Source organism: Microcebus murinus, chromosome 7, assembly GCF_040939455.1.
Source record: "Microcebus murinus isolate Inina chromosome 7, M.murinus_Inina_mat1.0, whole genome shotgun sequence".
Classification (NCBI taxonomy): Eukaryota; Metazoa; Chordata; class Mammalia; order Primates; family Cheirogaleidae; genus Microcebus; species Microcebus murinus.
The window spans coordinates 54,722,437-54,794,525 of record NC_134110.1 but is presented as its reverse complement, the minus strand read 5'-3'; the positions used below and the strand labels follow the sequence as shown (position 1 = coordinate 54,794,525).

The window sequence follows — 72,089 nt, the reverse complement described above, 5'->3', positions numbered from 1 at the left end:
GAGAAAGTATGACAAGTTCAGGGAACTGAAAATAGAGCAGTCTGACAAGAATTGGGGATGTTAGTAAATGATGGAAGCTAGAGATGTAATTCTGAGTCAGACCTGGCCAACTCAAGCATTTGGCATCACGAAGTTGTTAAATAAACTGCTTCTCTTTCCATGGACAGGGGTGCATTCTCTAATATGTTATATCTAGTTAATAAAGCATTAAACCATCTTTTATATATATGGATTTGTTAGAGTATCACCATCACAATAAGCATGCCTATCATTTTGAGTATAAGCAAACATAATGATTTAAAACATAAAAAATATTTTAAGTTTTTCCTAATCTTAGTAACTTTCTCCTAGCTGTCATGGTTGGGAAACTTATAAAATCATTCTATAATTTAAAAATACTGTTAATCAGTCTTAAAATTAACATTTTCTTTCTTGTGCCTGCAGCAATGGCTTCTGAGAGCTTCATGTTAATTAGAAATGTCCAATTATAATAAACACTCTAATGAAGATGTAAAAGAACAAGGATAAAAGCAGAAAGAGTGGGAACACCAAAAAGAAAGGTTCTAAAGAGCAACCATTACTCAGTTTCTTGTAATTGCCCTCAGAATTTACCATCTCCCTTAAAAGACAAAAATCTAAATTAGATATAATTTATTAGTAACAATTGTACTTTGGGATGTTTTCCATGTGGTTCACACAAATTGAAAAACAAGTGTATACAAGGTCATGCATCTTCTCCATCTGAGTACTTAAGGGGAATAATATTAATTTTAAAGAATTAAATTAAAAAAATAATTAAGCATTCTCTATTGCTCTTAGATCCCTTTGCCTTGCTCAGGTATACTTGTGAAAAAGTTGCAATAAGAAAAATTGTCAAGTGCGAACACTTATTTAAACCTATGAGCTCATATTTTAACTACTGGAAATTTTGAATGTCTCAGCCTTAATTCTTAAGTACTAGAACATTAAATATGCCAGTTCTGGGTTCATGTGGCACACATGTGGGACTATTTCTTGACCAACTCTTAAGAAGTGATTGAAATTCTGGTTTCCATGGCTAGACTTGCAATCACACAAATAACATTTGAATCAAAGTCTGTTTGAATGAAAACTGATAACAGTTTGAATGATAACATTTTCTTTCAACATATTAGCATCTGTCCAAGGATGGAACAGCACATTCACATTGATAGTATGTGCAAACAGGCATATTTAAATCTGGAGGCAGGGAAAACTTTGACACATTTGGCCTACTACTAATAATAATTGGGCTTTGCTCTAATTTTGTCCATAAGGCAGTCTAAGACTTTTAGGAAAAATATAGACAGGACATCCATGTGATAAATATATGTCTACTGTTTGTCTACTATATATTAGATTTTTAGCTCCATAATTTAATTTAATTCTCACACTTTAATGAGTGAGATTGATTGGTTTTAATCTCCATTTTATTGATAAGGAGAATGAGGATCAAAAACTTGACCAATGACACAGCTAAGAATTCAAGTCTATCTAACTGCAAGCCTCTGCTTTTTCCTCTAGCCAATCCTATATGAACTCTTTAAAACATGAAATTCATGGGTTGGAATATGTAGCAACTTTACTCCTAGTACCCAAATATCATTACTTTTTTTTCTTCAGATTAAAGGAGATATTTCATTGTTACTGGAAAAGTCTGAAATGATCCATTCCTATAGAAAGGCCCATATAAAATATTCTGAACAGAAGAGACTCAGAATGAATAGATTTCTTTTGAAGTTAGCGACTGCATGATCTAAGCATACTGTGTTTACTATGGCTCACATCTAAATATCATTCTATAAAGAATAAATTGACACCTGTAGCTCTTAGTATAAGTAATCACAGACAACATTCTCTCATCTCTATCTTAAATATCAAAGAATATAAAGAACCTTTCTACAGGAATATTATTGTAGTAACTTAGGCTTTATAACCCTCTCCCATATTCCAATTATAGAAAATCTGCCTCAACAAAATTCCACTTAAAAAAGCAATAAGGCACAGAATGAACCAGAAAGTTCCTCAGAACGTGCGTGTGGAGGGGGCAGGAATTGCTATATAGATTTGACATTTTCTTTACTTCAAATCTTTTTAGGTATTTTAACAGTGCAAGAGCTAAGCATGCTAGAAGACAGCTACCAAAGTGCGATGACAACACAGGGAGAAAGGGAGAATGATGCCTCTGAGATTCCCACTAATAAGGTATCAGTTAATATTTCTTCCCATCTCTACCCCTAACCCTAAATAAGCCCTTCCTCCTTATGGCTCTACCACATCTTTATTTCTCACACATTTGAAAATGATTTCAAAGTGAGAGCTACAAACAGAAGCACCCCACTTCCTGCCACACCCTTGGCTGGATACAGCATAGAAATTAATCACGTGGGCTGGGAGCAGTGGCTCACGCCTGTAATTCTAGCATTCTGGAAGGCTGAGGCGGGAGGATCACTTGAGCTCAGGAGTTTGAGACCAGCCTGAGCAAGAGCAAGACCCTGCCTCTACTAAAAATAGAGAAAATTAGCCAGGCAACTAAAAAAATAGAAAAAATTACCCAAGTGTGGTGGCACATGCTTGTAATCCCAGGTATTCGGGAGGCTGAGGCAAGGGGATCACTTGAGCCCAGGAGTTGGAGGTTGCTGTGAGCTAGGCAGGCTGACACCACAGCACTCTAGCTCAGGTGACCGAGCAAACTGTCTCAAAAAAAAAAGAGAAAAAACAAAAAAAAAGAAAGAAATTAATCACATGGACTCTAGAACCACTTGCCTTGAGTTTTTATTATAGCTTTCCCACTGATTTGCCTCAATTTCCTCATGCATAAATGAGGATAATGGCAGTATCTCCTTACATAGTTGTGGTGAGAATTAAATGTGAAACATTTACAACAATGCCTGGAACAGAATAGGTTTGGATTCAATGTTTGCTATTATTAAAATGTTATAAGAAGTTGTGAGTTTAATCTTCCAACTCCATATTGATATAATTATAAATATGTCATTTATACTTTCAACTGAATTTTGAAAAACTGTTTTTGTTCCAAGCTTCATCAGATTCTCACTAAATAATCAGGGGAAAATATTCCACCTGTCCCTGAACAACATTTCAAACCTCACTAAATTCCCTCCACTCAAAGCTTTTCCAGGCTCCTAGACTTTATGATCATGTGTTCTTAATGAGTTGAAAGAGGAGCATTTACACTTTGCCATCTTCATTTCCTCCAGCTTTTAATGGGAATAATAAATATTCTCACTTATTTATTAGTTCACTCTCGGTCATAACTCACCTAATAACATGCTAATCTTTTTGTGGCTTTTCTTAGTATGTACACATTAAAATCAACAATTGTTTTGTTTCGTTTTATCTTAAATCTTTTAAACAATCAAGTTTTTAGAAAGTGACTCACCGACCCTAGTCTTCTGGGGATTTTCTAGGTTTAAGAACTGAAAGTCCTACATCCAGAGAACCTCTAGAACTTGGGTCTTACACAAACTGGAACCGTTGATCTTTCTACATCATTCATATTGGAGAAATTTATTCCAATTTAGTCTGTAAAATATTCCAAACCATTAGAAAATGAATCATAGTGCAAATGGTATTGGTTTTCAACTCCAAATTTCTGGTTTCAAACAACCTCCTGATTGTGCTTACCACTCCGTATGATTTTAGTAGGTGAGTCAAATATTCAGAATTCTCATTTATAAATTGAAATTGGAAGTATTGGTCTTTATAAACTACGACTGTTGTGAACATCAAAATTCATGATGATCATACAAAGTCTTAATGAAGAAAAATTCTCACACACGTTGTCTCTTCTGATCTTAAAACTTACAACATAAGTTGCTAGATGGTGCGCTTATCAATTCATGGTGGTTACTACAATTTAAAAGTTAAAATAAAGTATTACTCATGAAGTTTTTGTTCTTTTACACAGATATTTCTTGTCCAATCATATCCATAAGCAACTTTATTTTATGTTTAGTCAGTAATAAAAATCCACATGTCTTCTGGTATTCCAATATTCTCTACCATAAAAGAATTCCCAAGTCCTCCCTTAAGTATTTGTAGTACAAATGTCTTCCCAGTTCAAAAGTGATAAGTAAGAGGAGATCACTTTTAAGTACTACTGTTTGCAACTGGGCATTTTCTCATACAGTTTTAAAGACATTATTTTTCTAGAATAACCATTTTTTCATAAGTGGTACAATATGTTAGTATATACCCGGCTTCTGAAAGTGGACTTGTGGCTGTCCTTTTATGAGCCGTGTGTCCTTGAGACCATGTGTAGCTTCACTGTGCATCTGTACATCTCTGCACCTGTAAATTTGAAATTATAATAGTACCTACTGAAGATGAGTGTTGTGAAGACCATGAGGATGGATACAGGTAAAGGGTCTAGAACAGCACCTGGTAGATACCTGGCACAACGTAAGGATTCATAAAAGCTACCATTTTATCATTCTTCTTACTTTTAGCCAATCACTGTCCTAGGTTCTGAGAATGAAATAAGGTTGAAAAGGTTGGCTGTTGCCTTCAGGGAGCCGTATAGTATCATAAATGCTCTGGTGGAGGTGCTCAAGTAAGGATTTCCTAAAGAACACTGTGCTTTGCCTCTCCTGTTAATTTAGAAAAGGGGCCTAACCTTTCTATTCACTCATTTCCCCATAAACTTCAGAGAATCTCCTGCTGAAAACCTTAATCCTAAATCCTAAATTATTTCCAGATTTCGTATGTGTTTAGTCTTCAATAACTTCCTTTCCAAAATAGGATGTCAGGGCTTTGGACATTTCAAGTATATATAAGGGTCAAAAAAGAAAAATGGCTGGTGTTTATATCTCATTCAGTGCCATCTATTCTAAATAATTATGTCAATAATGTACTTCTTCAGTGCCCCAAATTTAAAACACTTTTTTTGTTTTTAATCTTAACCTTTTCATAGATTGTCTTCTGCAAGGAAATGTTGCTGGAACATCAATATTGAAAAGTAAAATATTGATTTTCACATAATTCAGTAAAAATGTGGGTATAATTGATGATGTCTCACTCAGCCAGCTAAGCTGAAAACATCCTCTGTAGTCACCTGATGTCATGGTGACCATTTGTTCTGGCACAGCGCCCCCTGCCTCCAGCCATTCTCTGTGGGGACCGCCTCCCACCCTCTCTGCAGAGCCTCACTAGTTAGGCAGTGTGGGGGACCCCTCACCACACATGAGGAAATGATTGGTGACTAGCAGCTCTATGCAATTAGTGAAAGTGGTATTATTATTTCCAGCTGAAACAAAGCTCATCGCATCTCATTTGGCCTTATTAATTGCTGAACTTTTTCTTTAACGCCCTTAACAGCATGATGCACACTATTCAGTTTTCCCCATATTTTTTTTTCCTTGGGGCCATGGTGTTTTATTACAAAAATAGAATGCAAACTTCAAAAACAAAATGATCCTTTCTAATTTAATGAAAAATATATTTTTTATTATTTTTTGTGTATTTTTTCCAATAAAAAGTAACACAAAAACTTGAAAATTAGTAATGTGAAAACTTGAAAAATACTTCATAAGGGTAAAGTGTTTTTCTTGACTTGTCAGGCTTAAGTATAATTTAAAGGTAAACATAAATAGAAAAACGAAATTTATTGACTTTATTTAATCCACGTTTTTAGAATTAAATTGTCAATATTAATTGTAACTATAAGAACATCAACAAGTAAGATTTTCACAAACCAACTAACTGCAGGGTTTTGCCCAGGGGCCCACCCATCACGTACCATGTGTGCTACAGCATGGCAGCATGAGTTGCCTGCACACCACGTGGCTCCCAAAGAGAGACATGTGAGTTAGGTATGCTTCACAAGGCCCAAGCTCCAAACTAGCGTGAGTTAAATACAACTCACATGGTAGTTAATGTGTTAAAGATGGTAATCAGATCTTTCACTTTTTTCTACTTTGTAGTGTGGGTTTAACCATGAAGGGCAAATGAGGATGGCAATTTTAAGGGTGTGCAGTGGCTTCAGGGAGGTAACACAGCAGACACAAGCTCAGTTCCCGTCTCAATTCCACACAGAGATACCATCAGCCAAAGTGGTCCACCCTTCAGCTGGGCCTCGCCACACCTCAGGCGATTGATTTCCTTGGTCTGGCCCAGGAACCAACAGAAGCATCATCTGAGAACCAGATGACTACAGAGTTATACAGGCTGAGAGCTGGGTGCCCAACAGAAGTGACTAAATCAGTCAATTTTCACCTTGTGTAAATCTCTCTTTAGAGCTCTTTGGAGATGTAGATTTGGCAGTGTACATGTACATAGGGTTTTATCTTACGGATGCTCTGCTGTTCCTTCTTATGATCATTTGCACTTTTCCCTGACACATTTCAGACTGCCTTGTCTTGTTTGGTTCTCTCAATGAAGTTTTTTTTTTTTTATGTCTCATCAACATGGAGAACTATTCCTTTTGTTTGTTTGCTTAAGCTCCTCATATTCTAAAGGCCAGAATTCAACAAGAGTAAGCAGTTGTTTAATTCTAATGATTCCTCCTCTATGTATTTTTATCAGACCTTCCTTCTTTTTATCTCCCTGCCACAATTCTAATAAAAACAACAGCAATAACTACAAATTATGGAAGGTCTACCCTGGGTCAGGCACTTTGCATATATTATCTCTAAATCCTTGCCACTACCATGCAATGTAAGGGTTATTAGCACTACTTGATCTTTACTTAATTATAATCTGATATATACATGTTGTATATAATATGTAGATGTTTATTGATTGCCTTGACCAAATAGCATGAAAACTCCATAGAGGCAAGGGGTATTTGTTTTCTCCATCACTGAATCATCAGTACCCAGAACAATAAAGACCAGGTTGGAAAGGCCAAATCTATTGTCCATCATTATAATTTTAGTACACAGCCCAGTGTCTTACATTTACTTAGCATCCATTAAGTATTTTTTTAAATTAATTAATTAATCATGTAAGAAGATCAGGAATGACACACAGGACTCCTTTCCTACTCTGTCTAGTTATATTTTATTTGGGGAATTTCATCACTACTTGACCCACCTTACATTTGTTTATCCCTCTTCAGTTTCAAACTATTTTGGAAGAGTACATTGTGTCAGTCAAGATTCAATCAGAAAATCAGAACCACTAGGACAACCCATAATACGAAAGGATTTGTCTCAGAGATTTGACCTTCTAGAATTGGGGAAGCTGGTGAAGTGGCCTCTGTAAGGTCATTATCTTTGTGTTTGATGGTAGAGCTTGGAGTCTGCTCATGAGACATTCAGGAGGGGAAGATGGAGATTATGTGGGGGAGAGCAAGGAAAAGCTGGAATCCAGAAACATCAGCAGAAGTCCACAAACTCAGACTGAAACCTGTGTTGGTTCCCATTGCCTCTGACCTTGACAGTGTGGGTGTCTTCAGGAACCCCAGCCTTTCATCATGGAGTTCTCCACACACGTCCAGCCCAGGATTCCCAGAAGGTGAAGGAGGCTACTGAGAGAGGTGAAATAGTTACAGACCTGGTTTCCGCCTCACACTACTGAGGTGACCCAGCAGCATGCACCCATGTTGTGGAAGCTTTAAAATGGCTGAAGCTTCACTTCTGCCTTCCAAATAGCCTACAAGGATCTCTTTCCTGTATGTTTCTCTATCTGGAAACATACAGGAAAGAGAATTCTGAGAGCTATAGTTCAACCTAGCCAAGTTGACATATTACACATCTGCCCCACACATCTTCCAATTAATTAGTCATGACGATTTTAAGTGGCATTCCTTTTTGTCAGTTATTAAACTCATACTAATTTAGACTATAAACTATAAGAGCAGTGCTTCATCCTTTTAGAAAAGTCTTGATCTTATTAATGAAGTCCTATTAACATCTTGACTGTACCATGCCGTTTAACATTTGATTGGCTAGTCACCTAAATTAACTGTTGTATTGGTTAGAACTGAGTTTATCTGTAAACAACACTAAACCAAAATAGACAAAAATAAAATAAAGAAAGAAAAATAGTTTAATAACCTTAAACAAAAATAGAAATGTATTTCTTTGTCACATAAAAGAAATATAGAATCACGAAGTCTAGAAGAGGTTTGTCCATAAACAAGAGAGTCAGGTTTTCTTGTCCAATATGATTATTCATAGCATCTTCAAAGTTACTTTGTGGTCCATAATAGCTACTGGATCTCCAGCCGTCACACCTGCTTCCCAGGAAGAGATATAATCCAAAGAACTCACTTTCTACTTTACAGCTTCCTTTAAGATTTCCTAGAAGTCTCAAAGAGCAACTTCTACTTATATGTCAGAGCTTCAAGAAAAGCTGAAAATTATAGTTCAGAGGTGTGCATATTGCTCAGAGAAAATGAATGTTATTAGGAGGCAAGTATTAGGTCATTTCATATGAAATGTCCAATTTTGAATCAAAAGCTTAATTTATTATATCCCAAATAAAAAGCAGTACAATTAATCAATGTGCCTAAACTATCAACACAGTTTTGCCATCTTAACAGTAGCTTGTTTATGCCAGCAGCAAAGAAGCCTGCATAGCAAGTGGTGATGAAAATCACAAAGGCATTTTTCACAGCTTCTTGAGAATTGAATATTTTTCTTTGCAAGAAGTGGTCCAAAACCTGGAAGAAGAGGTAGTCAGTTGGTGGAAGGTCTGGTAAATATGGGGGATTACAGAGTTTCCAAGTCCAGCTTCTGTAGTTTGAGTAGTGTTGTTTGTGGGACATGGGGTCTTACAAGAGGATTGGCCTGTCTCTGTTGACCAATCTGAGCTGCTTAATTGCAAATATTCTCATCATGTCATCCAATTGGTTGCAGTAGACATCCACTGTAATCAATTGACCAGGTTTCACAGAGCTATAGTGGATAATACTAGCTCTGGACCACCAAACAGAGACACCATTAGCTTTTTTTGATGAATATTTGGTTTTGGACTGTATTTCAGCACTTCATCTTTATCCAACCATTGTACCAAACACTTGCAATTATCAAAAAAAGAATTCATTTTTCATCACACATAAAAATAGGGTGTAGAAATGGTTCACCTTTATGTGTTAACAGCAAAGAAAGGCAAGATTCCAGAGGATTTCTCTTCTGATGCTTGTATAATTCATGCAGAACCCATCTATCCAGCTTCTTTACCTTGCCAATTTGTTTCTAATGGTCCAATGTTGTTGGAATAATAATGTCAAACCTTGCTGCTAATTCATGTGTAGATTGAAATGGATTTGCTTTCACTATAGCTTTCAGCTCATCATTATCCACTTTGGTCTCAGGTCACCCACATGGCTCATTTTCATGATTAAAATCACCAGAATGGAACTTCTCAGACCATTGACATACTATGGGTTTCTTAGCCACATCCTTCCCAAACACTTCATTGATTTTTTGAGCTGTCTGTGCTGCATTGGTTCTAAGATGGAACTCATATTCAAAAATAACATGAATTTTTGACTTATCCATGGTTTCACAAAAATGCTCTAAAAAATGTGAAAGATAATCACAAGCCAAAATGTGCATTGTAAAGAATGAGGATGAAAGAAAAAAGGAAGTGTCAAAGTGAAATGTCAGAGATAACTGTCAAACTTAGTACTTAAGAAAATTGGACATTTCATATTTAATAAACTAATAGCAATATCTACAGGGAAGAAATATTCCCTACACAAATCCTACTTATCAAAATGAAACATTGCTTTCTTTCCTAGAGATGAAAATATTACCAAATATAATGGTGGCCTTTACACTAGTTAATTTTGTGGCAGGTGACTTTATCTAACAGTATCAACAAATACTTTTGAAGCTCTTCACTTACGATGTGAATGTTACAAAGAAAGTCCTCAAACTCTTAAGCTCAAGCAGTGGAGATAATACAGGATGCCACATTGACATTTTGCAGTCAAAGGCACAAAATGGTGCTTACTGTCAAAGTTGTGCAGAGTGGGACCCTGGATGCTGACAAGCTGAGAGTAAGAACCACAGGAACTAGACACTGATTCAAACAGGAGTGTGGATGGGGCACAGGCTGGCACACTGCAGTCCACAAGAAGCAGTCATGATTTGAACAGGTTGTAAAGAGAGCAAGGGCCATCAGATAGGAGTTCATTTGTTTATCAGAAGGATTTTCTCAAGAGAAGGAGAGAGCCCTAAGAAGAAAAACTTGATGAGAATCCTGGGGACCAACAGAAATAGAGAAGCTATGTAGAATTTACTTTGGCCACAGAGTTAGTTTCTATTTTACATCACAGCATGTCAGCCTGACCTACCTACTATTCCTCTGTGGATATTACTTTAAAGGTAATTGTCACCTGACCATACCATCATCACAACATTTTCCTGTCTTTGTTATTGAGAATGTTATGCCAGAAAACAAAAACAAAAATACCTTAACCTTAATGAAATCAATGTAGTGCGCTGTCTTTACTTGTACTTCCCTCTAGCATTAAAAAAAGAATATTAGTTTGTCAAAAATTGCTTTTCATTTAGCCATATTGATTACTATTTATAAAATGTGACCACAGCATGACATTAATGTCTTACAAATGTGGTGGCATTTGTGCATCCTAATGAATGCTACCCCTTTGAAATAGCCATGGTGAACTAGACACAGTAAAGGTTGGTACCATAGTTCAGAACATTCAAGAACTCATGTTTCAAAATTCAACCAAGACTGTAGTATTTTTTGTCACTTTCATGTGTTCCGCTTTTTTTCCATCTGCTTGGTTAACTCGAGGAGTTAAAGGGATTTCAGAATGAGTCTCTTCTATATGTAGGCATTAGGAAGGCTTGACCAAAAGCACAGGTGCCCAGGACAAATCACCCAAGTTCAAATCCCAACTCTGAGTGAATTTCTTACCACTTCATTGTCTCAGTTTTCTCACCTGAAAAATGGGAATACCAAGAATAATAGTTCTATAGCATAAGATCTGAGGTAGGGCTTGGGCTTCCGGTAGGGTGTAAGTAGTTTTAGTAGTTGGGTTAAGGTCTCCAGTAGTGACCAGAAAAGAAATATGGTATTGTTAAACAAATAAATATGAGCATTAAACTTCTAATTTTTCCTCACAAATATTCTTGATCAATTAAGCTAAGTCTGAACATCCAATTACCTGCTGTTAAAAAAGGGAACACCTTTACAATTAATGTCTTTTAAAAATCATAGATTCGCAATAATGTAAAGAGCAGAACAAGGTGTTTCTAAATGAACACTGCTGTGTTGAGGACAAATTAAAAGTAACTTAGCAATTAAATGGCAGTCTCTAGTTCCCCTTTGCTCTCCATCAAGACTGTGCAAACCAAGCTCTATGTTCCAGAATGACTTCGAGGCCTCTCTCCAATGTACATGGACCTGTGTCAGCCTGACAGGTCAAATTTAGTTTGGGACAATGAATTAGAACAATAGAATCAGTTATTGAGTAGTTTTAAAGATCTTTAAATCATGTAATTACAGACTTTACTAAATTTATAAAATCCACCTTTATTCCCCATGAAGAACTGAATGGTTATCCCCAAACCTCCAAGTACAAAGGAGGTACAGGACTGCCATCTCCTTTAGTAACAAAGCCCGGGTGTAGATGGATCCCTCGGGCTTCATGACTCACTCAGAGTGCAGGACAGCAGACCAGCAGACCAGCTAAGCACAGCTGTCAGCATGGAGTGGGGCTTGCCGTGAAATTGTTCACATGCTTTAGAAATGTTAATTTGCAATCAGGGCTTTGCACAAATATGTGAATTCACACTTGTGGATGGCTATGAAAGCAACAGTTTTGACCAACAGTGTGTTTCTTTATTCCTAGGTAGACCTAGATTTGAAAAATCCCTGTGGGCTCTTGATTGTCTGTGAGGCACTTTACAATTCATGGCCATGGGTGGTATGCTGTGGTAGCTGGCCTTGGCCATTTATGCTCTTCATTCTTCTTCAAAAGGATATGTTTGTTTTCAGGCAGCATATCCTTGCCTAGGCAACACAGAAAGCCCCTCTTTCTGGTTGTGAGCATTGTATGAACATTACTTGAGAGTAATTTAGACCATGGGCTTGAATCAGACACAGGGGAGACCTTTATTAATGCACAAAACAGGATTCTTTCAAATAGATAAAAGATTGTTTGGGGAATACATATTTGCAATGGCTTTCAACTATCACTTTTCATTTTTTCCTGTTATTTTCTCTTTTTTCCCCCTGTTTCAAAGTGTTAATCTGATGGTTTGAGAAAGTTGCCTTTAAAAGATTTTTCAGATGCTCATTATGAACTCACTGTAGGCAATTCAAAGGAAAATCTCCAGGACTCCTTTAAGTTCCAGGAGATGGGAAGAACACGTCTGTGTCTGGCATGATGTTATATTTCAACCTGCAGAACACCAGCAGTGATGTTGCTAAGAAGCAATGCAGCAGACTTACATGAGTGTTGTTGTTGTATGAGTATATAAAAAAGCTAAAGCATCAATTTCCAAAATGAGTTCTACTGGTTTAGGACACCGAATAAGCACACACACACACACACACACACACACACACACACACACACACACACACACACACACCTACACACCAAAAAAGCACGGAAGGGAAGAATAAGTTCCTTGGTCAAATAAATTGGGGAAATACTACATACTCTATCCCTGCATAGAGATACCCAATACACTTTATTATCTTAAAAAGGTATGAAATGTTTTGCAGTCAATAAATCTGTTTCATCCAGAATTTCTCCGTTGAAATCGCAAAATCCTTATCATTTAAGATTAGTAGGACTTGTGTTTTCAGTAAAACACAAAACCCATGCTTTTATGCTTTAAGTGAATAATTTAATTATGTTAAAAAAACTAAACTAATTACAGTACAACTTAATAGAAAGGCACACACATAAAAAAAATTTCAAAGGAATCACAAACCTATGAATATGACTTACCTCAGAAAATATCTGACAATTTTTAAGCAGCAATAAAAAGTGTTGTCCACAGTTCTCCAAACTGATGTGAGCATTGCCTAAGTCAGAGATAATATTTTTGTGCATCATGCTTCCTTGTAGTTTGTGCATAGTTTTAAAATGTTTTATTAAAATTTTGTTTCATCCCATCTTGGGAAAATGCATTGAAATGTTTTAAATGAATCATATACAAAAGAAAGTAAATCATCAGTAGGAAAACTTGTAGATATTTTCAAAACTCTTTCCAAATAGAACATTCTTTTCCTATATCCTCTACACTCCTCTCTTGAAAAAAAAATCCTCAGTTCTAAATTCCAATAAAGAAGCAGGAGCCAGAAATAAATGGGAGCGGTTAAATGAGGAGAGAAAACAACAAGCATCATAAAAAACTTTGTGTTTCATCGACAATTCTGAGAGGGCAGTTCTTTGCTGCCCAACAGCTGTGTAATGTTCAGCAAAATTTTGCCTCTCTGAATTTATGAGGTATAAAATATGGCCATCATAAGATCTGCAAATGATTAGACCAGTCCCGAAATCACCGTGTCAACACTTAGAAACTGCAGTGGAAGGCAAATAAAAATGATTCAATTTTGTGTGACAGAAGGTGCCGGCATGTAGAGCACAGACAGCCATTTCCACAGGGAAGCATTCGCCATAAATGGCCCAATAGATGGTGGCCAGGAGCAGGCAGTCAGAAGCACCAAAGCCTGCACAGCTTTGGTGACTGCAAAAGAAAGGAGGCTGGTCTTATCTTAACTCTAAGTTGCATTGGCTCTTTCCATAGATGTAAAACCTTGCTACTTCAGTTAGTCCAAGAGTGACTAAGCATCTTCCATAGAGCACTCAGGCACTTAGTGGATAATAATTATGCCTATTAGTGAGCACACTATGTTAAGAACAATTCTAATCAGTATATATATATATATATATATATATATATATACACATTTATATATATTTATATCCTTTTATTTAACCCCTCAAAAAACACCATGCATAGCTACTATTACCGACTTCATTGTACATATGAGGAAACCAAGGCACAGAGAAATTAGTTGCCTACAGAAAAATAGGTAGAAAGAAAAAGTCCAGGATTCAAAGAGGGACAATCTGAACCCAGATTCCACCCTTTTAGCATCCTATGCCAGAGGTCTGCAAACAGTAACCATCTGACCAAATCAGCCCACCACCTGTTATTTTAGTGGCCCATGGACTAAGAATAGTTTTTACACTATTAGTTGGGAGGGATCAAAAGGAGAAAAACATGTTGTGACACAGGAAAATCATATAAGATTCAAATTTCGTTGTTTGTAAGTAATGTAGACAATGAACCCGTTTTATTGCAACACATCTGGGCTTATTCATTTATATACTGCCTATGACGGCTTTTGTGCTGCAATGGCAGAGCTGAATAGTGACAACAGGTGGTATGGCCTGCAGAGACAAAAATAATTCTTCTCTGGCTTGTCACAGAAAAAGTGTTCTGTGTCTTATCTATGCAATACTGAGCAAGGGGCTGAGGAGGACACTCCAAATTGGGGATACCTAAGTGATAATCCACTAAGTGATTTACTCTATCAATGTCAGCCATTATATTATTATTTATTGCTGTCCAGGTAAACCTTCCATTCCACTTACCCCCATCTGTTTTGTTTTCACATCTTTGCTCTTGTGTAGAACTGTGGCACCATACCAAATTTCTGACCCACCGCTAATAAGTTAATTTTGTCTTGAAATATATGATAGAAATATAAACATGATACATCAGCAAAGGTGGATGAGGACATTCTTTACAAAATTAAATTAAAAACAAAGTCAAATTTCTAAAGTGTAGTTATTGTGACTTAAAAAATATGTGGGCCTGTGTTCAAGGTGGGGAAGGGAGCCTAAGAATTCCAAATCTTTCTATAATTAGATCGCTCTCATCAAAGAATAGAAGGCTAACAAACCTGTTGCTCAGAAAAGGCATTCCCTTTAGCTGATCTAGTCACTTAACTGCCTTCACTGTGGCTGTGCAGTTCTCACCTGAGAATAAGAAGATGCAAGTGAGTCACTCTCGCTGAAGACACCTGTGTGCATAAAACAGCAATCAATGGGGAAAAGGCAAAGGTACTAATAACTGGGAAAGCAGTGCTTCAGCTTCCCAGATGACTGGATTTAAAATATTTTAATAAATACATTAAAGTCCATGTTTAATTTAAACATTAGTTGGATAAAAATTTCACCTGAATACTTCATGCCTGGCTTTTATCTCTCAGGAATCGCTATAGCAACAGCACAGGGGCAGGATTCAGCATCTCCTTAACCACAGTTAAATGGGTAACCAATAAACGATGTGAACTTACAATGAAAGGATTATAAAATATACATCATTAAACTAGTAGGGCTCTGGTTTTCTCTTGAATTAATATGAATTTCATAAGAACAGGAAGCAAGTTGGTAAGTATGATGATTATCTCTGAAGAGGAAATATTACCCTGTACTCTCAAAGGGACTCATCTGCATATGTACAGTGGATTTAAAGGTCCCCAAGAGCTTGATTCTTTGATATCATGTGGGTTTTTCTGCTCTGTTCCTTTATGCACCTATTTAGCTTCCACAGACTCTCTACTAGCTAGCGGCATTAAGTCTTCCACACACAAGCGCTTGGGCACTTTTTCATGATGAAAGTACAGCAACACAGGAGAGGTCAAATGCAGCAGCCTTCTAGGCCCCCAGTAAATGTAGGCAGTGCAGTTTGACAGATATAATAAAATCCCAGGGGCACAACCAGAGGGTAGAACTTCACAGTCTGAGTCCAGAATATAGCTTTGTCCATCAAGAGAAGAAACTGACTTCCGTTTTCATTCCTCCAAGATAATGAGAGAGGAGAGATGCTATAGTATGACTGTGAGCTATCTGAACCTTCACTAGCTTTTCTCGTTAGTTCTCAAGAAGAGCCTAAGATACCCTCAAAATCAAGCATCTAAAATTAAAACATATCAATTATTTCAAGGTTCTCATTTCATAGATGAGGAAACTGAGGCACAGAGAACTGCAGTAAATTGCCCAAGGTCATATAGCTGATGTATGGGACACTCACGTTTCTTATAGGACCCTCAAGGCTTTCATTTCCATTACATATACCAGCCCACCTCCCTGCTCTTCCAAGAATTGTTTGAAAAAATGGCACCAGTTCACTACACATTATGCTGAACTTCGGATTGCCAGAAGCTAACCTTGCATGTTGCAAAGTGTTGTTAAAAGCATGTGTCTGGAATGAGGAGAAAACATTCCCATGGCTTGTTCGTCCTGGGCAGGTGGGAAATACTTGACATAATCTAACTGAGACAAGCAAGGCAAGTTTAAAGTTGCTGTCTACAGCATCTCCCTTGAAAGACAGTGAATCAATCAGCAGAATGTGCTTTGATCATTGAAGTACACTAACACTTTAGGTGAGCCAGTTCAGCAGAATTGATTAGGGAGTGGTATACTGTTGTAGACGTTTTCTTTTCAGCTGCAATAGTATTCAATTATACAGACTCAATAGAGTCTGGGAGAAAGCAGCTATTTTGGCAAGTTTCAGCATGTCCTCAGTTATTAGGATGTTGTACAAAAATGCAGACTGTTTATGTCCAAAGACATTCTCATTACTAGGAAAGGTGGTATTGACTGGTAAATTGGAACTACTCATAGTTCCATAAACTTATTCCAGTCTTCTACTCCTTCACTTTATTGCACAAATTCTTCCCTAGCTTGAAATATGCCCCTCCTCTTTCTATTCTCAAGATTCAGGTCAAAGATTGGCTCTCCCATGAACGTTTTGGATCCTCTAAGCCAAGTTAGTGGCCACTCACGTACAACTGAAGAGCTGGCTGCATTGCTCTAGCTTTCTATCATTTAACTAACAAGGTTATATTGTAACTCATATTTTGTGTTTGCTTCTCTCTCCTATTGGACTTGAGAATGAGGACCCTGTTTTATTTATATTTGCTCCCCACAATACTTGGAATATGTAGGTGCACAGTATCTGTTTATTGTCTGGAACAATGTTTTGTGAATGATACCAACTAAATTTTTTATGGTGGGTGCATCCTGGCAGTTTATGATTTTCTCTCCCCAAAAGCATGCCCTTGAAGACTTTGATATTTTATTCTTTCACAACATACACTTGTATTCTTCTTTCATTCTTAAATTCATTAAATCTTTAGCTAAAACTCAGAAATAGACTGAATATTAACACTGGCTGTGATTGCCAAGATGACTGAAGGTCTGCAAAGGTAACAAACACACTTTCCAAGGGATGTTGGGGCGATGGAAGTTACACATCTTCATCATAGTGTTTTTAAACTCTTTTGACCCAGGCCCACAGTAAGATATAAGATATACACTTTAGATACACTTTAGATTATAACCAAGTGCTTCATAGCTTAGAGCCAGGCATCCAGGTTTGCACCCTGGATCTAGAATTTACCAACTCTGTCCTTGAGAAGTTTTTTAACCACTTGGTTTCCTCATTTGTAAATTTGAGTTGGTAATAAAATTATTTCTTAGGATTGTTATGACAATTGAGCAAGTTACTACACATAAAGTTCTTAGAATTGTGTTGACCACTCTATCAATGTCAGCCATTATATTATTATTTACATACATAAGTGAAACTAGAAGTTTATAAAAAATACTATATTATCGCTGATCTAAAAAAAATTTGTCATAAAACTTTGAATTGATTTCACAGCCAACATTGGGCCTCAATCTCTACTTTAAAAATAACAATGTTTCAATGCTTATCAATTTCATTCTCTTTTCACATATTCATTTTCCTAGTGTTTGGTGAAAATCTATTTTGCTTTAGAATGGGCAGAGGGACTACAAAATTTCCATCAGGAGTCGATAACAATGGGCACTCTGGTCTCCCTGACTTATTTCAAGGATTTGCTGAGCAAAAAAGGAGTTACATTACCCATTCATTTCATCATTAGATTTGAATCTGCCTTTCCCTGTCAGTTCTCAGCAATGCAAATGCGCATTTAGCTCCCTGTAGGAGACCCTGCTGCTTCTTGAAACCAATAAGCTGTTTAGCTGGGTATGTCAGAGGCCCATGCCTCAAAAATCAGCGGAATTAGAAAACGGTTCTTTTCTTCTACTTCAATTATAGTAATTGCTAACATTTGGTCAATACACTCTGTGTGTGGGCATAGTTCTAATAATTTTAACTCACATTCCATTTGGTCCTAAAATAAAAACCATACATCTCTATAATTATCCTGATTTTACAATTGAAGAAAGTGAGGCACAGAAAAGTTAAATGACTTGCCAAGGTCACACAGATAGTAGTAAATGAGCTCAAACCAAAGACCAGCCACTCTGAGTCAAGAACCACAGGCTTACGATATGTCTTTGCAAATAGGGCTCCGTGCCCAAGGAGGAATCAGGCACTGCACCTGTTATGGAGCAGCACTCCCCATGGGACATTCCCAGAGAAAGACCAGGCACCTCGTGCTCTCTTTTGAGAATGTTCTGTGCATAGTACCTTCCCTCTGCCCAGCTGGTTGGTCAGGGGATATTTATCCAACTATTTATTTATTATTTATTTTTATCATGGGTCTGAGTCCTATTGACCTTGTCACTGGTCTTGTGAAATTTCTCCATACCATTTCACATGGAATCAGTCACTCTTAATCCTGTACACTCTTAAAAATGTATACACACCTCAATTATAGCAGCAGACACACTGCCTTATAATTGGCAGTCTATGTAAGTCACCCATGCCAGGCTGGGGACTCCTCTGTTCTTTTCGTATTCACATTTCTATCTGCAATGTCTGGCACAGAGCCCGTCAAATACTTGGCATTCCGTAAGTAAGCACTGAACAAGCGTGAATGGATGAACAGGTGAACCTTTCCACCAAAGGTGAGAAATCACTCTGTAACGTTGTCTCTTAATTCTTCATGACACTACTTTCCTGCCATTCTTTTTCACAGAGGCTTTCCCAGCAGACTAGAAAGTTTAACAGAAAATCTAATAAAATATTTCAGAAACGTCTTGCTTTAGAGGAAATGAATGTGAAGCTTTCACAAACTAAAAATGTATCCCACACTAATAAATCTTTTGAAATTTTTTAATCATTTCCAATATCCAAGTGCCCTTGATTGTCTAAGATGCTATACTTTTAATTTTGGCAGATCTTTTCACCTCCTTCAAACAAATCACTATTTCCTATCACCATCACTCTCAACAAGCACCACCCCACCCACCTTCTGCGAGGGTTTAGGCCACCTGTAGGACTGTCAAAAGACATTTCCTCCAGAGATGTGGTCCCTTCCACACTTTATTGCTAGCATGGTCTCATCAGCAACACCAAATATTCAGCTACTGTTAACAACCTAAAAATTAAGTGACTGGATTTTATTCATAATTGCTGTCTTCCTTTTATTTTAAACTTCATCTAGCTTCAATATTCTGCACTCTTCTTCCTATCTTAAGATACTACTCGAGCCAACAACTCTTATCAACTAAAACAAATATTTTCTCGAGGTTTTTCTATCATAATCATTCTAATTTCAAAAACATCAGGAAGAATTTCAATTCTACAAATGTACTCTTTTGTTATGGATATAATTATCATGAATGAACAAATTCTTAAATTTTTGTTAGTTTTTAGTTCATGAATTTACTGAAACATGAAAACATTTAATGCTATATTTTACATTAACTAAGATTTAAAAGTATAAACATATAGTCAATAATATTACACTAGGGTCTCCAAAGAAATATATCTTAGCCAAACCACCAAAAAGCTCTACTGGATACAGTGAGGGATATTTTATAACTTAAATGTCACTTTCAGGGTCCTAAGTGGTGTTTTAGCAAGTTTAATCATACTCATTCTATTTTCCCCGATCCTACTGTGTTTATGGAGTAGTAAATATATAAAGTTCTATTATGTGTCAAGTGCTGGATTGAATGCCTGATATGTACAGGTATATGGCATTTACACACCACAACGATTCTATGGATTATACTTTAAGTCAATCATTTGGGAAAATAGATTCACTTATTTATACATTTTGTATTGTACACAAACCACCTTCTTTGTGTAGCTGTGTACTCTGATTGCTACATGCTGGGGGCACACAAATGCAAAAGGAAAGTTTGCCTTAAACACGTAGGGTTACTTTCTGCTTCAGATATTTTATATGTAGTCCTTATGTAAATTCGTATGAAAACAAATCTGAATTTTCTGAACACTAATTTCAAATGGCATGGACAGCTTTCTGATTGGACTCAACAGTTGAAGTATGGAAGTGTACAGTGACTTTCTGGGAGGCAGAAACTTAAACTACTTAAGAAGTTTGTGCTCATTATACAGGTTTTTATGGATTTTAATTCCTGCTCTGTTACTTATCAGCTATATAGTGTTAAAGAAGTTGTTTAAGCCTGAAGTCTCAGTTTCCCTATTTGTAAAATTTAGGCAGTAATAATTCCTTCCTTGTGGTGTTATCATCAGGTTTAAAAGAAGCATGGCATGTAAAATAATTATACAGTGCTTATGACTTAATAAGCACTTAATCATCAGCAGCTGTTCTTCAATTGTCATCATCGTCATCATTATTACAAATATTCCAAAAAACAAACCAATTTATAAAGTATGCTGGAATCTTCAAAAGTAACAGTCTTTTTATAGACACTGCGCAGTACCTTTACAAATGTTATATTTGAAAATACAAAGTTAGTGAAAGTTGAGATTTATGTCTTAAATCACACATCAAAATATGTAGCAGATTTATTAAAGTATTAAATTTAAAAATAAAACCACTAAAATACTAGAAGGAAATAAAATTGGAAGCCTATAGTGATAGAAAAAAAAGTTTAAAATTTTTCACTGCATAAAATAAAAATCTCTATAGATAAAAAGAAAATGATATGAAGCCACAGATACATTTGATGAATAAGGGTTAATCTTTTATATAACGAGTTCAGACAAATAGATAAGAAAAACACTAGCTTCAAAAGAGAATATGAAGAAGGCGGGTGTGGTGGCCTGTAATCCTAGCACTCTGGGAGGCCGAGGAGGGAGGATCATTTGAGTTTAGGAGTTTGAGACCAGCCTGAGCAAGAGCGAGATCCTGTCTCTACTAAAAAAGAAATAAATTGGCTGGGCAACTAAAAATATAGAGAAAAAATTAGCCAGACATGGTGACATATGCCTGTAGTCCCAGCTACTCAGGAGGCTGAGGCAGGAGGCTTGCTTAAGCACAGGAGTTTGAGGTTCCCGTGAGCTAGGCTGACACCACAGTACTCTAGCCCAGCTGACAGAGCAAGACTCTGTCTCAAACAAACAAAAAAAAGAATAAGAAGATATACATAAATACTTTACATGAAAGAGAAAATTGTTCTAAAACATTAAAAACTAGATTTCAATATTTTGTCTATATCAAATTTTAGATATATATTTTAAGACAATGCATAATGTAGAAAAGAATACAGCAGAAGAGGAAATAAATATAAAACAAGTAGCCACATAATAGATTTAAAGCTAAACACGTTGACAATTACATTAAGCATAAACGATTTAAATGCTTAGATTGAAAGTCATATTATAGTATTGATTTAAGAGGCAATATTCAGTGTGCACTATTACAAGGAACCCATTAAGTGTAAATAAATGAAAGGTAAAAGAATATAAAGAAATACAACATGAAGAAACTAGTCATAAGTAAGCTATAGTGGCTTTATCAAGACCAGACAAATAGACATTAAAACAAGTTATAAAAGGGATAAAAAGGAACATTTAATGCTAATAAAGGAGACAATCCATCAAAGACACATTAATAACACAGTTTCAAAGCGCATGATTCAACAAGTGACAGAAGTGAAAAAAGAAATAGAAAAAAATCCACAATTATCTTTGGATACTTCTACACAGCATCTCGGTAATTGATAAAAACAAGTGGACAGAAAAATCAATAGGGATATAGAAAACTCAGCACTACAATCCATCTTGAACTAATTGGCATCATTGAAAGCACCACCACACGACTCAACCAAAGCAGAACACATGGAGTATTCACCAAGATAAAATATGTGATAGGCTATAACATAAATCTCAATAAATTGAAAAGGATTGACCTCATACAAAGAATCTATTTTTTTTTTGTCCACAGTGGAATTAAAGTGAAATCAATAATAAAAGCACATCTGGAAAATCTGTAATTATATGAAAGTTAAACAGCACACTTCCAAAGACTAAAAGATGATATAAAAGGAAAACTAGAAAATACATTGAGCTGAATGAAAACAAAAATACACCATATGAAAATAAATGGAATTTAAAACAATGTTGCAAGGAAAATATATAGTTCTGAATGCTCACATTAAAAAAAGAGAGTTCTAAAATCAGTGATCCCAGTTTTCACCATAAGAAGCAAATTGAAGACAAAGAAGGAGAAGGGAGGAATAATAATGATAAGACAGAATTCAGTGAAATAGCAAATAAACAAATAATAGAGAAAACAATGAAACTAAAGACTAGAAATACTTAAGAAGATATAGAAAATATGAATAGTTCCATATCTAGTAACAAAATTACATTTGTAATTAAAAACCTTCATGGGAAACAAGGAAAACTTCATGCTTAGATGACTTCAATGATTAATTATATCAGATATTTAAAGAAGAAATAATGCCAATCCTATACAAAAATTTTTTAAAATATATAGGAAATGGGAAGACTTACCAAATAATTTTATCAGGGCAGTCTTGCCTTATAAAAACCAGACAAAGCAAAGACATTACAAGAAAAGGAAATTATATCAGTATGTCTCATGAACACAGATGCAAAAGTCCTTTAAAAAACTGGTAAATCAAATCTAGCAATATATCCAAGAATGCATTTGAAATTCAATCAGTACAATTTACTATATTAACAGAATAAAACAGGATAAAACATATAGGGATATCTATAGAAACAAAAACATAAATTTACAAAATTTAACATCCATCCATGACTGAAAATACTCAACAAGAAATAGAGAACATTCTCAGTTTAATAAAGAGCTTCTGAATAAAACCTATAGCTAACTTCATATTAATGGTGAGAGACTAAAATTATTTTCCCCTAATATTAGATACAAGAAAAGAATGCCCATTCTTTACCATTACTATTCAACATTGTACAATAGTTTTCAGCCTGTGCAATAAGGCAAGAAAAAATAAATAGAAGGCAGAGACTGGAGAGGAAGAAGTAAAACTGTTCTTATTCACAGACACTATTATCATGTACATAGATAATTCTAAGGAACTTCTAAAGACTAGTAGAACAAATAAGTGAGGTTAGCATAAGATTTGAAATGAATGTACAAAATGTGATTATATTTCTACATACTGGTAGTGAATAATGGGAAACAGAAATCATATACATATACATATATATTATTTACAGTAACATCAAACACATAAAATATTAAGATTAAATTTAATAAAATATGTTTAAGACCTGTGCACTAAAAACTGAAAAATATTCTTGAGAGAAATTCAAGGACATCTAAATAAAAAGAGAAATATACCACTGTCATGAATCAGAAGATCCAATATTGTAAAAAATGACAAAAGTGTTCCCACAAACATTGTATATGTGTGGATAATACTATAAGTTTTTAGTCATAAAAAGCAAAACCTAAAAACAATCCAAAGGTTTGCCAACAAGTGAATGGATAAACAAAATATGTTATATTCATATATCTATATAATGGAATATTATACAAGAGTAAAAAGGAACAAAATACCAATTCTTATAATAAAATAGATAAATACAATAAAATTATCATATTCAAAGACACTAAGACTACATACTGTATAATTCTACTTACATGAAACTCTTCAAAAGACAAATATAATCCAGAGATAGAAAGCCCAACAATGATCACCTTAATGCAGAATTGTTCAGGAGGTAAAGAATTGACTGGGAAGGAAGGTAGGGAACATTATGAATCTTAATGGTAATGGTAAGGTTACAAAGGTTTATATATTTGTTAAAACTCATAAAACTGTACACTTAAAATGAATTCTTTTTGTGTGTGTATAAATTATACCTCAACAAGTAGATTTTTAAAAAATTATATATATACACACATATTTGATTCTTGATATTTTCCCAGAGTTCTGGGAAGCAAGGTGGGATGACCACTTGAGGCCAGGAGTTCGAGACCAGCCTGGGCAATATAGCAAGACCGCATTTCTACAGACCAACCAACCAACCAACAAACAAATGAACAAAAAATTAGCTGGAGCTGGTACACACCTATACTCCTAGCTACTCCAGAGGCTGAGATGGGAGTATTGCTTGAGCCCAGGAGTTCAAGGCTACAGTGAGCTATGATCATGCCACCGCACTCCAACCTGGGAGACAGAGCAAGACATTGTCTATAAAATAAAAATTTTAAAAAGAAATAAAAACAGAAGAGCAACCATAGGTCAAATACTATGGTGACAGATTTAGTAGACAAAAAACCCCAAAACAACTTATTGGTGAAGTTTTACACAACTATGCATGTAAAACATAAATTTGAACTTGAGATTGCTAACAGCCATCGTAAAGAATAAAATATGATCAGCTTACAAATGGAATTTTAAAGTAACTATTTTAATTACATAATTTTTAAATTAAATTTAAATTGTGTTCTATAAAACATGCCATAAATCAAAGTAAACATGAGCTCAGTAGTTAGAAAATTTGATTAAAATGTTTATTCTTTAATCTTTTGTGTTAGTCATATCCCCAAGTGATACTTTGGGGAAACTTTGTTAAACAGTGTTAACCCTTCCTGAACATGCTATTCACCTAATCAGACAAGGGATAGTTCAGACTACAAAGGGAAAGGAGTTATGTACTTGTGTTTGTGCTTTTCCCTTTTTAAACATTTTTAGGTTGAGTTCTACTGATTTTGTTTTAAAATCTAAGTTCCTATTTTCTCCATAAATGTAAACTCACCAAGAAATATAAAATTCTATATGGTAAAGAAATGGAAAGGAAAGGCAGCTTGTACCCCAAATAGACAATATTAACCATACAGCATATTTTACCTTTTAAGTAGACAAGACTTCATGCCTTTTCCAATAAGCATGAACATAAATTCATAGTCAAATTATATAAAGTATGTACATCTATTGATCAAAAGCCAACAATTTTCTCTGGCTAATATTTAAATCTAAGCAAAAATAATGGATTTTGACTTTTTTCTATAAAGTTTGCCTTGTCCTTTCTTCTACGCCAGGGTCTGTGATGAAGTCTATACCTGAACAGAGAAAATTTAAGGATCCTTTGTTCAGTATCTAGATAACTCAGCATAAAATCCTATATTTCCAATTTTTCTGAGGCTGTCACCTTTCTGCAGGTTGGCAGGTTACTTGCACACAGTTTATTTCAGCTGTCTGGCCCTCTTGCAGCCTGGACTACCACATGTCACCAATTTCTCATGTCCATAATCCAAATTGCGTTGGCATAGCTCAGTGGTTCTCCACCATTGTTGTACATACCAAAGCTTGGGCTTCGCTTCCTGACTAATTTAATACAAATATCTGAGAAGCGGGCAGATAAGCACGGTGAGCAAAGTGCTGAATCTTTCCTCAAGCTCAAGAGGCAAATATGAGGCCAGACCAGGAGGGAAAAAAAAGTCCCATCCAGGAATCCACGAACATTCTTTCAAGGTAGCCTGTGAAGTCTGAGGCTCATTTTTCTTGTCACTAGCTGAGTGGCACATGAGTGAGAAGGCCTGGCAAAAGGCATAAGTAGAGAAAACAGGGCTAGAAAGTGGGCATGAGGTGTATGCAGTGTTTTCGGTTTCCCATCTACACTATTATAGCTGTGACTTACCCCCCTTTTTTTCAAAACAGATGCTCCAGGACTGTTTTCAAAGGAGCTATTTCTCTCTAGGCATAAATACTCAAGAGATGTAAAGGCCACAGCTGGTTAGAATTTAAGATATTGTGAAAAAAATAAACGAATCTCAAGCCAAATGTAAGATCTATTCTAATTCCAATCTATTTTTGTGAAGTTATTTGCACATAGAAAGAACTTATTAGATATTATCCGATTGAGGTTTACAAAGAAATAACCTACCTTATGAAATCACAGTTAATTTGAAAATATCTTTTTGCAAAGAGCATGGAGTTGATGGAAAGCACCCAGGACCATAATGAACAAGGCAGGTCTGGGAAGGAGGTCAGCAGTTTGGCCTATCCGGAATGGAAAGAACAGGTGTGGGGGAAGAGAAAGGACCTGAGACCGCGTGAGTTAGCACACACAGCACACAAGGGGAGAGCTCCTTATTAGAAAACCTGCCTGGGAGTCATCAGACAGTTGTCTCATCACCAACTCAGACTCCTTCTGGCCAAAGCAGAACCATAAAATTCTTCTTCCGTCTCCCCAAATCCCTTGCCATTTAACACAGCTGAGACTTGTGTATTCTATTGCCTCTAGTCAGAACATCTTCACTCTCTGCATCCTAAAAAATAAGCTATACTGTTCTTTAAGAGTGATCTCAGATGTTACCTTGCCTTGGAAGCCCTCTCTGGTTTCTCTGTCCACTGCCTCAACCACCCAAAAGTGCCTTTCCTTCACAACCCAAGCCCTCTGGACACACATTTTTAGTGCATATATCACAGTAATTGTTTATAAGTCTGTTTTTCCCAGTAGACCATGACCTACTCGAAGGTAAAAAGAATATTTTATGTACTAGCTGCTTGGTACACAGTAGGAGGTTAACAATTATGTGCTAAAAGAATGAACAGACACAGAATTGAAATTCCAAATAATGACATTGCATGGCAATCCTTGCTAAAATGTGTCAATAAGAAAAGCTTTGGAGCAGAGGAGGAATTAAGAGAGCAGATAGCATTACAGGGCTTCTCTCCTCTCATCTTTACTACCCAAGTATAAGTCTAAAGTAAGGTGTTTGTAGGAGGCTGAAGGCTAAGATCCTCTGGAGAATGAGAAGGGAAGATAGGCTTCAGGAAGTAGGGCTATTCAAGAGGCATTATGGGTTGAAAGTGCTGGGGTTAGGGAGGGTAGGAAGAGAAAACCTTCACCTTAGAAAGCATGTTTTCATTCTGAAAAGTATAGGCATAGGCAAGACAATGACTATTCAGAGTAATCTCTGTCCTCTAGGTCAGGGAGAGAGGCAAACGGGGCACCCTTTGTGCAGCCTGCTGAACCAGGTGGAGGAGAAAACTAGAATTCAGGCAAGCATTCTACTCTGGATAAAAGAATTTGCATTTGGCTGCTACCCATCGTTGTCGCACTCAGGAACTTGGGTGTAACACAAGGGTGAAAACACAAATGGTGACGGAGGCCAGGTGTGCCTGATGACTGTGCGAAGCTGGGCAGTGTGGAGTGAGGGATAGGAGAGGCACATCCTGCACCCGGGGCACCCCCAAACTCCTGCCCACAGCTGCTACTCAGCCTCAGATGATTGTCTCTTTGCAGGGCCCACGATTGCTAGACCTTTCAAATTTTTATGAAAAAAAGTCCCAATTTAATATTGAATTTCTAAATTTTGAAAGATAAAAAAGTAAACAAATTATTTTTATTCACATTGGAGCCTACCTTGTGTGAGCCAAACAATACATTCCTAAAGGTTGAATCTGGCTTCAAGGTCATTAATTTGCAACTACGAATAATTTGGAAGGAGAAATGGGTACTCAAGGAATCCTCAGTGGGTCTGAGTGTAAAAGGCACTCAATACATTCCACAGCTTCACCTTCATCTCATTGTTTCCTGGCCTTAGACACGTTTTTGATACCCTCGTGGTCCTATCTACTCAAAATAGATCCTTCCATTGACATCATCTGGAAGGAAGAGCATCTGAATGAACCTCTTAAAAAAGAGAATCAGGCCGGGTGCGGTGGCTCATCCCTGTAATCCTAGCACTCTGGGAGGCCGAGGCGAGTGGATTGCTCAAGGTGAGGGGTTCAAAACCACCCTGAGCAAGAGCGAGACCCCGTCTCTACTATAAATAGAAAGAAATGAATTGGCCAACTAATATATATAGAAAAAATTAGCCGGGCATGGTGGTGCATGCCTGTAGTCCCAGCTACTCGGGAGGCTGAGGCAGTAGGATTGCTTGAGCCCAGGAGTTTGAGGTTGCTGTGAGCTAGGCTGATGCCACAGCACTCACTCTAGCCTGGGCAACAAAGTGAGACTCTGTCTCAAAAAAAAAAAAAAAAAAAAAAAATTAGAGAATCAACAAGTTCACCATATAGGAAATTTAGCTCAGGGCTATTTTTCAATGTCAGTGAATAAGACAAAAGTGAAGAAACATTAACATTTGGTGTATTCCGTTGGTGTTTGCAGAACAGAGGCATGTTTTCTGAGCTTCCGTAAAACAAAAAGTATAGATCTGCCCACCAGCTACTGCAGAGAATTAATAATCAAGCAGAAGTATATTTTTCTAAAAAAGATGGTTTTATAAAATTTCATTTCAAAGGTGTGGTACCAGAGTGGCACTGAGCTAGATTTCCACCAGGTGATTTTTCAACCTAGAAATAAATTAGGACAGAACATTACATTGTTAGGTGGTCCATGTGGCTGTTAGTGCAGAGGATGAATGAAGGGGGAAAAACACCCAGCATAGTTAGAGTGATCCTATGCATGGTCCAGAGCAGAGTTGAAAAACAAACTTAACAGGTCACGTACAGGTTTAAATCGATGTTTTTGGCTGAAATCATTTCTTAACATAATTTTTTATGAGTCTCAGAAGAATGCAGTCGAAATGGTTTGAAATCAATTTTAACTCATTTTCCATTCATAAAATATGAGAAGAGGGAGCCAATTTTACTGGTTCACTGGAGAAACAGTAAGGGTTTCCATAGTAGAGAAAGAAGTTGATTTCAACTCAGACAGATATTTCAAGCTTCAAGGGCTGTGTCTAGACAGAGAAGGATTCGCTACCCCCGAAGTCCTATCAAGCAAGGAGTGTAAATCTATTTCAGGGTCCTGGAGTTCCTGCAGAACTTGGACTATCAGCAACTACAAGACCAGCTGCTTCTGGACCCCTTGTATATGATTTCAGCCTTCCAGACTGAGGAATGTTTCATCAGCACACTTAAAAGTGAATCCTCCAAGGGGAGAAAACTCTGCATCAGCGAGGACTGATGGCTATTGTGAGTGTGTGAATGTGTGCATATGTGTGTGTGTCTCCCTTTGAGACAGAGAGAGAGAGAGAGAGAATGTTCTCATTAGGGGACGATCTATGATTTGACAGCCTCGCTGCTGCCGCTCCTGCTGCTGCGGCGGCTGTATGGGCTGTCATTAGTTGAAAGGGCTGCGAGGGTTTGAAGGAACTGCAGTTCTGAGGACTGAGCACTGCTGAGTGGTCTCCCTATCAAACAGAGTAGACGAGATTTTCTGCAGAATTGGAAACTTGAACCTATTACCACTTCATCTACCCAGAAAAGCAGGCAGCACTACAGAGGATAAGGTAAGAGAAGAAATATTGCTCTCTATTCATAACGTAGGGCAGAGGGCAGGGGAAAATCTAGGCTCAAAGGCTTGCTATTTTATACCAAAGAGATCTCACCCTCTTGAGAGCAGAGGAGGCAACAGCTAAATTCCCACCCACCTTGATCACCGAGCCTCTTGGCTTTTTCACTCTGGTACCTTTTTCTTTTTTATTATACTTTTCTTAAGCATCTGAGATGTTTCTTAGTATTTATTTTTCTGTAAGCAGACATTGTTTAGTTTTTTTTTTTAATTGGGCACTGTTTCAAAACAGGGAGCTTTTACTATTTCTCTTAAGCATTTTTCTTTATTAAGAGAGAACTGGTCTCTCTTAATGTGAGCTGGTCAAAACAGCTACTATGTCGTACTCCATCCCACACTACAACTGCAATAAAAGAAGTTTTCAGAAGTACATATGAGCCCTATTCCTGTAGGAAAAAGTGGGAGATGAAAGGAGAGGAAGTGAGAGTTTCCTGTGACTGTGGCTTGCTAAGAAATGGTGACGCTGTGAATGAATGTGTTCTATAACTCTTCTCAGGGGGATAGAACCACTGCGATAAAAGTGGGCACTGGACAGAAGATGTTTTGAGAAGTGTATGTCTGAGAGAAGCTTTTAAGCCGGTAAAGATGGAAAACGAGACCATCAGTGAATTGAACCAAACACAGCTTCAGCCACGAGCAGTGGTGGCTCTAGAATACCAGGTGGTCACCATCTTACTTGTGCTCGTAATCTGTGGTCTGGGCATCGTGGGCAACATCATGGTAGTCCTGGTGGTCATGAGAACCAAGCACATGAGGACACCCACAAACTGCTACCTGGTGAGTCTGGCAGTAGCTGATCTCATGGTCCTGGTGGCTGCAGGCCTTCCCAACATCACGGACAGTATCTATGGTTCCTGGGTCTACGGCTATGTTGGATGCCTGTGCATTACTTACCTCCAGTACTTGGGAATTAATGCATCTTCTTGTTCAATAACAGCCTTCACCATTGAGAGGTACATAGCAATCTGTCACCCCATCAAAGCTCAGTTTCTCTGCACATTTTCCAGAGCCAAAAAGATCATCATCTTTGTCTGGGGTTTTACATCCATTTACTGTATGCTCTGGTTCTTTTTGCTGGATCTCAATATTAGCACCTACAAAGATGCTATCGTGGTGTCCTGTGGCTACAAGATCTCCAGGAATTACTATTCACCGATTTACCTAATGGACTTTGGTGTCTTTTATGTTGTACCAATGATCCTGGCCACTGTCCTCTATGGATTCATAGCTCGAATCCTCTTCTTAAATCCCATTCCTTCAGATCCTAAAGAAAACTCTAAGACATGGAAAAATGAGTCAACCCATCAGAACAAGAATTTGAATTTAAATACTTCTAATAGATGTTTCAACAGCACAGTATCTTCAAGGAAGCAGGTAAGTAAAACTGAACCTCCCAGTCAATAGAGGAAATGTGAGACAGAGTTCCTTGTAAGATGGGATCAACTTTGCCCTATTTAGATGACGCTGAAATCAAAATACAATCACGCAAATGTTTCACAGTGTAGGCTTCTGTTTTACATATTAAATCTATCTCTAAAGCAACTGAAAATCTAAAAATAGATGGGGAAAATTTGATAGCACATCAGCAGGTGTCAGTTCAAGTGCTATGAAGATATAAGGAAATATAAACAGAAACTCCAGAAATCCACCTTTAAAATGTTTGTGTCTCTCTGAAAATGTTATCAGAATATTTGGACTATTTCTGGCTTCCATAGGGAAGAATTCTGCTGCATGACAAAGAATTACCTTTAAAAATTCTATTGCACAACAACGATTTGACAAGATAGTTTGAGAATAGATAAGTAAAACAATGCAACTTTTCTTTACATTCTATAGTTTCTCACAACTCAGACATAACTGAGAGAGGTTCTGTACTTATTTTTGTTAGTCTTAGTGGGAAAGATTCTATCCTCCTCTCTTCCAGCTCCCTACACAGTGTCCCAGCAGGCAAAATCTGAAAACACACTCTGCTCAGGAAATAAAAGGGTCCCCATCGAGCACAATTTGTTATAAAGAATATTTGAATTGAAATTTTCTTAGTCTGATTTTCCTAAGCATAACTAAAAATTTCTTTATGCTTTAGATCACCTGAATGCCCACGTGGTTACAGTTGAATAGTGGTTTTACTAGTGAATGAAGTGCAACTTTGCTATAGTAGATATGATTTATAATCAATATAGGAATACAATGCTTTTATATCATGTGCACATTTCTCTATATTTACATAATTTTTCTAAGTTACTTACAGGCTTAGATTTCAGTTTCTTTTCTTTTTTCATTAAACATAATAAATAGACAGTAAATATTTATTCTCATAGTTGAAAAAGAAAACTTGAAACCAACAATACTGGTTCTTTCAAATGGGTTGAATTGTCTCATATGTTTTTTCTGCAGGTGATATAGTTCTTTCTGTGTGCACAGGTAGAAACTGAGTGTACTTTTCTAAAAGTATACATATGGATCATCCACACTATTACTTCCTAAATTGTAAATGAGTTGATGTATGATGAATTCTAATTGGATATATGAGCACAAGGTGAAATAAACTACTAAAAAATGTAGCTGTTTTAGATATGCATGAAATTAATAATGAACTGTAACTAAAATAACATATATACAACATTTTAAATGATACTGTAATGCTTGATTTATATAACATCTAATATTTAAAAATATTTGGATGATAGAAGGAAAAACCTAAGCAACTAGTGCCAGCTCTTAGATTTCTTTTGATTTGAATCTAGCAGTGCTAACTAATACAAGGCATATTTGGCCATCTATTTACCCAAAAGTTGATTAATGGAAATTTAGAGAGATCTGTTGACTATCTGCCAAGACAAACATTAACAAATACAATAAGAGAGTAAAGAATATGTACATCTCAATTAGAGACCAAACACAGGTTAATGTCTGCATCAAGGAAGGGCAGTGAGTAAATTCATTCATTAGACTCCAATTTATATTCTTGTTATATATTCTAAAAAATTGTTTGTCTGGTCTAATGTCTTTTCTTTCCATTATAGCCATTAGTACCTATCAGCATTAATAATATGCTTTAAATTACTAATTTTGGTACATGTTCACACTCTCGTTTCAAAGCTGTTACAGATAAGCTATATTTACAGAGGCTGTGTGATGGAAGAGAAAGCCAAAGATTTGGTTCTGAACAACCCTGGGCTTGAATGCCAGGGTTCCAATCAAGCTCTATGACCTTGAATATGCAGAACTCTGTGAACCTTAGTTTTTTTCCTCCATAAACAAAATAAATAGCAACCTCCAGGATCAGAGGGAGGGCTCAATGGAACATCTTATGAAAGATACCCAAAGTGGAGTGGTGATTAACACCTAAGTGTTAATTAGGCTCCTTCCTAGTTTTTTAATATGTTGGCCACTATAAGGGAAGTACAGGTTTGTTCCTAAAATTATACACTCACAGCTTAAACAAAGATTATTTGTTGAACAAATGTGTATATTGTATAGCAACTTCTTTAAAGAACTTTTTAATATTTCGGGCATTTGGAGTTGTCACATTAACATTATTGTCAGTCAGCACCCAGGAATGAGGGATGCCAAATGTCCTTCAATGGGCAAGACAGTTCCGTACGATGAAGAAGTGCACCTGCTATCAAATACCAAAATGACCTCCTTGAGAAACGTGGGATGACATATAAATCAATAGGAGTGCACTTAAGTAATGTTTCTTGTAATTCAGTCCTGATTATAGATTGGATGGGAGTTCGGAGAAAAGAAGGAAAATTATGGGGCTACAGGGAACAAAGAAGTCTTCATGGAAGAGGTGTCATTTGAGACAGCTTTGGAAAGATGAGGCTAACTTGGAAAGTAAATGTCAAGAGGGATAGCATTCCACGTAACATAAAAAAAATCGGGACATGGTGTGGGTCTGGAGACAGGCAAGGAGGGGTGCATAGGGTGGCACACTTATGGGATACTGCGACTTGGTTGCTTAAAATGAATGATGTATTTGGGAGAGTTGTAAAAAGTAAGATTAGACTGACAGAAGTGTGCATGTAAGGCAGGGAATGTGAGGAGGGAGAGAGAGAGAGAGAGAGAGAGAGAGAGAGAGAGAGAGAGAGAGAGAGAGAGAGAGAGAGAGAGAGAGAGAGAGAGAGAGAGAGAGAGAGAAAGTGTCGAGTATCCGGATGAGTAGGCAGAGAAAAGAGTTTGAACTTAATGCAGAGGCAACAAAGAATGTGAGCGGCGAGCAGGGAGCAGCAATGTTGAAAGTGGTATTTGGGGTTGAGAAATCTGACAGCTGTAGGGGAGGCAGATTTGAAGGGTGAGAGGCTGGTGGCAGCAAAACCACTTTGGAAGGTGTTGGTAGTAATACAAGCATGAGGTAGTAGGAGTCTCTAACAGGAGAATTTAAAGTAAGGTGTAAACCAGAGAGATGTTTCAAAGAAAGAAAGGGTGCAATGTGAACATATTACACATGAAGGATGAAGGGAGGACAATTCGATATGGCACTGGATTCCAAGTCTGGAAGAACAGTGGTGCCCTGATGAATGGGAATGAGAGTGGTGAAGCACAGCCAGTTTTGTCCAAAATTAGTGACCTTTAATCTGGCTTTATCTGCTTCTAAAATAAAGGTTCAAATCTCCACCTTCTATAACCCAAGGACTGTTATTTTAATATTTTCTGTGCATTTTTTTCTTTTAGGCAAGTTTAATTTACATTTTAATAAATACTAATCTGGGTCAGGTCTTTCTAACCAAGTCATATTAAAGTCAAATGTGCATAGCCTAAAAGAACTACATTTATAAAGGAAATAAAATATAAGGGACAAAGTGAGATTTTTATTTGCTTATTTGTTTTTAATTTATGTCCCCTATGCAGAAAATACAGACCAGAATATTTTTTTCCTGTTTTTCAGAGTTTCAGTTATTCTAAGAAACTCTCTAAATATTGAGTAAATTCAGTAAAACAAATTACTTGAACTTATGGCTTGGGATCGTGTAGACAAAAAGATTATCTTAGTGACTAAACCTTTTGCTTTTTATAATTGGTTGATATGAAGGAGGCATGGTTGAAATTATTACCTTTGTTACATTTCAGCTCTATGTATGCAGTGCCTAAAGATTCCCTCAGTTTGGTCAATTCAGGTGTTCAGCATTTTGTATATAAAATATTTCTATCATTGACAGTGTATTTCTATGTAATTGACTGGATCTTTTCTATTTTGGAAGCATAGAAATGCCTGAATATCTTTGTAAAGGGGTATAATGTCAATAAATGTATTCAATTCAAATGTGTACTTTCCACAGGATGCAGGGATACACAGAATGTTTTATATAAATCAAGCTCCTGGTTTTATTTTCAGTGGAGTCACACTAATATCTTTTTCTTGATTCTTACAGTACAATTGGTAGGGAAACCATGTAACATAGTCCTAAAAGAAGCTCCAAGAGTTAATGGCAAAATTTTCATTATGTGTTTTATTGGACTAATCAAGCCTTAAACTATCAAATAGTCTTTGTTTCCATAAAACTCTTAAAAGTTTTCCACCATGCTAGAAGGAATGTTGGTAGTCCAAGAAACAAAAGCAACTTTCCTTTTTAAACCAATATGTGCCTTTTGTTGTTATTGGTGGTCATGGTGATGATCATGATGATATAAAAACAATCATGTGTATTATGAAAAACACAGAATATTAGGAGTAAGAAAAAAGTCATTCCTTACCCCACCTCTCAAAGACCAAAATCATTATCATTTTGTTTTATTCCTCTTCTTATGTTTTGACTGAATCATTTTTACATCATTATAGCCAAAATGTATATATAATTTTGCTTTCTGCTTTTTCACCCAAAATGTTGAAATTAATATTCCCAAAGACAAAACACAGAGTAAAAGAAAGTGATTAGGATTGAGTCAGTTTCTCTGAGCCTCAGTTTTCTCATCAACAAAATGGTGGGAAACATTACATCATTGCTGAAATCAAATGAGATGTCTGCTCCCCCTCCCACCTGTCCATTCAGCTACTCTTTCCTCTCTCCTGTGCTTCTTAGTGATCCTTGTATCCCTAGGCACCTTCCTGACCGTCCCTAAGCACTCCCCAGCCATGCCCATGTGCCCATGGAAAATGAAGACAGGCAGGCAAAGTCCATGTCTTCTCTCTTCTCCCCTGCCTCCCTCCAACTCCTGCCTCCAGGGCTATTTGCTTTTTAAAGAAAACATCATGAACAAGGAAAAACCTTTAAGACACAAAGGAAAAGAGGCATAATGTTGGCATGTGGTGAACATAAAGTCCCGTAAATTGTACAACTTAAGCAACTGCCAGCACCACCTACATCCAAGAGAATCCTTGCTCGATAATCATCCTGCTCAGGTAGCTTAATCAACAATTAACCTCACAAGGCAAATTAATGATACTAAACTCTTCAGCATTAGGCCTAAATTAGAGGTTCCCCAGGATTACTGAGGCTGTTTTCACAGGCTCATCTTTCATTTTTAATTGTTTTATTTGTTCCAATTGTCTTGGTTCAACTGTATCCTTAATAGTGAAAAGATCTCTAAGTTACAAGGGAGAAAGTGTAATTTTGGTCACTTAGCATGGGTAGCTAAGTGTGCTGTTTTATTTTTATTAAAGAATAGCTTTCCATTTTCCAATCTACATTCTGTATAAGGAAAGATTTTGTACATATCCCATAAATTGACTAAATAGTAATTTCCTGCATTTATGTGTTTTGTGTTCTTTGATTTAGATGAATACACATTGTTTATTCCCAATTTTATATTTGTAGCATTGAGCCATAATTTCAACAGTAATGAAAAATCAACTTTTCTATATGCCTATGAAAATGGAAAACCCACACTCCTACAGAACTCTCAATTTGGCCCCACAATCTTAAAAGTAGCTAACCTTAAAATGACAAACTACTTTGCTCCTCTTTACATAGCCTCTCCTGAATTCTTCAAAATGCAGATACCCCGAGTTCCCAGGAAAAAGCTGCTCTGTAATTCTGTCCTTAGTTTCCTGTACTTTTTTTTCCCTCAATGATTTAATTGAAAAGGAAAAGTTATAAATCTAAAGCGGGGCCAACATTAAGCAAAATTTTGCAGTAGGTCATTCTTAGTCAATATCCTCCCAATTTAATTAAACATTTATTCACACCCAAAAACATCTAGCACTGCCCTAGGTGTGGAGGCTGCAGGGATTATATAAAGACAAACTCTTTACCTTCAAGGGGCTCAACGTCGTCCATGTGCACAAATAATGCCGAGCAGACCATTATGTTCTATGATAGAGGACACAGCGTTGGGGAGGGACGAGCAAAGATGAATGAAGGCTTTCTGGAGTACTTGGTAGTTGAACTGGACCTATAAAGACAGGCTGAATGTCTGACAGCAGCAAGAAGAAGTCAGGGAGAAAAGAAAGACTGTGAGATAGAAAGGGGGGAGTAGATGGGCGAGAACAGGGCACGTTCAGGGAGGAAATAGTCTGATATTGTTGAAGTTGGGCCATGGAAGGAAGTTGTCCAGTGAGGGAAATCTGAACCAGACTAGACAAGACATCTTCAGACCCATCCATGCAGTTGCTTTTTGGACATCACATAATTACATCAAATCCAATATGTCTAAAATTAACCCTTTATTTTCCCTTATAAACCTGTACCTCTTCCTTTCTATCCTATTTTAGGTTCCCAGGCCAGAAACCTAGAAGTCTTTTTAAGTGCATTTTTCTCCTATTATGCCCCCACTTGGAGCTAAGCACTGGCTCATCACTCTCCTGGCTGCCTGACGTCACTCACACCACTATTGTCCTGGGTCACCACCTCTCACTGCCCCATTTCAGGACACACCTCACCAGCCTCTCCGACTCCCATTCCACTCTCCTCCAAATCACCCTGCCCATTGCTGACTAAGAGATCTCGCTAACACACAGCTATTGTCAAAATAGTTTTCACAGTGCCTGAAGCTTGAGGTTAAACTCCTTAGCTTAACAAAGAAGATCTTGGCCACCTCCTACATTTACAGCTTCCTCTCTCATGGCTCTCCCAATCTAGACTTTACACTCCTGCAATTCTAAATTGTTTGTAGTTTTTGAACCTGCCAGAACACCCTTCATCTGGCAAACTCCCATTATCTTTCAAGTCTGAAGTCAAACGATGCCCAATCATCACATCAAATTTTCCCTAAATTTATCAGGCATATTTATACAGTTAAATTCCTAATTATATAGCTTAGGGGTTCTTCCAGTGTTTTTACTATATGGCATATACATTAATAATTCTTGTGCATCACACTTGTTAGCTTGTCTGTCTTCCCACTGTCACCAATATCCTTAAGAGGAGGGCCTTGTGTCCCCAGTATCCTCAGCACTGCATTTGTCACATAGTAAGCTCCCAAGAGTGTATGTACACAGTGGCATGTTGCAGCCAAGGAGGACAGGCTTTGCAAGAGCAAGTTGTTCCTCTCTCTCCCCAGACTGCATTCAGAGCCATCACACTGGTTGCTTAAAATTGGTCTCGGATGAAGTACTTACACTGGAGAAATCAGAAACTATGACAATCGAGTGTCCTCTCTTCTTTTGTGGAGAGATGATTGTTAAACATTTGCCAGCATACTTCTGTGTTTGTGTGTGTATGAATATATATAAATATGTATGTGTATATATAAAATGTAATGAATTTGCATAATGAATATATAATAGATGAAAGTGTGAAAGAGTACATTCATGCATACTTGGGGGCTCAGTCAGGTCCAACACTCTATTTTGCTCCCTAAAAAGTTATTGTTTATTTGTGCCATATCCTACTCTGATTTTAATTTAAATTTTCTTATCTTTTAACAAATCTTTTTTTAATTCTAAAATAACCAAAGTGCAACTAGCAAGTAAGCGGTGATTATGTTAGTAGATAAGAGCTTTGGGGAAGATTTCCCCCTCCAAACAGGACAGCCTGACTTAGACATATGGCAGATTCAGATAATATTATAATTCACTTTGTTATTTAAAAAGCTGTTGGCTTTCCCATGAGCCCCTGAAATCTCCTCCACAATAGCAGAGCTAGCTTAGAAGACACAGAGAAGCAGAGAGATGGCAACCCAGGGAAGGAAAACAATATGAACAGAGCTATAAAGATGAGAATAAATCCATCTGAGTGTCCCTATGTGACTAATTTTCCTAAAACCATTTGCCCACATCATCTTCTTTCAAAAAGAAATGGCTCCAATCTTCTCTGACTGATTTTTAGAGCCCTCTAAAATATGACCCTTTCATCATTTTTCCAGTTTTGTTCATCCATTATCACTTTAATTCAATAAACATTTATTGAGCACCAATTTCATGCCAAACACTGTTCTGAAGAACCAATGATAGTACTGTCTTTTAGAACTTTCAGTAAAACACAAGATAATTGGAAAACACAAGTTAGGCTGTATGGCATACAGAAGAAACAACAAGAAAATGGTGCTTACTATATGTAAGTCTGGAAAGCAAAGATTTTTAGTGGATGGTCCTAATTGGGAGAGAAAGTAAAGAAAGAAGGGTGAGCCAGGGAGCAAGGGAAGATGTAGTTGTAAAAACACGAATTTATCTAAAGCAGAAGTCATGGCCTTGCCACCGAAGTCAAACACCACACTTTAGAGCTGCATGGAGGCGCATGAGAAGAACCAGAATACATTTAAAGCTAAATTAGCTCTGAAAATTAAACAAAGCCAAACACATATGCACATGAATTAGGATGAATAATGTAAAACACTTGACAGCCATATTTAGTTGAAATAAAAATAGATAACATTTTGGAAAAGAAAATACTGCAACTTTTCATAAACAACACTGGTGACTTTTGGCTCTCCTCCTTGAATAAATTGCCCTGAACATAATTATGTAGTAGCTGCAAGGAAATAAAGCATCCTATGCCTCTCCCATTCCGGGCCTTTGTTGTTTGAGTTTTATCGGGATTTATGACTATGAGAAAATTCAGTGCATTTTCTGCAAGCAACAGCTATTAGCTTAGAAAATAAGGAAGTGACTCAGTGAGAGAGGTGGCCCCATCGTGAGAGTGAGAGAGGACAGAGGCAAGATGAATGCAGAGCACCCCATGAATTTTTAAATATCATTTTTGTAAAGTCAAGTGACTCAAGCCCCTAACAATGTGCAGCACTGACACCCTGCCATGTTTCCTCTGATACGAGTTCGGCTTTATGACTGATTCTACTTGGCAAACATTTGGAAGATTTTGCAGACATAAAATTTGAGTAGGGGAGGATGGAGGATGGGAGAAAAGAATGCACTGATATATTTTCTGTTTTATCAGAGAAAATAGGAATAGGTTCAGATTTGGGGTAAATTTACAGGATAAATATTTGACTAGAGATTATAAAGTGCTAGGATGGACACTCTAGGGATTTCTTTAGGAATCAATTAGACATCTCTCTGAATAAGTTAAGAGCAATCAAATCAATACGTTTTTATCAACCAATTGCAGTGCACAGTGGAGGTGCTATCCTGGAAATGAGCATGGGCTAGTTAAATTATTACAATCCCTTCCAACACATTATTATAGGATGGGAAAATAGTGAAAGTAAAGAGCAGATATGCAGGTTCAGGACAGATGTGAACTTTCTTCTTCATCTATGATTTAATTAAAAACCTATTATATGTAAGCACTGCGTTAGGCACTAGGATACAAAAAAAAAAAAAAAAACCAAAATAGTGTTTCTGCCCACAAGAATAGAAAAAAATAATAGTAGACTTAATTAAAGCCATAAAGAAATAAGTGTTATCAGAGCAAAAAGCACAGATTAGTGGCACCTGACCAAGATGGCTTGGAGTAAGGTGGGCATCAGAAAGGCTTTCTGGAAACAGAGACTTCTAAGCTGAGCCTTGTGGATTAATAGACATTTTGCAGATGAAGAAGCGAAAGAAAACTGTTTATGCAGTGGGAGCTATACAGGTGAAGACCAGAGTCCAGAAAAGACACAATCAGTCCAGAGAACTGCAAGTAACTCCTTAAGTTTGTGCAACAAAACATGAGACTAATGAGGTGAGCAGGGATCAGGAAATAAGGTCTTTAGTAAATGGGGGATTTGGACAAGATTGGCAGAGAATGTTATAATCAGATTTATGCTTGAGGAAGACCATTCTGTCTTCAATGTAGACAAAGGATTGGCTCAAAGTCAAGGATATCAGTTAGGACTACAACAATATGGGCAAGATAATGTGAATCATTCTGCAGAGACCTAACATGAGAAGGTAAACAGCAATACGGATAGAAAGAAACTGATACATTTGGAAGAGGATTAATAGACTTGGTGTGAGTACACGTACAGAAAGTGGAAGAGAAAGGAGTCAAAAGTGACTTATTTGGACCATTGAAAGAGAAAGCCATTTGACAGTTGAGAGCCTGAATTCTGGAGTCTCACCAACTGGGGTCAGAGCCAGGGTTGGCCACTGACTATGTGATGTGAATAAGTTAATTTACAACCTTGAGCCCCAGTTTGTATATCTGTAATAAGGATGATAATAACATTATGTATCTCACAAAGTAGTTATTAAGATTGAATACAAAAATCTGTATAAAGTACTTCTTATAGTATCTGGATCATGGAAATAATAAGTAATAGCTACTGCTATTATTAATTGGATAGTGTAATTTACCTAAATGAGAACGATAGGTGGAGGAGGAACAGATTTCAGTGGGTAGGCAGGTTAAGTGTAGTTTTGCTCATGTTGTACTTGAAGCATCTACAGAACGCACAGGTACACTTAGAAATATAGATTTAGAGCTTTGAATAAACATGTAGTTTAGAGATATAGATTTGGAAGCAATTAGTATACAAGTGGTTTGTTGAAGGTACCAGAGTAAATGTTATCACTGGAGGAAATTTTGTGAACAGAAAAGAAACCTTAGAGTAGCTAGAATTCTAAGGAGAATTGGATTGAAATCCTGAAATAAACAGAAAAGGAATAGTCAGAGAGGGCAGAGGAAACCAGGAGAAAGAAGAGTCACAGAAGCCAAACAAGGAGACTCTTTCAATAGTGCTCAATAGAAAACATGCAAAGATAGGAACTGAAAAAGCACCCAAAAAGGACAATGGTGACTTCTGAAGGGGTAGTTTCCATAAAGTGTTGAGGGAAATACATTACACTGTGTGGATTTGATGAATCATTGATGAGGTAAAAAGTAAAAAGAGAGTAAGAATAGACTGATGTTTTAACAAGCTTAATTATGAGAGAGAGAGAGAACATGCAATAATGACATGAAGAAATAAGGCAGTGTATTTTTGGTTTTTTTGCTTTACTTCTTAAGATAGAGGAAACCTGAGCCTGTTTAAATCTTGATGGAAAAGAGCTAGTAGAGTGGAAGGAATTATTTGTAGATACACGAGAAATAGTCAATATTGACAGAGGAGGCAAGAAGGAATACAAAAGGGGTCATCTTTCTTTTCCTTGACAGCTGAGATTGTGTCTAACTCACTGGTCCATCAGCAGCACCTAGCACAATGTCTGCCACATGAAAGTATACATGTTTGTCAATAAATAGGTGGATAAATGAGTGAATTAAAGAAGGAATGACTAAGATACAAGGACAAGAGATAAGGATGATCATGATTGCAGATCAATTTTAGGTTATGGGACAGAAAGTGGTGAATTCTTACAAGCTGTTCTCTATTTTCTCAGTGAGGTAGAATGACGAGGATAACTGCAGGGAGAAAGGGCATGGATGGTCATTGTGGGAAGTGGGAGAAGTGACAGGCAGAAAAATAACAGGATTCGTGTGTAAAAGACAAACCGGTGTGGCAGTAAATTACAGGTGACTTCTAAACTTTCCAGTGGGTCGATTCTGAGACTCATCCCCACTAAACATAGTTAGTTGAGTCATTTCATTGACCAAAAGCTAGCTGGCATTGTCCTCAAGGTTGTTTCCTTTGTGGCTGCAGGGAGTGGGTGACACACCCCCCAGCAGTGCAGTTTCACAGGTAGCACTTTATTCCCTTTCACTGAGGCAAGAATCTCAGGACAAAGGGCCAGGCTGTAGCAGATGTGATGCATTACCTCAGAGCAGGGATTTATTCATTTGCCACACAAAGTCCCATCTGAGACCCTGACTCCAAATCAATGGAAGGCAGGTGCCTCAGTAAATCCCTTACTCCAAAACCTTGTGAACAGCACCAGCTCCTGGGCAATAACTCCTTCCTCACAATCTTGAGCCAGATCTTTCCTTATAGGTATTTCCAGATGATATGTCTGATGTTCACAGCCTGTTTTTCCTTCCCCCTAAATATCTCGGCCCTTTCCACTTTATCTTCAAAAAATTCTGGAAACACACTTAGAAGCAATTAGCCTTGAGACAAAAGCAACACAGTCCATTTTGCACACCGTTCTTGACTTCACCTTGCTGCTGAATTTACCTCAAAGGAATGTGGTGGCACGAGGCACAAACACACTTAATAAACAGAGATCAAGGGTGCTTGACTCTTCTCAGTCAGAAAAGCATGCTGGTTTTGTGTCTCACCGAGACGCTCAAGAGCACTAAAGGCAAAAACCAGAAGGGCTTTCTCTGTCAATGCACCTCCCTTCACACTTTAGCATCATGCAGGATGCTTGTTTATCTCTTAGGGGAGCTGTCCCAACTCAAGGAGTCTGTGTCAGCCACTCAAAATCCAACGCAGACCCGAAATTGAGACAGGTAGAAAACTGCTGTAATTGACCGTGGCTTTTAAGCTAATGAATAACAGTTTCCATTGCTGGCTCCTCCTCAACTCCACCCATTTCTTCAGAATAATTAATCCAGAGAGGTTATTAAATCATATCAGCCTCGTTGTTCTCATCGAAACAAGTTTTAAAATAGACAAATGTCTGTGTATATACCACAAGTGGAAAAAGAGATGTTGATTTTTAAAAATTTTTTAATCATGAACGCTGAGGCACCAGAAGAAAGAAAATTCAACGTCCTCACTATGCCTTGTTAGGCAAAAGACAGAAACTTCTGGGCTGTGGCAGAATGAGTTGTCATCTCAAATAATTTTTAGTGTTCATTATGGAGGTCTTGATAGCCTTTAAGGAAGGTACGCTAATTTTTTTGCAATCTGATACCTACATGTAAGTTCGTGGTCTTATAATGCTGCTATCTTCTAAAGAGTTACAGAGCAAAGCTATTATAATCAGAATTCTATTTATTCAGTAAGGTCACCTTCATGTCTCAGCTAAAGTGACCCAACACAATACCAAAAATGAAGGCTAGAAAATCAAGTTCCTTAGTAACACCGAGAAATATAAAGTATTCTTTCGAGAGTACCAATAATTTATCATGAAGACAACTTGAAGAATGATGATTAGCAAGGATAAAATTCACAAAACCATTTTCCCTAAAGAGAAATAGGAATGCCTGCATTCTGAAGTACAGCATCTTGATAAACTCCTACATAGCACTGCTCGGGGAAATGCTATGAGCAAAAGCCTTTGGAATGAGTAGTGATTTCCTTGTATACTAACCAGCCATTATTTTATATATATTGCCCTGTTTACAGTCATCATGAGGATTTTAAATTTTGTATCTTAATAATGTACTGTAAATTTGTTGTTATCAACATTTATTTCATCCAAAATCTCTGAGGAGCTATACATTTTCCCTTCGGTAGTGGAGGTGCGTCTCAATACAAATTTTGAAGCTGACACAGCATTGCTGACTCTCCAGAGAGTGTGGAAAGTTTTGAAAATTCCCCCAAGTGATCCCTATAATTCTCCTTAGTGCCCTCACTTCCCTGGTCAAGGATCACTGTTTAAATATTCTAGCTTAGATTCTTCAGTTAATATCATGCACTAGACTACTTGTCTGGTCTTTCTCCTAACAATGTAACCTGGAAAATAATCTGTCCCATTTTGTATAGGTGTCAGTCATTTACTAACTGTTATAATAGGTAATATCATTGAGCTCTTGATATGTGCCAGGCATGTGCTAAGAGATTTTTCACACATCATCCCATTTGCCTCTATTAATTTTAAAGACAAGAGGTCTAAGATTTAGTAACATTAAGCTCAAGGTCACCCATTGAACAAAGGGAAAAGCAGGGAGTCTACTCATAGCATCTAATCAAAGTTTCTGATAGTGACACTATACTTCCTCACACACTTGCCCATGGTACTAGCATCTCAGAGATGAGGTACAGAGAGTGGGCCATATATATATGCCCAGTAAAAAAGGGAACTTTTTCTTATATGTGTGACAAATTCATGCATTCATTCCACAAAATGCACTGAGTACCTGTTTGAATGTTTCAGGCATTGTTTTAGACTTTGGGAACACAACCATGAACAAATAAGACAAACATCCCTGTCCCATGGAGCTTTTATTCTAAGGGCAAGGGAAGAAACAGGGAATAAAAAATCAAATACACAAATTGTATCAAATTATGATGTAACAGTTTGTAGAGAAAAACAAGCAAATGAGGGGGATAATGAAATGCTGAAACAGGAAGGGTATAATTTTAAATAGGGCAGCCAGAGATATTAAATAAATAGCCCATTTTTAGAGTGTGTTGCTCGTTTGAGTCCATATGCAGGCACTAGCGAGTGCCATTTATAAATCAATGCCTGAAACTCCACAAAATTTTTCCCACTGATGCAATGTTGAAATGCCAGGCTGGCCTACATAAGTCATTTGGCTTTTATATGCAGGAAATAAAGCATTAGTGACACTATTCAATTATATTTCATAAACTTTTATAATATTCATTCTAAAAGAAAATGTATTTTACGTTGTAATTCAAAAATGAAAAATTTTCCAGTGGTAGAATAGGGACCTTTGGGTAGGTCAGTAGTTAAGAGAAGTTTTTGATAAATGTTCCTTTACCCAAATACAGTGTTATCTCTCTTCATTTTTTGTAAGAGAAAGTATAACAATTTCTATGCAGTCCTTCTCACCTGGGGAATAAGAAACAATTAACTTTATAAGGACAGATATGATGAGACTCTTCTGGCTGGTTCAAATCCTTGTTTTGCCATTTGTAAGTGGTGTATTAGTTTCCTCATTTGTAAAATGAAGATGTAAATTAGGAGAATATGATAGAAAAACCAAGGAACTGGCTTGCTCAGGGCCAGGAGGGCCAACTACCACCAATCTGTAAATGCATCTTCTCCAAGTACCTCTTGTACTGTTTCTATACTACTTCTGATTTAATCATCCACAAAAGTGCATGCCTTCTAGAAAAGAACTCTCAAGATTACTAAAAGGACAGTGTTACCATCATATTCTTTTAGGCATTGGTAGAGAGATAATGCTAATTATGATTTTGTCATAAGAAAAATAAAATTTTAAATCAAAACTGTGCTCCCCCAGCTGAGAGCCAGCATTGTTTTGGTCCATATTTCTCATGGGCTCTGTTGATAATTGAATGAAGAACTTGAAAAATTCATCATAAATCATAACAGTAGTTTGAAATATAAGATTATATGCATTTGTCTGTTTTGTTAAAAGTGTTCAACTATTCCATGGGTTGGAAAATTATAGTCATGGGCCAAATCAAGCCCTACTGCTTGCATTCCTAATTAAAGTATAAATGGAACTGAAAAAGTTATGCCCATTGATTTACGTATTGTCTGTGGGTGCTTTCTCACTACATTGGCAGAGTTGAGTAGTTGTAAGAAAGGTTGTACGGTCTGCAAAGGTTAAAATATTAATATGTACTATCTGGACCTCTATAGTAAACATTTGCTGACCCCTGAACTATTACTAATTAAGAGTTTATTTGTGAAAATATTATGTACTTAGCACACATACTGGTTGCATGATAAGTGCTCAATAAATAAATGATAAATACATAGCAAATAAGTATTTTTAGATTCCACCAAATGACCAGAACTAGGAAAGTTCAAGCTTATCACTGGCAGACTAAATTAGCAGCTAGCGCATTGCTATCCTGCATTTTAACTCTGTATCTCCTAAAGAAAATGCTTTGTTCATTATATTAGAGAATCCTTGATTTCAACTGTCTCTAAAAATACAAATTGGTAATCTGTATGCAGAGTGGAATCATGAGAAATCGCTCTCTACAACTTCCTGAGTGACAGAGAAGCCTCAAATGATTGAATATGACAGTTGACAGAAAGTACAGAACAAGAATACCTGTCAAAGTGAGATTTGTATCTTTTGGAGGCAAATCCCATTTGACTTTGGTACATATTAACATAGTGTCAATCAATATCTAGTAATGGGAAGTGAACTCAGCATAAATCATAGTGAGTTAGCATCCCCTTAATTCTTTACTTTTCCTAGATTCTTCATAGCAATATAGCCAATAATTCTTTATTTCTACACAATAACAGACTGCTCCCAGAAAATTTTCCTCACTGTAATTCCAGTCTCATCTATCATGTCCCTTTTTAAGAAGGAATCTTTACACATTGATTTTAATTTTGAGCTTTAAGCACTTTTGATGCCAAATCCTGTTTTAGAAGTTAGAGATAAAAGTATGCAATAACCATTATTCCTGCCCTCAAGATCTTACATAGTAGGCAAGAAACCAGACACAATATAATCATGACATTTGTGATTAGGACTGGAAGTGTAAAATGGCAGCATGGAATTCCACAGAGGCAACAGGACTTAGAATAGCATCTGCGAACTGTTTCTTCATTCATTCATTTATTCATTCATTTCCTGAATGTGTATTGCATCTACTAGGTGCCACACCTTCACGTTGGTCCCTGCAGGTAGAGTAGTAGGGATCCTCAAAGAGCTTTCATCCTAGGAAGAAACAAGAGACAATAGGTAGGTAAGCAAAAAAACAGGATCCATTCAGACTGTCAGACTATTAGCACAAATGAATAAACAGGGAGCTATAAAAGGAAGTAATTTGGGGAAGGATTAGTAGCCACCCCTCTCGAGAGAGATATTAACTTCTCTGAATCTCTTTTTCTTCATCTGTAGGATGAAAAGAATGCTGACCTCATACATACCATAAAGATTAAGTCATTCAATGATGTCAGTGGTACTATGTTTAGGATATATTTAAGTGTTTAATAAGGTATTATTATTATTGTCAAAGTTTTCTCTGTCATTTGGTTAAATCTTTCACATATCCCCAGTGATGGGAAATCTCACCACCCTAAATTACATAAAATTAACTGCCTTTTATTGAGGACTATACCCTGTGCCAGTGCTTTATATAAGTTACCTCATTTATTCTTCATACCTGCTCATATTTCACAAATATACTGAGGCTTAGAAGAATGAACGCCTTGCCCAGTGTCATACAGATAGTAAGTGGCAGAACTAGAATTAGAATCCAGCTACATCTGCCTCCATAGCCTGTTCCCTTAACCGCTATACTAACACCACAAAGCGACCCAGATCATAGCACCCGAAAGTGAGTCTGGTGCATTAACAATCTGTTGTTGAATGTTTGGGCCTCATAGCCAAGGCCAGCATGATTTGTACACTCAAACGGGTTTCTAGTCAAACGGTAAGAAGCAGATAAATGCAAAGAAGCTCCACTCCGTCTGTTAGGTTAACACAGCGTGATAAAGCTGGCTGGCGCCCATGACCAAGGATGCAGATTGCAAGACAGGACAAACAACATAATGGCCCCTTATGTTAGAAAGGTATAGTATGTGTTACAGTGTGTTTTCACATCCTCCTTGCAATTCATCCTCATATATATATATATATATATATATATATATATATATATATTCTTTTCACATATTAAATGATACCAAGGCTCAAGAAGATTTGAGTGGTAATAGGTAGTAAAGCCGAGATTTAAAGCCAAGTCCGCTGATTTTGAGTACCATGTTTAGCATGTCAGAAAGCTAAAAATCGGTGGAAAATGCTGAATTTATGGTTTTCTGAAGGAAAGAAACGTATATCTGCCCTGGCTGACTTTGTGATTTCCTTTGGGACAGCTAGAAAATGAGCTCTGTGACTCCAGGCAGGCCGAGCACGGTACGGGCTGTCTCCCCAGGGAGGGGCACAGGTGAAGAAGGGGTTGGATGCCTCCCAGGCACTCTCAGCTCCATGATCAGGGACTTTGTCCAAGACTTTTAGAAGCAAGACAACTAAATACCCACTAAAATTTGGCAGCCGTGAGAGTTTTACTTGTATTTAGGGGATCACCATCACCTCCTCTCCTCTCCATCATTCACATTCTACATTTTAAAATATCCTCTTTGATTTCCCAGCCCCCACTGGGTGAGGCTGAGGTAACAGGAGGCCACATCTCAGTCTGCAGTGTCACCCTTACCGGGCTGTAGAGCCAGAGAAGCACAGGGGAATGAGGAACAGGGAAACAGCTCCCTCAGAAAGGATCAAGATCTTCAGAGATGCATTTAGCTAGCATCTGGATTCCCAGCGCAGAGCCAGCTAAAATTATGCCCCATTTAGAATTTCTAAAGGCCAGGCATGGTGACTCAAACCTATAATGCTAGTACTCTGGGAGGCCGAGGTTGGAGGATCACCAGAGGTCAAGATTTTGAGATCAGCCTAAGCAAGAGCGAGACCCTGTCTCTATTAAAAAAATAAAAATAATCTGGACAACTAAAAATATATAGAAAAATATTTAGCCAGGCATGGTGGCACATGCCTATAGTCCCAGCTACTCAGGAGACTAAGACAGTAGGATTGCTTGAGCTCAGGAGTTTGACGTTGCTGTGAACTAGGCTGATGCCATGCACTCTAGCCTGGGCAACAGGTGAGATTCTGTCTCAAAAAAAGAAAAGAAAGAAAGAAAGAAAGAAAGAAAGAAAGAAAGAAAGAAAGAAAGAAAGAAAGAAAGAAAGAAAGAAAGAAAGAAAGAAAGAAAGAAAGAAAGAAAGAAAGAAAGAAAGAAAGAAAGAAAGAAAGAAAGAAAGAAAGAAAGAAAGAAAGAAAGAAAGAAAGAAAGAAAGAAAGAAAGAAAGAAAGAAAGAAAGAAAGAAAGAAAGAAAGAAAGAAAGAAAGAAAGAAAGAAAGAAAGAAAGAAAGAAAGAAAGAAAGAAAGAAAGAAAGAAAGAAAGAAAGAAAGAATTTCTAAAGTCTAGTTTCAAACAGAAAAATGATCAGGAATAGTAACCACACACTGGAGAGCAAAGGTAAGAAAAGCAAAGCAAGTCTGTATTAGGACAGACTTTTCCACATACTTAACTATTTTCTAATGATTTATTTAATACCTAAAAGAGAGAGCATTTAGAAAAAGCTAAATAGCAAACTCATCCCATGACAGGTGAACTATAGCATTGTTCTAGCATGGCTCATGAAAGAATTCAGAATAACATTTTATTTTCTAAGTTGAGATGTTGTTATAATCTGAATCCCAATTCTGGCAGCTGAGTTTTTCCTCTGTCAGCATGTTTTCAAATACACACCTTCTGCTAACAATAAAACAACCAAGAAACAGGATGCACAATTATCAGACTCCCTAATCAATACTGAAACCTCCACACTACAATAGTTGCTAGTGTCGTGGAAAGTTTTGCAATCAATCTTCAAGTTTAACTGCAAATATTACCTAGCATATACCTGTTTTCCACTCTCAGCATAAGAATCCTTAAATCAGAAACACTTTAAAAATATGTTCCATAAGGACTTAATGCCACAGCGTAAATAGGAATATCTTTGTTAGGTGCTGTAGTCATAAACCCTTGTGCAGAAATAAGAGTTAGTTTTTCATTCTCCTTGTTCCCCTGCAACCTTTAAGCTCAATTTTTGTTTTTAGGTTTTGCAAACTTTAGGAGAAATATTTCTTCCCCAAATTCAAGGTATTAAAGAGACAAAAACAACTTTGGAGTCAAATACACAGTTCTTTACAGTGTGGCTTTTAATCATCAGCATATGAATTTTCTGATGTCAGTCTTATTCTCTTTAAAAGGCAGATAATGTAGGGCTGTTGTAATGAAGATACCAAGCACATTGCCTGGTACATGGTATTTCATATGTCTTAATTCTCCTTCTCCCTTTCATTGGCTGATTCCTATTCCTGGATAAGAATACCTTCAATTGTCATCACTTTTTCCCCATTCTAAATTTAAAGATGTTAAGAAAATACTGCACTGTTTCCATCTAGCACAGACACTCAGAGATACTCAGGAAGCAAGGCTTAACAATATCTTGGGACCTCTCTTACATTGAGAAATTCTGGTATAACTTAACCTTGAACCCCCGTTCCACTAATAGCTCAAAGTCCTATTGTCTGTGCCTCTCTAACTCCCTCTAACTTTGCTCTTGAAAGAAAGTACAAGACTTTGAGGGTTCATCCCACATCAGAGTTGGGTGCAGAGCTCTGTCCATTTCCTATAAGTATTTCACACTTGTATTTGGTGATGTGGTTATTTTCCTGGTGAACTAAGGTTGTCACAGAGGAAGGGTCAGATCATGTTCTACATGGTATTATGCTGTCCCATAACTCCACTGTTACCTGTGCTCTGCTACCTTCCCAATGGCAGTGCCAACTTGTGAACGTATGGGTATATGCAACTCCCACAGGGTTACAGAGTCTAGTTTCCTGCCCCCTCAAATGTCTTGCTCAAGGAAGAGGTCTGCCTACTTTCCTCAGCACCCTCTAGAATTGTGGAGGAAAAAAGCATTTTTGTCATTTCATTGTATGCACCACATTTGCAAATTTGTACTTTCAAAATCCTATATATTTTTCCCTTAAGCCCTACTTCTCCTTCCTAGAGCATTACCAAATATAACCAAAATTTCTCTATTGTGACTGCTAGTAATAATATATTTTGGGGAGCATTTTAAATCAGAGTAGAGCCCAGAGAACACTGCATAATGCTTCCCAGAGTGGCTATTCTGAATGGAACATTTAGATACAGTACTTGACAAGTGGAGTCAGGAACCTATGTGTTAGCACCCATGCATGGCATCCTGTCAAGAAATCCATAAGTAATGCACAAAGCAGAGCACGTCAGCCCGCGGTCTCTCTGCCATGAATCACCACTCAGCTTTTATTCACTTTTATTATACATTAACTCACTTTGAGTTGATTCTAAGCCCTTTTTTAGCTCCATCATTCAACATTTAAGCCCCACCAATGATCTCACTCCATAATATGAAGCACCCCACATGATGATAACTGTCTTTTAAAAAATGAATGTCTAGACATAAGTCAAAACAAAGCAGAACAGTCTACAAGAAGAAATTCCCAGAGCCTCCAATCAGTATGAAAACTTGGATAAATTCAGATATATTTAATTATCAAGTCAAGTTTATCCTTCAAATGGCTTCATTAATGTAACAAAATGCAAAGGGTCATGGACCACTTTGCTAAGGGCCATCTGAGAGCAAAATACTCCTAGTTATAGAACACTTTGTTAATAAGCAGAAATGCAGGAGAACATGGGCAGAGTCCAAACACAGAATGTATTATTGCCCTCCAAAGAATGGCATTAGAATATTAAAGGCTGACTGCTTTGTCTTCATTAACAACAACAAAAAAAAAACTTTGAGAAAGAAGTACATTTCTGAAAATGGAAATATTAAACCCAGAAGAAGCATAAGAACAAGAGCATTTTGCTGATTTAAAGAGCCCTAAACCCATATATAACTCAGTAATTATATTTTAACATTTGTGAAAATAAGTATTTACTCGATAATAATTTAACTGTATTGAGCAATTATTATGTAGCAGGCATATATACTAAGGACTACTCCCAACTTTTCGTGCAAGTAGAGATGTAGTGAAAGTTTGTCTTTGATTTACTATTGAAGCCAAAAACAGAGCTTTGACATTATACAAAGTGGGATCCAAAATTGACAAAAGAGCCTATTCACAAATTAAAGTTACCTATGATGCCTTTGAAAATCACTCACTAAAAAAGAAGTAAATCATCTTCAAGTACAAGTTTAATTATGTGGTTGTCACCTTCTGATATATGACTTTACCTCTTAAGTACTAACAAAGCTTTTTCACAATTCAAGATTATCCAGGAATTTAGACGAGGTTCAGATATAAGGCATGTGACCTGCCCAATGTCCTCAAAGGCAGAGAAAGATTGTGAAACCAAGATACTGAATGCCAATTTCAATCCTTTCTTCCATACCTACTACACTTTGTCACTCAGTAACACATAGGACTATTCCACAGCCTTTATCTCCAAAAGAAGAGTGTCAGATAATAGCAAGACCCATGACCATGCAGAGATTTTTTTTCTAAAGTATATAAAGAATCAAAATTCAGAATTTCTTCTGAATTAGTACAAGAATTCCTTCTAACACACTCATGATTTCCTAAAATAATAAACTAATCTCTGACAATTATTCAAAATCTCTCCAAAACCCATGTAACAAGAACCTAATAAATGACATCCTATTAATTGGGCTGTGGTTCAGGAATAGAGGTTTCCATTATTTTATTTGCTTATTTTTACATTTTTAATTTTCTTGTTTCTTCCCCCAGGAAATAGATTGGTGTGATGGATTCCTATATGCCTTGTTATGAAAACTTTTTCTTCCTATTCAGTACTTTCTAAATGTAGCACTCCAATTTGGGGCAAAAAAACCACAAGTGACTCCAGGGTTACCAATGTTTTCTGGCAACAATATCATCCTTTCCAAACAGTTCAGAAACAATATTTATAGTAATTAAAATTCTTCAGCTCATTGTACATATTGATTTTTTGTGATTATCTGGAAAGAAAACTAGACCTAGAGTCAAAAGAGCTTGGCTCAATAATTAGCTTTGCTACTTGTGTATATGAGCTATATGGCCTTATTTCTCTGCTTCTGTGAGCTCAATTTTCAGTTCCTAATCAACAAACTGGTAACATTTGCCCTACAGATCTCAGATCTCAAAGTGATATAAGCACAAAATCATTTAATGACAATAAATGAACTTTGTTAATTCCAAAGAATTCAACAATTGTTATCAGAACTCCATTTAGGATGCAGAGCAACGATGAGAAAGGTGGCATCTTCTCATGGGTTATCTTGATCTCTTAAATGTGATTAAGAAAGAAGAGGCAGGTATTTAAAAGGTAATTTTGCATGGATGCTTGGGAAGAGACCAACCCCACACTTGTGTACTGGAAACCATTCCCTAGAACACGGTTCCTCCAATGGTCCTCTCCCAGAAAAACTCTCAAAAGACATGTTGAAATCACTATCTTCACTTCTTATCCCCTTCTGGCAAGCCTGTTTGGAGTGGGTTCAAGAGAAAGTGGTTGATATATTATGTTGAGAATGGCACTTCACTTCTGTGACCTGCCTCTCAAAAATCCATAATCCTGTCTAACCATGAGAAAAACAGCAGCCAAACTCAAATTGAGGTACATTCTATAAAATGCCTAATATACTCCTCCAAACTATCGAGATCATCAAAAACAAGGAAAGTTAGAGAAACTTTCCCAGCCTGGAAGAACCTAAGTAGACATGATAAGGTAATACCATGTGGTGTCCTGGATGGGATTCTAGAGTAGAAAAAAGGACATTAGGTAAAAAGTAAGGAAATCTGAATAAACTAACTCCATATAAAAATTATCAACATTGATTCATTAATTGTGACAAATGTGCTAGGATAATATAAGGGGCTGACAACATAGAGACTTCGAGGTGGAGTAGATAGAAACTCTCTGAATTATCTTTTCAACTCTTTGATAAACCTGACAGTATACTATTAATTTAAAAAAGCAATAAACAAATGTTAGTTAATATTTTCAGAACCTGTAGTAAGGGTCCTAGTACTACTAGTAATAGTAATGGTAGTTAGTAATATGCGATTCTTCAGCAGGCTAGAAGAGAGAACCCAATTAAGCTGTTTTTTCCATGCAGCACACATTTAGAAAGTTAAACTTATACCCGCATGAGGAACTATAATCTTAACTGTAACAATAAGACAGAAATCTATCCATTCACATTTTAAAAATGCTAAATAGCATCTTTATAAAGAGGCCATTTAAAGATGACAAGGGGTGTGTTGACAAGGACTGAATCCGCAGTTTCTTGTGAGAACTATATGCCACTTATTCCACATATTTAAACACAGTAAAGAGTAAAAGATATATACTAGGGCTTGATATCAAAATCTCCAGCTGATCCTCCTAAAGAGATAATGCTAAGCAAGGTAACCAAGGACAGAGGCCCATTAATCCCAGACCTTCCTCTTCTAACCACCTCTGCTGACAAGCTCTCTCTTTAAACACAACATTTTAATCAAATTATTTTTAAAGCTTCCTTTGCTTGCATTCCATATACTCTGCAAAAATGGCTGCCTGCTTCCATGTTCACTAAAATGGCTCCACAGAGTTGACTTTTTCCTGAATTCAACACTCCATCCTGCAGCTATACATCATCTTTTGGCAGCTACATCCCCCCTTCTATATGAAAGGAGAAAGGAGTGGAAGCCAAGCACTCCATGGAGTGTGACTTCACTTCATCGAATAAAAATAACGACTTTTGGCCAGATGCAGTGGCTCATGCTTATAATCCTAGCACTCTGGGAGCCATAGTGGGAGGATTGCTTGAGGCCTGAAGTTTAAGACCAGCCTGAACAAGAGTGAGACCCCCATCTCTAAAAAAAAAATAGAAAAATTAGCCAGGCTTGGTGGTATGCACCTGTAGTCGCAGCTACTCAGCAGGCTGAGGCAGGAGGGTCGCTTGATCGCAGGAGTTTGAGGTTGCAGAGAGCTATGATGATGCCACTGCACTCTAGCCTGGGTGACAGAGTGAGACTCTGTCTCAAAAAGAAAAAAGACTTTTGCAATGGCTTCCTCTAGCCTCCTAGGGAAAGAGACAGTGCCATTTCTTTACATGGTCTGCAACAGGATACTAAAATACTTCTAGTCTCCATGGTATACCCCACTCTCATGCTTCCACATAAATCTCTGCAGGAACACTCTCCCCGCCTCTCTCTACCTTACGATTTTGACTTAGATGTCACTTGGAGCAGAAAGTCCTTGCTAACCCCCTTCAACCCCAAGTCTAGATCAGGTGCTTTCATAGAACCCACATTTTCCTCTGTCTTAGCATTTGTCACATTGTATTATAACTGCCCATCACATTTAAGGTATTGGCGATGTCTCTTTGGGTCACTGTTGAATCTTTAAATGCCAGAACACTGATACACAGTAGGAATGCAAATAAATAACTTAGAATGAATGGATAAATTCCTTCCCAATCAAAAAATATATTGTAAGGTCATTTTCACCCAAGGATTGTGTCATGCTATTATTTCTCAAGGACCTTGAGAAGTCTTGGGGCAGAGGCTGCTCTAAAGACGTAGTCTTTCATACCACTGCACATTCTAGGTATTACTCCAGCAAAAATCTCAATGCTTAAAAATAATGAGGTTTTTAGGATATTTTTCAAATTTGCATTTTTGTCACTTTTTTAGGATAAGGAATAACAGCAGAAATAAAACTTCAAAAACAACAGTGAAATTAATTGGGTATGAAAGATAATCTCCAGAATAATTATCTTCTAGATTCTTGCTCCTATATTGAGTAGAGCTGTTTTTAAAGTCCAAGTTATGGCTATCCTAAAAACTTGTAAACATTTTAGAAAGGTATCAAACTCAATTAAAGATATTTGAAATTAATTAAAAATAATTATGAGTAGGATTAAGTCATTTTATGGGAGACATAGTTTCCTGTAGGTCAGTCTTATAAACATCACTATATTTGTTTCATTTCACATCTCCTTAAATTTTTCAAAATGTATTTCAAACAAAAAGTTGAAATGTATTAAGAACTCATTTTACTAATTGGCCTAACTTCCATATAGGAGGGATGTTTTCATATTAAAAAATAAAATGGGGGGGGCGGAGCAAGATGGCGGACGAATAACACGGCCAGACAGAGGGTCTCTGCAGAAAAGACCGATTCTAGCAGAAACTAGAGGAAAGAAGCAAGAAGACGAGCATACAGCGGACAAGGGCCGGGAGGAGGGGTACCTGAGACCCCGGGAGACTCCACGGGAGGAGGCTGCGGAGGAGAACTGGAGGCTGAGACCACCGGAGCAGCCCGGAGACCAGCGGCAAGGGTAGGTGGATTCGCTGTTTCCCCTCCCCTGCATTCGGGACTGCTGGTGGGCTCCCAAGCGGGTGGAGAGACCTGCGGACATCAGCCCAGAGACTGCCGCCGCCTGCCAACGGTGAGCCTGTAGCAGACGTGGCACCAGGTTCCCAACTTCCTCTGGGCACCTCCGTGTGCACGGAGAGCCGCGCGGCAGGCACCATATTGCCTCCTCCTCCCCTCCGCCGACCCTACCCGCGGCTGCCCAAAGAGACAATACAGCCACCAGCCGGAGGCACCTCCAGGGAACGGGACCTTCCCGTTTGGGACCCCGCCCGCCCTCCCAGGTGCTGCTGGCACCGTGTTCCCAGGAGAACGGTGCCGACTCAGAGGCTGAGAGACATAGACCCAGCTTGGGCTCCCTGTGGGTGAATTAGGACCGGAAACCCTCTCCCTGGTGGGAATACAGTTTGAACTCTGGGACCCAGAGGTCGGACCTGCAGACCAGATCCCCTGCACCGAGGGCTAGCATTGCCCGGGGCACAGAAGGATTATACGTGAACAGCCTACTGAGGTCTGTGTGCCTCCAGGGGCGGATCGGCGTCCTAGAGGGCAACCCTCCTCCCAGGAGGAGGCCGTGCGCCCAACCCAGGTGGCGTTCCTGTGCAGGGAACCTCCCCGCCGGCATCACAGTCCGGGGAGGCCTGGTGGCTTGTGGTCTGGCCTGCTGGCAGAGGCCCAGGAGTAGCTGCGGAGTTGGGGAGGGTGGAAAGAAGCGAGGCCTGCTGCAGACTGTGGGTCTCAGACAGCCCCACCCCCACACCCAGACTTTCTGGCTGAGCGGGACCATTCCAGCCCCGCCCTGACAGCAGAGAACAGGACTTTGACCCCTGCTAACGGCCTGAGGGCAGGCTTACCCAACCCAGCTCCGCCCAGAACGAGAGCTGATAACAGGACTCAAAATCAACAACATAGCCTGTTCCTCCAAGCAAACGCCACCTACTGACAGGGACGGCATCTTGCACAGCCTTTCCACGGCACCCACTGACTCAATATACAGGGAGTGGTCCAATTTCACCCACAGGCACCACCTAACGCCTCAGAAACTAAACAAGGTGTGTGAATACCCAAACAATAACCTAAGGAAAGAAACAACAACTGATCGACATGGGAAGAAATCAGCGAAAGAACTCAGGAAATATGAAGAACCAAACGGAAAACACACCCCCAAGGAGGAGCACCAGCCCCCTAGAAACGGACACCGACCAAAATCAGGCAACCAATATGACAGAAAAGGAATTTCGTATGTGGATCATAAGAACACTCACCCAGCTGCAACAACAACTCAATAACCAACACCAAGAAAACACAAAAAACCTCCAAGAAATGGAACAAAGGTTCAACAAAGAGATTGACACAGTGAAGAAAACTTTAACCGAAGTCCTGGAGATGAAGAATCAACTCAGAGAACTACAAAATACTGTGGAAAGTCTCAAGAACAGGGTAGATCAAGCAGAAGAAAGAATCTCAGAGCTTGAAGATAACACCTTCCAATTAAATAAATCAGTCACAGAAATACAGCAGAGAAACAAGAGAAAAGAGCAAAGTCTACAAGAGCTGTGGGATTATGTGAAAAAACCTAACGTGAGGGTCATAGGTTTAGCCGAAGGGGAGGAAGACAACACTCAAGGGCTGGACAAGCTTTTTGAAGATATAATAGAGGAAAATTTCCCAGGCCTTGCTCAAAATCTCGATATACAAGTTCAAGAAGCCCAGAGGACCCCTGGGAGATTCAATGCAAACAGGAAGACGTCACGTCATGCAGTCATCAGACTGACCAAAGTATCAACTAAAGAGGCCCTTCTAAGAGCTGTAAGACAAAAGAAGCAAGTGACATACAAGGGAAAGCCAATTCGAATAACATCAGACTTCTCTAATGAGACTTTACAAGCAAGGAGAGACTGGGGCCCCATTCTCACTCTTTTGAAACAAAACAATGCCCAGCCTAGAATATTATTCCCTGCAAAACTAAGCTTCATATATGAAGGAGAAATAAAAACATTCGCAGACAAGCAAAGGCTCAGAGAATTCACCAAGACAAGACCAGCCCTACAAGAAGTACTTAAAACAGCGTTATGCACGGAACATCATAATAAAAATCCGCGGATATAAAAACAACCAAAACCCAAAGATATTAAAGGCCAGATATTACAATGGCTCAAGACAGAAATCATAGCAACAACATCCAACCCAACAGAATGATCAGTAATCTACCTTACCTATCAGTTCTCTCAATAAATGTGAATGGCTTAAACTCTCCACTCAAGAGACATAGGCTGGCTGAATGGATAAGAAAATACAGGCCAAGTATATGCTGTCTTCAGGAAACACATTTAACCTGCAAGGATGCACATAGACTAAAAATAAAAGGGTGGAGATCAATATTCCAAGCAAATAGAAGCCAAAAGAAGGCTGGTGTGGCAGTTCTAATTTCAGATGATTTAGTTTTTAAACCAACAAAAGTAGTAAAAGACAAAGAGGGTCATTATATAATGGTGAAGGGCACAGTCCAACAAGAAGAGATAACAATTTTAAATATATATGCACCCAACTTAGGTGCACCCAGATTCATAAAGCAAACCTTACTGGAGCTAAGCAAATGGATTAATAGCAACTCCATAATCGCCGGGGATTTCAACACCCCACTGACGGCACGAGACAGATCCTCCAAACAGAAAATTAATAAAGAAATAATGGACTTAAACAAAACTCTAGAACAATTGGGTCTGACAGACATCTACAGAACATTCTACCCAAAATCCACTGAATATACGTTCTTCTCATCAGCTCACGGGACATTCTCTAAGATTGACCATATCCTAGGACACAAAGAAAATCTCAAGAAATTTAAAAAAATAGAAATCATACCATGTACCTTCTCAGATCACAGTGGAATAAAACTAGAAATCAACCCTAACAGAAACTCACATTTCTACACAAAAACGTGGAAATTAAACAACCTCCTACTAAATGATTACTTCGTAAATGAAGAAATCAAGACGGAAATAAAAAACTTCTATGAAGAAAACGACAATGGAGAGACAAGTTATCAACTCCTCTGGGAGACAGCTAAAGCAGTTCTGAGAGGAAAGTTTATCTCCATAAATGCCTATAACCAAAAGGCAAGAAGATCACAAATAGACAATCTAATGAAACGACTCAAAGAGCTGGAAAAAGAAGAACAGACCAACCCCAAACCCAGCAGAAGAAGTGAAATCAACAAGATCAAATCAGAACTAAACGAAATTGAAAACAGGAAAGCTATTCAGGAGATTAATAAAACAAAAAGTTGGTTCTTTGAAAAAATAAACAAGATTGACACGCCGTTGGCTAAGCTAACGAAAAGCAGAAAAGAGAAATCTCTAATAAGCTCCATCAGGAATAAAAAAGGAGATATCACAACTGATCCCAAAGAGATACAAGATACAATTTATGAATACTACAAAAATCTTTATGCACACAAACTGGAAAATGTGGAGGAAATGGACAAATTTCTAGAAACACACAGCCTCCCTAGGCTCAACCAGGAAGAAATAGATTCCCTGAACAGACCAATCTCAACAGCTGAAATAGAAACAGCAATTAAAAATCTCCCTAAAAAGAAAAGTCCCGGTCCAGATGGCTTCACACCTGAATTTTACCATACTTACAAAGAAGAACTAGTACCTATCTTGCAGAAACTATTCCACAACATCGAGAAGAACGGAAACCTCCCCGACACCTTTTATGAAGCGAATATTACTCTGATACCAAAACCAGGAAAGGATGCAACCAAAAAAGAAAACTACAGACCAATATCCCTAATGAATATAGATGCAAAAATTTTCAACAAAATCTTAGCTAACCGAATCCAGACACTTATCAAAAAAATAATCCACCACGACCAAGTGGGCTTCATCCCAGGGATGCAGGGATGGTTCAACATACGTAAATCTATAAATGCAATTCACCACATAAACAGAAGCAAAAACAAAGACCACATGATCCTTTCAATAGATGCAGAAAAAGCTTTTGACAAAATTCAACACCCTTTCATGATACGAACACTTAAGAAAATAGGCATAGAAGGGACATACCTAAAAATGATACAAGCCATATATGACAGACCCATAGCCAACATCATACTGAATGGGGAAAGATTGAAATCATTCCCACTTAGAACTGGAACCAGACAAGGCTGCCCACTATCTCCACTTCTGTTCAACATAGTGCTGGAAGTCTTGGCTACAGCAATCAGACAAGAAAATGGAATCAAAGGTATCCAAATAGGGGCAGAAGAGATCAAACTTTCACTGTTTGCTGATGATATGATATTGTATCTAGAAAACCCCAAGGATTCAACCAAGAAACTCCTGGAACTGATCAATGAATTTAGTAAAGTCTCAGGATACAAAATTAATACACAGAAATCAGAGGCATTCATATACGCCAACAACAATCTAATTGAGAACCAAATCAAAGACTCAATTCCCTTCACAATAGCAACAAAGAAATTAAAGTACCTAGGAATATATTTAACCAAAGAGGTAAAAGACCTCTACAGGGAGAACTATGAAACACTGAGGAAGGAAATAGCAGAGGATGTAAACAGATGGAAATCCATACCATGCTCGTGGATCGGCAGACTCAATATCGTCAAAATGTCTATACTACCCAAACTGATCTACAGATTCAATGCAATACCTATTAAAATCCCATCAGCATTCTTCACAGATATAGAAAAAATAATTTTGCGCTTCGTATGGAACCAAAGAAGACCCCGAATATCAAGAGCAATTCTAGGCAACAAAAACAAAATGGGAGGCATTAATATGCCAGATATTAAACTATACTACAAAGCTGTAGTAATTAAAACAATATGGTATTGGCACAAAAACAGGAATATTGACCAGTGGAACAGATGTGAGAATCCTGATATAAAACCATCCTCATATAGCCATCTCATCTTTGACAAAGCAGACAAAAACATACGCTGGGGAAAAGAATCCCTCTTCAATAAATGGTGCTGGGAAAACTGGATAGCCACCTGTAGAAGGCTAAAACAGGACCCACACCTTTCACCTCTCACAAAAACCAACTCACGCTGGATAACAGACTTAAACCTAAGATATGAAACTATTAGAACTCTAGAGGAAAAAGTTGGAAACACTCTCCTAGACATCGGCCTGGGCAAAGAGTTTATGAAGAAGTCCCCAAAGGCAATCACAGCAGCAACAAAAATAAATAAATGGGACATGATCAAACTACAAAGCTTCTGCACAGCCAAAGAAATAGTCATGAAAGTAAACAGACAGCCTACAGAATGGGAGAAAATTTTTGCATCCTATGCATCCGATAAGGGACTGATAACTAGAATATACTTAGAACTCACGAAAATTAGGAAGAAAAAATCAAATAACCCCATTAAAAAGTGGGCAAAGGACTTGAACAGAAATTTTTCTAAAGAAGACAGAAGAATGGCCAACAAACATATGAAGAAATGCTCAACATCTCTAATCATCAGGGAAATGCAAATCAAAACCACAATGAGATATCACTTAACCCCAGTGAGAATGGCCTTTATCAAAAAATCTCCAAACAATAAATGCTGGCGTGGTTGCGGAGAGAGAGGAACACTCCTACACTGCTGGTGGGACTGCAAACTAGTTCAACCTCTGTGGAAAGCAATATGGAGATACCTTAAAGCGATACAAGTGAATCTACCATTTGATCCAGCAATCCCATTGCTGGGCATCTACCCAAATGATCCAGTGACACTCTACAAAAAAGACACCTGTACTCGAATGTTTATAGCAGCACAATTCATAATTGCAAGGCTGTGGAAACAGCCCAAGTGCCCATCAATCCAAGAATGGATTAATAAAATGTGGTATATGTACACCATGGAGTACTATTCAGCTCTAAGAAACAATGGTGATATAGCACACCTTATATTTTCCTGGTTAGAGCTGGAACCCATACTACTAAGTGAAGTATCCCAAGAATGGAAAAACAAGCACCAGATATATTCTCCAGCAAACTGGTATTAACTGAGTAGCACCTAAGTAGACACATAGGTGCTACAGTAATAGGGTATTGGGCAGGTGGGAGGGGGGAGGGGAGCGGGTATATACATACATAGTGAGTGAGATGTGCACCATCTGGGGGATGGTCATGATGGAGACTCAGACTTTTGGGGGGAGGGGGGGAATGGGCATTTATTGAAACCTTAAAATCTGTACCCCCATAATATGCCAAAATAAAAAAAAAAATAAAAATAAAAATAAAAAAAAAAAAAAATAAAAAAATAAAATGTTTGCAAAAATCCTTTAACAAATATGTTGGAGTATTAGAACCCAGAAAAAAATCACGCTTCCATATTTTGAAATATCAATAATTCCTTCCGTGCTAGAATTTTTTCAACTTTTTCTGAGGGCTTTTTTATGTCACATAATGTACTAAATACCTGAGAGCAGGGAAATGAATAAATTTGCCCATGCCCTGAAAGCTCCTCACCATTTATTAGAGAGATGAACAAATATAGTTCATTGCAATGAAATGTTGAAGAGTGATGTCAGAGTATGCACAGGGGGGCTATGGAAAAGCTCAGGAGAGGTACAACCTTGACACAGATTGCCCTTCTTTAACACATCAAAGTTTCTCTTCTAGCTGAAATTAAGTGGAAAGAGGTAGGTAGATATTAAATGTAGATTCAATGTTTCACTTGACAATTGTAGAGAAAAATATAAAAGTGGATGAAATTCCACCACTAGACTTGGTGTGGTGTCTCACGCCTGTAATCCTGGCACTTTGGGGGGCTGAGGCAGGAGGATTGCTTGAGGCCAGGAGTGTGAGACTAGCCTGAGCTAAATAGCGAGACCCTGCCTCCATGAAAAATAGAAAAAGCAGCCATTCTTTTTTCTTGCTTGCATGGTGGTGCATACCTGTAGTCCCAGCTACTTGGGAGGCTGAGGCAGAAGGATCGCTTGAGGCCAGGAGTTTGAGCTGTGATGACACCACTGCACTGTAGCTCAGGTGACAGAACAAGACTCTGTCTCAAAACCAAAACAAAACAAAACAAAAAAATTCAATCTTTCATCTGAAATTTAGCAGTAATAAATGTGCTGAGTTTATACATCAGAGGAGTTAAATGTTGTGGTGACCATAATGGGGATAGTACGATCAAAACCTCACCATGGAAAATATTGACAACTATGAAAAAGTGACCTCATGTCAGAGAACCCGAAATATTAGAGGATAAAGGCAGGGATATGAGTGATGATAATTATTGTGGTAATGATGACAATGAAGGCAATAATTACTATCTTCTTCCAAAGTTCAGAATATTTACCATTAAATTGAGTCTTTGATTTCCTAGGACCAATTAAAATATTTACTTATAATCTTGAAAATCTGCTTAGGAAAAGTCAGGTTTCAATTAATCTCTTGGCTGAGTAGACCTTCCCTATCTCTAAAATAAGTCAGAATCTCTGGAATGTTTTACCTGGTGTTATATAAACCATTGTGAAAAATCACATCTTCCTACTTAAAAACTTCTCTACCCCCAATGATAAAACATGGAATGTTAGTGTCCTATATGCACAGAGGAGAAGCTCAGCTAGCAGTGAGTGAGACAGAACAGAAGGGCCTGGGCCAGGTTCTTGGAGGGCAGAGAGAGCTTAAAGAAAGTGAGAAAATGAGCCTGGAAGCAGAAAAGTGCAGTAACTTGAGAGTAGGTAAGTAGCTCACAAGTGCCATTGCAGGAAAGTAGTAGGAGCAGGAGTGGTTCAAAAAGAGATAAAGGCTATGTGTGCCCATAGATCAGACATCTTGGAGCAAATGATATTTGGAGAGTCGAGGAAAAAGGCAAGGAATTACTATAGACTTAGAAAGAATAACAGCAAGAGAGTAGCTACCCCCGCAAAGCAAGACTCATGGAGAGTTCCTCGCTGGGGTGGAAGGAGTGTGGTCAAATGCAAAACAGAGCTCCAGGATCAGAAGATCAGAGTGCGAGGGAACACAGGCAGACATTCTAACACACTGGACCAAGATGGAGTCTATTAACCAGATTAAGCACGAGGTCGGGAACTAAGTTTATAGTAGGTACAAATGACAGAGTAGGTGTCTAGAAGTGGAATCTCTAAAGAACTTGAAAAAGCCTTAAGGACAGGATGATGCCCTTCAATGCCAAGAGAAGATAGAGGCTGCTGGTGAGGCAGCTGGGAGGTTAAGAGAAATGAGGGGAAAAGAATTGGTTCATTCTATTTTGGGTAGCTTTCAAGTTCAGCACATCTAGAAAGTCTGGGCTGAGGAAGCTGAAATCTCTCAAACTCTGTAAGAGACTGAGATAAGTGAAAACTTTTAAAATGTATAAAGAGTTACTCTTGAAGAAAAGCAGTTAGTTATTACCTCCAGTCAGTTATTACCAAAGACAACCACTGCTACAATTTTAATACACTTGTTATAGTAGCATAGTTGAAATGTTATTATATCATCATGTTATATTGTCATTAATCAAAGGGTAATATTTCCATAATGCTTTACAGTTTTAAAGCCCTATCACATTCATTATGTTATATCCTTGATAACTCTATAATGTAAATGAAACAATATGATCAAGCACATTTTCAGATGTAGAAATAAAGGTACAGATTAATGACTTGATTGAGGCTTTAAAACCACTTATAAAGTCAAAGCCAGATGATCTAACTGTGAGTCCAGACCAATCCCAGCATAACTCAGTAAGCCCTGAAGTGAGTGAGAAAAGAATCTGGTAAATTATGACTTTAGATAATCTTGTCCCTGGGAAATCTTGGGTATTAATTTCATCATACCTATTGTCTTACCTCCTATGCATTGCCTGTATATAGGAATGGGGTCGGCTCTAGGTGAAATCTGGAGTTTGTTTTCTCTCTCCTCCACCTCCCTCTATCCTGAAAGAAAGCTGTGTTGTAAAGAGCAAAAGCTTTGGATTCAGGCTGACTTTGATTCAGGCTGATTTGGCTTCCAATCCTGGTTCTAGGACTCTACAACTTCCACCAAAATATTTATTAGCCTCTGCACCTATTTTTTAATTTGAAAAAATTGTGGCTATGATACCTATTTTAGAGGGTTTTAAACTTTTTCAACATGATAACAAATGTGGAACACCTAGTACAATGTCTGGTGCATGGTAGACATTCAATAATCATTGGCTTTTATGCCTTATCCCTCTCATACTGTGCACCTCATTTGATTTAAGAGGGCAATATTGACTCCATTTTACAGATGAGCTACAAGAAAAGTTAAGATAATTTCTTAGGGCCACATATAAGGTAAGTAAAGATGGGATTTTGGCCTAGGTCCCTGAATCCTTGTTGCAAAAACTTTTGGTGCTCTGTGCTAATATCCCTTTAGCTTGACTCAGCCATAGCTGTAGTGGATCGTTCCTGCATGCAGACAACATCCTGCTTCGAGCATCCACTGTCCCATTTGTCTCGCCTCTTCTCTGCCTCAAGTCTCTTGCTACCAAGCCCCCAGGAGTTTTCTGGCAAGAGAGTTCTGGAAGTACAGAGGAGTTAAAATCCCTAAGGGCAGCCTTCAACAAATGGGAGCTGGCTGCCCTATGTCCTGGTCTCAGACTATATCTTGGGAACTAAAGGTTTGGGTGGGAGAAGGAAGGGTTGCTTTATTTTGTTTTGTTTTCATTTGTGTTTGCACTGCATTTCTCCCTGTTTCTTTGTAGGTCACCAAGATGCTGGCGGTGGTTGTAATTCTGTTTGCCCTATTATGGATGCCCTACAGGACTCTTGTGGTTGTCAACTCATTTCTCTCCAGCCCTTTCCAAGAAAATTGGTTCTTGCTCTTTTGCAGAATTTGCATCTATCTCAACAGTGCCATCAACCCGGTGATTTACAATCTCATGTCCCAGAAGTTCCGTGCAGCCTTCAGAAAGCTCTGCAACTGCAAGCAGAAGCCCACAGAGAAACCTGTTAACTACAGTGTGGCCCTAAACTACAGCGTCATCAAGGAGTCAGACCATTTCAGCACGGAGCTTGATGATATCACTGTCACTGACACTTATTTGTCTGCCGCTAAAGTGTCTTTTGATGACACCTGTTTGGCTTCTGAGGTAACCTTTAGCCAAAGTTGATTCGTGAATTAGAAGAAAATGGACCACAAAGTAAATGAGAGTCTGTACAGTTATCAACAAAGAGAAGAAACGGCTAAGGCTTGTATGTGAAGACGGATAAAAATCTTCGCCAAGGCTCTAACAAGTCCTGGCCCTAGATATTTTAATCCATGAGAATAATTCAGATTTTCCTTCTTATAAAATCAGTACCACAAGAAAGGGAACAGGTCTATAAAATAGCTAAATGATAGCTAAACTGAAAGGGTAGCCCTTTTCATTTAATTTGAGAAATTCACTGTATTTCCTGGGGTTATGGAGTTTTGATAAAATCTAGACATCACTTTACATTATTCACAATAACCTTATTAAATGGGATTTCCCACCCCCCCCCGAAAAACATTATCTATACATTTGGTCACTTGGCAACATTCAGAATTTTAAATATTTGCATTTAATGTATCATTTTAACAAGGTACAGTGCTATTTCATGAATATCTGAGACTATAAGGGAAAATATTTTTAAAACATTTTGTTTATTAAATAAAAATGAAATTTCAGACAAACGTTCACTATACTAAAAAATTGTCATTATGTTTATAAAATTCTGAGATGATTTTTGTTTCTTACAAAGTAGTGGTGATTCAATTGTAATGTAAAATAAACCTCAAAATATCCAAAATTATAAATTGAGAAGACATGTAAATTTGATTTTGAGATAAATCCAGCTCTTATCAACTCTTTGAGCTTCCTAAATGATGAATAGGACAAGAGAAATATCCAGATTTAGTCACTGTGAAGAGACAAACTAACGTACAGTTAATATTGAAAAGTATAGCCAAGACAAGACCAAGTATTTATATATTAATAATAAGGTTTTGCTTTTTCTCTCAAACACTTAAAGAGAATGTCATTTTTGAACATTTTTATGTGTAAACTGCTGAAACATGTCAAGCGAATCCTTCTAGCTGAATCTAGCTTAAAAGTCTGAAACATTTTCAAAGGTTTAGTTGTTATTCTTAAGTCAGCCAAAATCTGTCACACTTCCAGATGAAAAGTTCCCACTGAGAATTGTAGTCTATGGATTTTAACTTGTCTGCAATTGTCTTTCCTTCCTGCCTGCTTGTCATTTATAGGTTCTTTTTTCCCCAAATGCTGGTGATATTTTGTTCACAGATTCTAAATCAAAGCAATGCAAAATTCTATTGGTTTTATTTTCAGTCAAACTAAACTGATTTCATCATATTATCTACTATCTCATCCTTATATTAATAGTTATGACTTAGACTTGCTATTCCAGTGATTATTTGATAGGCATGAATGTGAATCTGCCCAGGATATTTGTCAGGTCCCATTTGAATCCCTTTCATATAACTCGTCTACTGAAATTTGGCCAATCAGCATCTCCAAGGGTACAAATTACCCTTGGTGATGGTTCAGTGATTAATGACCTTTAATAACTGCATCAAAAAGTACTCGTACCTTTAAATGCCCCATAGGCTGGCATTTTCCCTTTCCAGCCTATATCCCTATTTTATGGATTTTTTTTCTGGAACCTAATTACTAATGATCATTACCCTTTCCCACCTTGTTACTGAAGAATACATCACTCTGTTCTGGCAACTTCTATTGTAAAGTGTTGCTTCATGGAGATTCTGCCATCCAGAACATTGTTAGAACATGCTTTTATGAATATTGCCTTCCTCTACTCCAGGAAGACATTCTTATCCTGTCACTGTCTCAGTAAACAACTGCAAGCAAATATTTACAGGAAATACCCTAGAAGTCTATCTGCATGACACTAAGCTAGCTATGTTAGCTGCCTTTTCATCCTGGATTAAATATTATTCTAGTCATATAGATAGAGCACCAGAGTTACTGAAACCCAAACCACACAAGGATATGTGTAGGTGCATAGAAACACATACCCAAATGTACATAAATTGCTTAACAAAGGGGATTGGAATACATTAGATTTTTTTCACTAACGAAAGGAACTAATATCATTGAGCATCTACCATGTATGTCTTAAGCATGCTGGTACGTACTTAGTCGATATTATCTTCATCACAATCTCATGGAAGCTGTGATTTTTTTGGTTATATTATATATAATATATATATTTCCCTAAATAGTGTGTCCACATGGCAGAAAAAAATGGAGAAAATATGTATTTATTTTCTCTTCTTTTTTAAGCTGGCATAGTGATTAAATTCTTGTGACCTGATGGCCTTAAGTAATTAAAAAAACTACTTTGCAGAATGGTAATATCAGATATAGAAAAAAATTACAATTAGTCTTACATAATATACACAGAACACAATATACTCTTCTTGCCTTTGGACATCGAATATATGGGCTCAGTTTTTCCACTTTAAGTTTTTAAAAGTTATTTGCCAACAATCTGTTAGTTTTAGACCACATGGGAAATTCAAAAGAATGTAACTCATAGTGTTTCAACTCTAAAGCAAATGCCATTATAAAATTAAATGTTCCTGTATAATGTCCAATAGATATTTGTATTTATACAGAAGAGACATAACTTTTTAAATTATTCTTTATCCCACTATACTAAATCACAAAATATTGCCATAAATGAATAATCAAAACTTAATATACCATCAAGTGAAAAATAAAAAGCTAGATTAAAATTTGCTGGTGGGATGAAGTAATGTTATTAAGAGCCTCCCTTAATAAAATTTCTTTGAGTTATTTTATTACTTCCAATTTCATTAATTGCTGAGTGTCTGTGGTTAAATGTTGCACCTGAGGTAATTGGGTAAAGGACACAGATCATTAATAAAATGAGCAAACATAAATTCCCTCTTAGGACTTCATCAGTATTATGAGTATATTTCTAGAGCTTAACACACAATGCTAATATTCTAAATGCTGAAGAAAAATAAGAAAAGTCCAAACTCTATAATAATTCTTATATAGATTAAATGCGCAGAACAATACACTTTCGTAATATACCAAAAGAAATAGCTGGTTTAAGCTTAAAAACTTGCAATATCAAAGGAAACTAAGTCTTAAATGGGTACTTGAATTGTTTCATTTTTAGAAGACTATGTTGAGATAATAAGGATCATATGTCTTAGTAAATCTGGGTCTACATGGTTTTGGTCTGCTCTTAAAGAATAAATGAGTTATATCATTCTAAACTAAATTAAATCTATAAACATGATGGAAGAGAGAAAATGTTAACTTTTAGCATTTTGGAGGAAAATATCTTAAGTTGTTAACCCATGAATCTATGAATTCTATAAATATTAAATTTAATATTATTTTTCCCTCTCAAGTGCAAATCATACAGGGGTTGGAATATTTGTGTATGAAGTAAGGAAACTAGATGTGAATGAGAGAGAACCCAGAAGCAGTTAGTCAGTCCCAGGTTCAAAGAAAATTTTTTTAAATGTTTCCCCTAGAAGGAAGCAAACATGAAAATCTCTAGCAATTTATTTTCTATTTATCCTTTTCTATCTACAGTCAAATAGCCATCAAAACCAATATTTGACTGAGTGACTGTGCAAATATAAGTTTTTAGGATACACATGAAGAAACCTTACAGAGCTCTGTAGTAATAAGTTTTTATTTTTTAATCACTCTCTTTTTCCCCTTCTCCCCATCAAACTCTCATCCCTCCAGCATTGCTTTCCTCACAAGACAATATATCTAACTTCATTCAACACTAAACCCAGACCTGACGTATCTTAAGTAAAAGTATAAATGTTCTTTCAAACATATTTTTGTATAAGAAAATATGTTGTTTTGCAAACATTCATTTTCATAAAATTGCTTTTAAATTATGGAAAAGCTGATGCTTCTAAAATTTTTATTTAATTTATGTCCTCATTTACATGGTTGCAATCATCTGTAGAGTTGAGCTGCTTAATATGGCTTTTTCCTCATAGAACAAAGAAAGGTTTGGTATTTCTGAGGTTTCAGTCAGATAGCAGTAGAAGAACACTCAATATATGCAAAAATGCTGCAGAAATTTGTTTCAGAAAACAAAAGCTTCTTCCCATTTTCACGAAGCTCACAATCCAATCAGAAAAACAAGACCAAAATGACATCAGCTGAAATATAATCATTTGGCAATATTTAGAATATGAATTTGAGATGTCAGAGATATGAAAGGAGCAATTGTTAGTAGTCTATTTGGAAATGTCTTAGGATAACTTTCAGTATAAAGATCATTCACATATTCTAATTCCATTTTATGGATTATAATTAGAAATATCAATTAATTTAATTCTTAACTACACAGAAAAAAAAGACCCTGTTATATTTGTATCATATGATTAACCTACAAGTATAATCTCAAATCACTCAGCAGCAATCTTCATATGCAAGAATTGTACATTGGAGAATAGTTTTGTTACTGAGATTGTAACCACAAAATTCTGACTATGCAGACATAAACTAAATATATACAGTTCTGACTTTAATATTCAAATACAATATGTCCCCCATCTTCAGTAGATTCCTGAAACTGCCGATAGTACCAAGCTTTATATATGTTATGATTTTTTCAATTTGATAAACAAGATGGCTACCAAGTAACCAGCCAGCATCTAGTAAGAACAGTGTGGAGTTGGTGGACGAAGAGAGGATTCACATCTTGGGCAGGATGGAGTAGGGTGGCATGAGATTTTAATCATGCTTACTCAGAATGGTGCACAATTTAAAACTTATGAATTGTTTATTTCTAGTATTTTCCATTTAATATTTTTGAACCAAGCTTGACCATGAATAACTAAAACTGCAGTAAGGGGCAACTATTGTAATCTCTTTTGACAACAGGGATCACGAATGTTTGTGCAAAATGTTGTCAGGCCTGTTTACGTTCTTCTATAACAAGTGCATTCATGGTAAATCCAACATAAGGTGATTAATTCATATTTTGAAAATTATATCTGGAAAAATAAAAGAATGGAAGGAAGTAGAACAGCCAGGACCATGGATTTTCCAGAACTATGATGTCTGGATCCAGCAAGAAAACAAAAGAGCATTTTAATGACTAATAAACAGCAAATCCACTAAGGATTGCCTGTATGGCCTCATGGAGAAACATCTGGGGCAAGTCCTACTACAGGCTCTCAACCAGAATAATGGAAATGAAAGCACAGTGAAAATTATAGTAGTTAAAAGAGCGGGATAAACCATGGAGTCAGTGACAGCTGCTTCAATTTATCTGAGCCCTGAAGCAGGACCCATAAGTGATTATTTCATTCTTCACAGAATAATGAACTTAATTCTTGTGCACCTGGCTGTTTTCTGACTTCCAGAAAAGACAGAGTGTATATTTCCTCAAGAATAGCATGAACTGATACTGATTAAGATGGAGCCTTTTCAGAAAAGAAAAACAAATACAACAAGGCAGTAGAGTACTACTAACCGAAGATCTGAATTCAAAAGTCAATAAGAACATTCTCTATATTCTTGAAATAGCACTTGGTGCCCCAGTAAGGAGGCCAATATTTACTTCCTACCAAGAATAATAAACTCTATCCTGGCATTCATATAGGTAAGAATTACCTGGGAGATTATCTGAACATGTGCTTTCTTTGGAGATTCGCATTTTTTA

General features: G+C 37.3%; 1 protein-coding gene across 1 annotated transcript; it reads left to right on the top strand.

Moving 5' to 3' along the window:
• The first annotated feature begins 30,018 nt into the window (after window positions 1-30,018).
• Window positions 30,019-66,704, top strand: TRHR (thyrotropin releasing hormone receptor). The gene is made up of 2 exons (XM_012786296.2): window positions 30,019-30,836; window positions 66,116-66,704. Exons 1-2 carry the CDS (start codon window positions 30,048-30,050, stop codon window positions 66,521-66,523), a joined length of 1,197 nt encoding a protein of 398 aa, XP_012641750.1. The 5' UTR covers window positions 30,019-30,047; the 3' UTR covers window positions 66,524-66,704.
• The last annotated feature ends 5,385 nt before the right edge of the window (window positions 66,705-72,089 follow it).

Bases quoted from the DNA above. Each gene is read 5' to 3' on its own strand.
- TRHR (XM_012786296.2), top strand. From the start codon at position 30,048: ATGGAAAACGAGACCATCAGTGAATTGAACCAAACACAGCTTCAGCCA. The intron at 30,837-66,115 runs GTAAGTAAAACT...GTTTCTTTGTAG, and splicing joins CAGTATCTTCAAGGAAGCAG to GTCACCAAGATGCTGGCGGT.